This window comes from Sarcophilus harrisii, chromosome 2 (assembly GCF_902635505.1).
Source record: "Sarcophilus harrisii chromosome 2, mSarHar1.11, whole genome shotgun sequence".
In the NCBI taxonomy this organism is placed as follows: domain Eukaryota; kingdom Metazoa; phylum Chordata; class Mammalia; order Dasyuromorphia; family Dasyuridae; genus Sarcophilus; species Sarcophilus harrisii.
The window spans coordinates 435,696,998-435,765,250 of NC_045427.1; the positions used below are offsets into that span (position 1 = coordinate 435,696,998).

Here is a 68,253-nt window from a genome sequence, read left to right on the forward strand (position 1 = left end):
TCCAACCTTCGGGTAGCCTTTCTACCAGCAGAGGTAATTCTACCCATAAGCCATTGATGGCGACCCAAGAGCCAGAGCCAAAGATGCAGATTAATATGTGGGTAAGCAGAGACATGAGTCACTTTCTGGGAGCTTCCTCGGTGTTTTTAAGGAGAGTCTAAGGAATCACCTATTGAAAGGAGAAGAAAATGATATAATTTGTTGCATTTACTCACAAAGCTTTCATACTTTGTCCCCACATTTTAGCAGCCAATCTCAAGGAAGAATATTATGATAAATTGTTCCCTCATCATTGGCATAAATTCATTCCATTCTCCTCCCTCTCCACCAAGACTTTTTTTTTTTTTTTTAATAGCCTTTTATTTACAGGATATATACATGGGTAACTTTACAGCATTAAAATTGCCAAACCTCTTGTTCCAATTTTTCACCTCTTACCCCCCCCCACCCCCTCCCCTAAATTCTCCAACAAGACTTAATGAGAGCAGATGAAAAGGTGTGAACATAAAATCATGTATCTAAGTTGAAAAGGAACACAGAGCAAAGAATATTCGAACTAGGAAGGACCTTTGCCGCCATCTAGTTCAATCTCTGATCAGAGGAGAAAATTGAGACTAAGAGAAGGGAATAAGTGGAAGCATCCATCAGGGGACAGAAGCTTGACAATGGATTACAAAAATGAACTCCACCTCCGAGGAGATGGAGGAAGTGGGAGGAATGTGGTCAAACAGAGACAAAAAGGAGTAGGTTGAGATGGAAAGCAGGAGGAGGGCAGCTTAAAAATTATTGAGGGACAAGCATCTGGTTGTAGTGGGGAAATAAAGCAACCCCTTGGATGTATGTGACTGAGGAGGTTGGTTGGAAGGGGGAAAGGGGAGGTTGCCAGCAGTGCATTTTGACTTTAAAGTGATGCTTTTGTTTGGGGAATTGTCCAGAAAGGACCTTGTGACCTGAATGTCCAAGGAGAACCAAAGAAGATATAAATTTAGAGTGAACAAAGGAGAGACACTGGGTGAGAAAAAGCCAGAGGGTTTGGATGAAAGAGAGAATGATCAGTAAAAAGGGAGAAATTTCAGAAGGAACAGAGTACATGGAAGAGAGAAAAGAGTGAATGAGAAATAGGGTTAGAAAGAGTCAGAAGAGAAAGTCAGAGAGGAAGAAAGAGGCAGGGAGAGGAAATGAGAAGCAGAATGAGAGACCCAGAGCACAATAAAGGAGAAAACAAAATAGTGAAAAAAAAAAAAAAACCCCCCCAAAAACCCTAAGAGCCTGGTGTTGAAACAGAGAAAATAGCTGGTGAATCAAGGAGAATAACAATATGTAACTAGGTTTCCAGCCACTGGCAGAAGCTAACTTCGCCCACCTCATTCCCTGCCTCTCTCGGTTCCACCCACAGGCACCTTCCTGAGCCCCTAGGCCTCCCTCCAGGACCTGCCAGAACTATAAGAGGGAGGCTGGGCTGAAGTGGAAGTGACCTAGGAGGCCAAGCAGCTGCTGCCTGTAACAATTAATACTTTGCTAAGCTCTTTCCCAGCCCTCGAATGAGACTTAAACTAGAGCAGGACCAGGGAGGAATTAAATTCATTTTAGGTTTTTGGTCAGAAATTGCCTCATGAATGTGGAAACTCTCTCCACCACTGCAGATAAACAACTCATTTAGAAAAATTTCTTGGAGACCTGAGGTCCTGACTCTAAACAGTGAAAGGATATAAAATCACATAGAATTGATATTAATGATCATGTACTCCAACGTTTCATTTTACTGGTCAGGGAGACTCAATTTTATCAATTACAGAGTCAGAATTTGAGTGGGTATTGTGACCTGTTCTCCCATCATACCAGGTCATTCTTCATTCTTCATTCTCCAATACTCTTATGAGTTTGGAAAATAGGTCCTCCAAGGGCAGACACTGAGGCTGATTATAAGACAGGCAGGTAGGTACCCAGCCCCCCATCTATGGGAACAAAGGGATTCTTCCTACACATTAGATGTTGTGAAATAGGCAGACATCAACACTGAACCCAATCCTGGAGTGAGGCTCAGAGCGATTTTACTTTTTTCTTATTAAAGCTTTTTATTTTCAAAGCATGTATAGATGATTTTCAACATTCATAATTGCAAAATTTTTCATTCTGAATTTTTTCCCTCCCTTTCTCCCACCCCCTTCCCTGGATGACAAATAATCCAATATATGTTAAACATGTGCAGTTCTTCTTTTTTCTTTTTTCTTCATTAAAATTTAACATATTTCCACAATTATCATGTTGCACAAGAAAAATCTGATCAAAAAGGAAAATAATAAGAAAACAAAATGCAAGCAAACAACAACAACAATGGAAATACTATGTTGTGATCCACAATCAGAGTGACTTTAGTTGCCATATCCCTAATGGTAAGTTAGAATTGGCTGTATTAGTTCTGTTTATTAGAAGGACTACTAACTTCTAAGAAAGGGACTTTTCCTGAGGGTACTCCTTAGTTCTTTCCCCATTCTGCTGGCAGCCTTCCTAGGGGAAGTGCCCAGATTCAAGGCACCCAAGGATTTCTATGCGTATAGGATTTATAACCCAAAGTACTTTGAAGTTCTTTAATAAACTTCCTCAAGGACCTGTATGTGCAAAAAATGTTTGTGGCAGCCCTTTTTGTAGTGGCTAGAAATTGAAAATTGAATGGATGCCCATCAATTGAAGAATGGCTGAATAAATGGTGGTGTATGAATGTTATGGAATCTTATTGTTCTGTAAGAACCAGAAGATCACTACACACTGCAAAAACAAGACTGTAAGATGATCAATTCTGATGGATGTGGTTCTCTTCAACAGTGAGAAGATTCAAACCAGTTCCACTTGCTCAGTGATAAAGAGAGCCATTTACACCCAGAGAGAGAACTATGGGAAATGAGTGTGGACCACAACTTGGAATTTTCACTCTTTCTGTTATTGTTTGCTTGAATTTTTGTTTTCCTTCTCAGGTTTTTTTACCTTCTTTCTCGATCTGATCTTTCTTGTGCAGCAAGATAATTGTATAAATACATATACATATATTGGACTTAATATATACTTTAACATATTTAACATGTATGGGACTACCTGCCATCTAGAGGAAGGGGTGGGGGGAAGGAAGAGAAAAGTTGGAACAGAAGGTTTTTCAAGGGTCAATGTTAAAAAATTACCCATGCAAAATGTTTTGTAAATAAAAAGCTATTAAAGAAAGAAAGAAACTGCTTCCTCCTCCCCACTCAGCTTTTCTCCATCTCCTCAACTCAACTCAGACCTGGCAAGTCTAAGTTTTACTTAATCCTGAAAAGAAAGGTCAGTTTCCTCCAGACAGTCTTATTTGTTTGATTATAGCTGAAGCAGCCCTGGGTATTAACTTGCATTTAAGTTTTCCTTACCACTCTTTTACAACTTCGATATTCTACTGTCGAAAGTTCAGCTTCTTTCAGAAATTCTTCATCCTCTTCTAGGAACCTTTCATGTGCTGATATTCTATGCTCTAAGGTCCCTTCTTCTCAAAGATTCTGCGAGTTTAAGATTTTTCTTATCAGGACCCATTCTACCTATCCCTCCTCATCCCCCATTTCTTCTCTTTAAAACCTTCTGCTAGTCAGGTCCCACACCTCAATCTGTATTTGGCTATGTCCTCAAACTGTTCTCTGCAATTTGGACTGTTGTACCCTCAGCTACACCAAGTATCTACTCAAAATCTGTCTTCAAACCCTGGCCAAACTTCAAAAAATAAGAATCTGGTCTCATCTCCTGAGGAATCTTCCTGAAATAATTAGACCCCTAGAATATCAAGATTGGAAGGGCTCTGTACCATGTAGTTGTCTCCTTTTTTGAAACAAGTGAAAACTAAGATCCAGAAAGGGGAACTTAGGGTGATTTCCCAAGGTCACACAGTGACTTAGCAGAACAAGAACTAGACCTCAGCTCTTTTGAGTTCCAGAGCAGGGATCCTTAAGTCCATAGTGATCACTCACTTTTCTGAACTATTTAAGTACTTACAATCTGTTCCATGGAAACAAACATTCAAGCACTTTTAATTGTTTCCTGTGTATAAGCCTTATGAAAAAATTAAAAATCACTTTTTGGAAGGGGTCCAGGCAATTGGGGTTAAGTGACTTGCCCAGGGTCACAGAGCTGGTAAGTGTTAGATATCTGAGGTCCAATATGAATTCAGGTCCTCCTGACTTCAGAACCCATGCTCTATCCACTGCGCCATCTAGCTTTGACCCCCTTACCCCCCAAAAAAGACACATCACTATTAGAGAAATGCACATTAAAACAACTTTGAGATGCCACTTCACACCTATAGGACTGACAAAAAAAGTTGACAAAAAAGGAAAATAATAAATGCTAGAAAGGATGTGGGAAAATAGATAAACTACCATTGTTGGTAGAGTTGTGTATTGATCCAACCATTTTGGAGAATAAACTATGCCCAAAAGACTACAAAACTGTGCTTGCCTTTTGATCCAGTAAGACAAGGACTAGTATGTGCAAAAATATTTATAGCAGCTCTTTTTGTGATGGCAAAAAATGGGAAACTGAGGGGAAGCCCATCAATTGCAGAATGTCTGAAGAATTACAGTATATGAATGTGATGGGACACTATTGTTCTGCAAGAAATTATGAAGATGGAGTCAGAAAAAAATTTGGGAAGACTTATATGAAATGATGCAAAGTGAAGTGGTAGAACCAGGAGAACAATGTACACAGTAACAACATTGGAAAGATAATCAACTGTGAAAGACTTAATAACTGATCAAAAAATGATCCAGCATAACTTCAAAGGACTCAAAATGAAAAATGTTATTCACTATTGTTAGAAATGTTAGCTTTAACAATAAGAGAAGAAAGATAAATTGAAGGAATTAGATTAAGCAATGAGGAAACAAAAGTAGCAGATGATATGATGGAGTAATTAGAGAATCCTAAAGAACCAATTAAAAAACTATTTGAAACAATTAACAACTTTAGCAAAATTGCAGGGTACAAAATAAACCTATATAAATCCTCAGCATTTCTATATGTTATCAACAAAGCCCAGAGGCAAGAGATGGAAAGAGAAATTCCACTTAAAATAACTGTAGACAATATAAAATATTTGGGCATCTACCTGCCAAAGACAAACCAAGGAACTGTATGAACACAATTACAAAACACTTTTCACACAAGTAAAATTAGATCTAAACAACTGGAAAAATATTGGTTGCTCAACATAATAAAAATGATAATTCTATAAATGTATCTACTTATTTAGTGCCATACCAATCAAACGGCCAAAAAATTATTTTACAGAGCTAGAAAAATGACAAAATCCATCTGAAAGAACAAGGTAAAAAAAAAAAAGGTCATCTAGGGAATTAACCAAAAAAAAAAAAAATGCAAAGGAAGCTGGCTTAGCCATATTAGACCTAAAACTATTTATTATAAAGCAGCAGTCATCAAAACCATTTGCTGTTGGTGGAATACATTAGGTTCACAAGACATAATGACTATAATGATCTAGTGTTTGATAAACCCAAAGACTTCAGCTTCTGGGATAAGAACTCATTGACAAAAATTGTAGGAAAGGTGGAAAATAGTATGGCAGAAACTAGACATAGACCAACATCTCATACCCTATACTAAAATAAAGTCAAAATGGGTTCATGATTTAGATATGAAGAGTGATATTAAAAGAAAATTAGGAGAGCAAAAGATGGTTTTACCTATCAAATCTTTGAAAAAGGAAGGAATTTATGACCAAACAAGAAATAGAGAACATTATGAATGGAAAGTGGATCATTTTGATTACAAGTCCTTCCCAGATGATAATCTTCAAATGAAGAAATTAAAGTCATACATAGTCTTATGAAAAAATGCTCTAAATCACTATTGATAGGAAAACACAAATTAAGACAACTTTGAGGTACTACCTCATACCAATTAGATCGACTAAAATGACAAGAAAAGATAATGATAAATGTTGGAAAGGATCTGGGAAAACTGAGACACTAATACGTTGTCGGCAGAGTTGTGAACTGATCCAGCTATTCTGGAGAGCAATTTGGAACTATACTTATCAAAGGGCTATAAAACTGCAAACTTCTTTGATCTAGGCATACCACCTACCAGATCTGTATCCCAAAGAGATCATAAAAGAGGGAAAAAGACTCACAAATACAAAAAATGTTTGTAATAGCTCTTTTTGGAAATTGAATGGATGCCCCTAGTTGGGGAATGGCTGAATAAGTTATAGTATAGGAATGTAATGGAATACTATCATTTTGTAAGAAATGATAAGCAGGCTGATTTCAGAGAAGTCTGGAAAAACTTACATGAACAGAGGTTAAGTGAAGTGAACAGAACCAGGAGAACATTGTACACTGTAACAGCAAGATTTTGTGATGATCAGCTATGATAGACTTAGGCTCTTCACAGCAATATGGTGATCCATTTGTAATTGTCTTGGAATGGAAAATGCCACTTGCATCCAGAGAAAGAGAACTATGGAGGCTGATTTCAGATTGAAGCATTCTATTTTTACCTTTTTTGTTTTGTTTTGTTTTCTTATGTTTTTTTTCCCTTTTGCTCCAATTTTTCTTTCCCAACATGAGTACCATGGAAATGTTTTAAAATTATTGTACATATATAATTTTTTTTTAAAATGTGATCCATTTGGACTCAATCCCAACTGAAGGAAGTGGGGTTTTTTTCCCCCCTTGTGGCCAATAGGGAAATGTTTCACATGACTTCATATGCATAAAAGGAATTCTATTTTTGGCTTTCTCAATAAGTGGGAGAGGGGAGGAGGGAAGGAAAGAATTTGGAACTGGAAATAAAATTTGGTGGTGTGGAAGAGTTAGTTCCTAGGCAGAGTTAGCTTGGCACCTCACTTTAACCTCCACATCTCATCAGTTGCCACATGGTTGATTCCACATACCATTTCTTCTACACTCTCCCTTCTCTCCTTAAAAACTATTATGTTCATGGTGTAGCTCCTTTATCACTTCACATCTAAACCATTGAAATAGACTGCTGATTGGTTTCTCAGACACAAATTTCCCCCCGTCCAAGTCCCCTCAGCTGTCAAACTGGTATTTCTAAACACAGGTCTGACCTATCATATCACTGTTCAATAAACTTCAGTGTCTACCTATAGCTTTCACAAAATCAAATATAAACTCTTCTGTTTAGTTTTTAAAGTCTTTGACAATCTGTTCCCTTCCGACCTTTCTAATCTTCTTAAGCTTAGTGTCCAGGTACTCTGCAAATGAGCCTCCTAGCTGTTCTAAGGTCATGAGGCCATCTGCATTTTCACCGGATGTAGGTCGCTCTATCTCTCTGACTCTCTCACTGCTCTGTCTCCTAGCTTCCCTGATTTCCTTCAAGTCCTGGCTAAAATCCCACCTTCTATAAGCTGTCGTTCCTGATGTCGCTATAACATAAGCGTCACCTGGGTGATTATTTCCAATTTATCCTGTCTACATCTTGCTTATATTTAGTCGTTTCCCACATCACAGCAGTTAGCGTTGTTTTTTTGCCTTAGTGGCAAAAAGTGCCTTAGTACCGGTAGCGATTAGTATAAAGTCTAGCACATACTGTTCACCTGATGACTAACTGGATACGACCTTTTGTCTGCACTTCAGTACTCCTTATCGGTAAAATGAGCGGATGGAATTACAAAAGCGCCTCCAGGTCTAATATAATGGAAGAGTTGTTTGTTTTTTTTGTTTGTTTGGTTGGTTTTGAATGTTTTCCCCCCCAAACAAAGCAGAGCTCACGCGGGAAATGTCATAAGCATGGGCAGAGAAACAACGAAGCATCATGGGGAGAATTTGGGGGTGTGGGGGAGAAGGTTGTAGAATACAAGCTGCTCGGTGGGAAAGGGAGCCCATCAGAGGATATCCGACCCAGGGCAGGGGAATGCAGGCCATTAATGCAAAGAGAGGCTATTCTCCACCCAGACCCAGGTTTCTAAAAGCCGAGTCAGGACTATATCTTGGCCTCTAGGTCCGCAGACCAAAGTACCCCATTCTGGAGCCTCGGCTGCAGGATACAATCGAGGAAAAAAAGTCGTTATCAAGTGCCCACACCTTCACTAAGTTATCAATGTTTAACCTCTACGGATCACATTTCATCCTCAAGCTGGGGGATGGTTATCTGGAATTTAAAACTCTTTTACCCCCGGGTGTCTCTTCCCCCAACCCGCCACTGCAACTACCCCCCACCCCGGAGAGCAGAATAGGAGAAACTTGCCAGGTTGGAATGCAGAGGGGAGGAAGTGGAAGAAAAAGAACTAATAGGTCAAAGAATTCGCAGAGAGTTGGACCAAAGCGCAAATATATCCTTAGGAGGCCTGGGCACTCTACAATAACCAGATAAAATAACGCTAGCAAAGGGGGAGTGGGAATGCCAGCAAAAGGAGAATGGGAGGAAAAAGAGAGGGAATGAAAAGAGAAAGGGGAGGGGAGAACAAGAGGAAACGAGAGGGGAAAGGGGGGAGAGCAGAAGGGAAAGAGGGAGAAGGGAAAGGGAGTAAAGAGAGGGAAAGGAAGGGAGAGCAAGAAGAAGGAAAGGTGGTAAGAGAAAATTATTAGCATTTATGTAGAGTCTACTACGTGCCGAAGACAGTGAAAAACAGGTTTTACAAATATTATCTCATGCTATTATTAATATCATTTTTACATGTCGAGGAAACTGAAGAAGAGAGAGGTTTAATTGTCTTGCCCACAACTAGTAAGTCTCGTCTTGCCGACTCCAGTCATGGTGTTCACTCCAAAGCACCATTAGAAAAGATCACGAGGAAAAATGATGGGGGGGAGGGAGGGAAAATTGAGGGGGAGAGGAGTAGGACAGAAAACAAGAGGAAAGAGAGATAGATAGTAAGAGAGAGCAAGAGGAAAAGGAAAGAAAAGAGGAGGGGGAGAAAAATTGGAGAGGGTAAGAAGAGAGGGGGCAAGTAGAAGCAAAGGAGAGAAAAAGGAAAGAGATATGGGAGAAAAGGGAATAGGGAGCTGAACCCGGAGAGCAGGGGCTAAGTAAAGAGGGGCTGATCAAGAATGGAAGAAGGGAAGGTTCGTCATTCATCAGCCCAGAGAGTCAATCATTGTATTGGTAGACAGAAGATATAAAATAACTGGAACTCTTCAGAAGGGAGCCTTACCTAAAGAGTTGGTACTGGAACTGTTTTACTCCCCTGTCCCGCGTCTGGAGAAGGTCGGTCCAGCAGAAGTTCAGCCAACAGTAGAGAGGGACTGACTTAAACCTCAGCTAATTCATGATTTGCTTTGGGGAGGGGCCCTGGAATGCCACAGGTAAAAGACTGACTTCAAATGACGTTCAGAAGCAGTTTCTGCTATGTCATTCTCTCAATCAAACAGCATTTATCTAACCTTTTTTTTTGTTTCTGCCGAGCTGGGTGCAAATCAGCCAGGTGTTAATTGCTAGGTAAACATAATGAGGCAAAAGACAGAGCCAGATCCTCAAAGAATTTATAACCTGATTGCTCCCCAGGAAAAAGTGAGTGGGCAGGGAAGACCACCTCTGCCTAATTCAGATAAATGGTTTATGGTCATAATTTAGAAGATGCTTTTCAAAATTTGGGGGGCAAATTGAAAAGCTCTAAGGAAAAGCAGTATTCCCCCTCAGCCAGGTTTTCCCGTAGTTTTCCTCTGCACCTCAGTTTATCAGTCTATTTAAGTTGGGAGGAGCAAGGAGAGCCCTTAAAATTTAGCTAAGGGACAGGACCCACTAGGGCAGAGTTTGGACAAACAATTGTGTCTCTTCAGCTCTTATATTGTATGAATGTAAGATTCTGTTTCTATACTAAATCAATGATAATCCTTCACTTCAGGGTCATTTTAGGTCCATACTGGCCTACTTGTGGGTCCTCACAGATATTCCAACTCTCTTTTTTCCCCCCTCTCTTTTTTATTAAAGCTTTTTATTTACAAAACATATGCATGGGTAATTTTTCAACACTGACCCTTGAAAAACCTTGTGTTCCAAATTTTCCCTTCCTTCCCTCAACGCCCTCCCTAGATGGCAGGTAATCCAATACATGTTAAATATGTTAAAATAGATACTCCAACTCTCATCTCTTTGCCTGCCATTGACTGGTTTTCCCCGCCAGGAATGTTCTTTCTCAAAATTCCTAACTAGTAGAGCTTCCTAGGTTTTCCTAAAGGCTGAGGCCCTGATCTACCCTAATTTAATTAAAATTCTCTGAGAGTTGGGTGGGAACCTTTTCTATTTTATCTTATCCTTCTATATCCTACTCCTAGCTAGAATGATCTGGAAAGAAAACAATACATATAAACTCAACTAAAATCAAACTTTCATAAAGCATCGAAATCATTATATGAAATCAATACTTTAAGTAAAGGAATTTTGGGGAGAACTTATTGCTGGAGAGAATGGGGAAGATTTAACTCAGAATGTCAGCAAAGCAACCAACTCATTATATGAAAGTGAATACTTAATCCTCATAACCAATCAGAGGTAGGTAATGCAAGCATTATACCGAGTTTAAAATGATGAAGAAACCTATCCAGAGAGATTTTTACATTATTGTCTTTGAGGTGGAAAGACAACCTTTTATGGAAATATCCCTGTTCTGCAGCAGACAAAATACTGAATCTGATTAAATTGCTTCCCATTCTGCTAAGGCCAGAATAATAAAGGGTGACTCCGCTATTTCCAATCCAGTGTAGGTTGAATATACAAAGCTGAGACATATGCAATACTCTTTAGATATATAGAATCTCACAAAAACTGTGGGTTTTAGGAATCCTGATTCATCTTTTTACTAATAGGAGTATAGCATAATAGTATTCCCTACCTTGTGTTCCTTAACTGGTTAGTTTATTTCCAATTTATGGACACAGCTTCAGATTTCCATTCTTTGCCACTTCCAAAGGAGCTATAAATATCTTTGTACATCTTTATGGTTGTTTTGCTTAGGACTAATCCCCCTCCTTTTTATCTATTCTCCCTCTACTCCTCCACCCCTTCCTTTTCTCCCTTTTCCCCAGCTGAGTGTAGTATATTTCTGTAGCCAACTCTGTGTAAGTGTATTCATGCTTTTTTGACCAGTTCACATTAGATCGAGATTCATTTGTCAGCTTTTTGCCCCAACCCCTTTCTCTCAGTTTTCATAAATGTCTCCTTGGGCACTTTAATTATGAGATAATTTTCCCTAACTTTACTTTCCCTCCTCCCCCTATCAATGTAATTCTTTTCTTCTTTCCTTTCATTCTTTTAAAATCTTCAAGACAGAACAGAAGCACACCCTCAGGTCTTGTCAGTTTGGATATCTCAAAGAACTCAATGCTAAATTAAATTAGAATACATGCCTGAGCCTAGGGGAGCCTAAAATCACTCCCACCACCTACCACCTGAATTCCTATGCATATGCCGCAGAAAGAATGTAGGGAAAATTCCATCTATTGAAATAGAATCCACTACAAATTTATGTACACAATCCTAACTGGGCACTCCTTGCTGCTAGGTATACTTCTAATACCTTTGTTATCAACTATTTCTTCCTTTACCCCAGTTTCATATAATGAATTAGTTTTAATCCTTATCAAGGTTAATCTCTCTACTAGTTCAAAGCATTTCATTCTATCTTGTCTTCTCCAACAGACTGCCTTCTCTGACATCCTCACTCTCATTTATCTTCCATCCCTCCCAGTCTATTAAATTCTTCTCAAGGGTCCCCCCTCCCCCCTCACCTCTACCGCCATCGCCAAAAAACCCTCCCTTGATCTTTCTTTCCTTGCTAAATGTTGTCCTATGTCTCTTCTGGCTTATGTGGCCAGACTTCTAGAGATCATTTTTTAGGTATTTTCAATTTCTCTCCTCTACCTCTCTTCTTAACTTCTTATAATCCATCTTCTGACCTTATCATTTCATCAAAACTGTTCTTTGCAAAGTTATCCCTAGTGCATAGCACAGTGTCTGATATATGGTAAGCACTTGTGTAGGACAAAGACCACCGGCTCAAATAAACCAAACAAATTAAGGAGATTCCTCAAGGTAAAAGTAGAAAGGACATTTTTTTCCCCCAATATCAAAAGAAAGGGCATCTCCCTTCCCACAAGCAGTTAGGAGAGAGGAGAGGCCCAGTTAACAGACAAGAATTATAGAGGGGCCTGGGTTAACACTCCCTATAGGCTGAATCTTTGCCCTGATTAGCCAGGACAAATGGCCTCACATTCTAAGTCATTAATGAGGAAAAACTTCTAACCAACCACATCTTTGGGATTACCAAATTACCTTATATGAGAGTTTCAGAGCCTACGTGGCCCTAATTTAGTTTCATAAAGCAAGGGTCCCACTCCTGGTAAACCATGTGATTTCTGGAGAAAGAAACCTGGCCCTGGGGCACAGCCGACCTTCCCTCAATTTCCACAACACCGTCTTCATCTTATGAGACAGCTTTCACAGTTCACTTCATTCACACCTAATAAATGATTATTAACTCAATGACTGACTCCTCTTTGAATAAAAACCATTTATCCTCATTTAGTCCTTCATCATTTTTCGCTCATGTTTACCTTTTTATGTTTCTCTTCACTCCTGTTGGAATCTCAAAGTTTCTCTGAAGCTCTGATTCTTTTATCAGAAATGCTTGAAAATTTTTTTGTTAAAGATCTATTTCCCACCCCAGCATTCATTATATCCAGTTTCCTGAGTAGATCATTCTTATCAGCAAATATAAGTCTTTTGCCTTCTAGAATATTAATATTCCAAGCCGAGAAAGTCCAGAATGGTGCCCTAAGGCAGGGAGGGAGAAGGCACTGATAGAAATCAGATTAACTGCTTGTCCTGTCTTCAAGTCAGAAATTCAAGTTAAGTCAAACTCCTGAGACCCACTGACTATGGGGATTGAGGGCAGCCTCACCTCATGTCTTGTCAGAAATCCCAGCCATGTCTCTGAAGTTAAATTTTCCCTATAAAATCTACTTATGGCCTTTGTCATACCCACTGCCCTCCTCTGGGTCTACCTCATTCTTCCTCATGGTGTCTTTTCCCTTCCCCTTCCCCTTGGCCCTGTGGTCTCTTTTGACCCCATCATGCTTTGAGGTGTCTCTCCTGATCCTAACCTCTCCTTATAGCTAGCTAACTCTTATGGGGTGCTTAGTCCCTTACAGGATTTGGCCTGCTAGCTAGGAACATGCCCCAACCTCTGTTTTTTTCCCAACTTTTCCAACTTTTTTCTCAAGTGCTTTCATTCCATTTGGTAAAATAAAAAATATGATCATTTAATTTTTTTAACCTCATTTTTTTTAAGGAATTTTAGTTGCGTTTGTGGCCAACCTGTATTTTTTTCTGAGGCACTGGATTTACATCTTTAGAATCAACAAGATTATAGATGATTAATTCTGATGGCTGTGGCTCTTTTTAACAATAGATGATTCAGACCAGTTCCAATGGTCTTGTGATGGAGAGAGCCATCTATACTCAGAGAGAGGATTGTGGGGACTGAGAGTGGATCACAACATAAGCATTCTCACTCTTTTTGTTGTTGTTTGCTTGTATTTTATTTTCTTTCTCATTTTTTTTCCTGGTTTGATTTGATTTTTCTTGTGCAGCATGATAATTGTATAAATGTATGTATATATTGGATTTAACATATACTGCAAACATGTTTAACAAATATTGGACTAGCCATCTAAGGGAGGAAGTGGGGAAAGGGAGAAGAAATTGGAACACAAAGTTTTGCAAGTATTAATGTCGAAGAATTATTCATGCATATGTTTTAAGAAATAATAAGCTTTAAAAAAAAAAAAAAAAAAAGATCTTGGCCACCATGATAGCTCTTATTATGGTAGAGTTCTTTTTTTGTTTTCCCATCCTTTTAGCCTACTTTCTGACTTTGGACTTGAAATAAGCGATGATACTTCTGGAGAGTCTACACTGGTCCTGTTGCTGTTTTCTTGCCATATTGATGCTATGTCGTTTCAGATTTTATTGATAGTGTGGGGATCTTCAAGCTTTCAGTGCTCCCATGATGCTCCTTGTTTTGTTTTGTTTTGTTTTGTGTTTTGATCTGAGCCAATAGCAAAATAGAAAGTCCTATTGGCAGAATTGCAGATTTCTCTTGGGTCTGGAATTTTCTGACTTGGTTATTCTTTTGCAGGTCGAGCCAGATGCCAGAACTGGCATCCTCTCTGAGCCACAGCCCCACTGCCAATGCCTTCAGAACTTCCTCCTTTTTCTGTACCAGTCAGGACTTTCTTTCATGAGATTGAAACCCCCATGCATAAGTCCCCTTTCTCATTCCACCCTGTGTCTGGCTCAGAACTGGGTAGCTGGCCATAAAGTTGTCAGTTGTCACTTTTCTCTGTTGTGGTCCCTGGTAGAACCCAGGAATAGTCTGGGACCTCCTCTTGCCCTGGTGTACAGCCTCTTCCCAGGTGCCAGATTTCTACTGCCAGTTATCCAATGGCAAGCTGGATAACTGTATCTTTTTCTGATTTTACCATTAGAATTACTCGAGTGCATTTCCTAGATCAGTTTGCAGAAAGAAGCCCACCCCATTGCTGTCTATCACTTTACCAGATTGGCTTCGCAGCCCTTAGTCTCAGCTATTTACTATTAAGCACAATTGTGTCAAAAAATTTTGGAAATATCCTGTTTTCCAGAGCTCTGGCCTAACAATACGACTGTGTCCTAAACTTGGCTATACGGTAATCCTCTGCACTCTGGCCTTGGACCAACACCACATGTTCATTAAGGATTTAGCTTCCCTTATTTCTCAGGGCTGTCTACCACATGTTCACAATCGCTATTCCCTGTCACTGATGGATACTACCCTCCTGTTTCTGGCATGGAACTCTGGTTTTGTGCTTTCCAGGGTGGCCACAACCCCCCAAAATTTAAGACAGTAACTTCCCATTGGACCAAAGAACTGTATTATTCCAAGAAATGTTAACATGAGATCTAAGATTTAAGAATGATTGCGTTGTGGGCCAACCCCTTTCATGTATATAAGTGGCCCCAGCATTAGCAACAGTAAGTCCTCCTTCTTGGGAGGTGGACTTCCATCTGTGGGTGTCATTTTTCTCACTTTGTAATTAATTAACTTCCATTTGTGTTCTGACTTTCCTGTTTCAGCTTCTTTCACAGGTTAAGGGTTCCTTCATTTCTGGTCCACTTGACACCTGAAAAAAACTAAAATATACCCAAACCTGCAATCTAGGAAGCTGCTCCTGTTGCTAGAAAGCAATTTTCCTTAGTAGCTAATAAATTTCTTTTCATTTTATTTGATTTCCAGTCTCAACTGGTCATCTGGTAACAATGGTGGGGGATTTTCCCTAGGCTCTCTAAGAATCCAGACTGAGAAATTTCTCATTATCCCTTGAGGAAAATGGTTATTGTCCTTGATTCTAGAATAGGATTAGCACAACATCACTATGTTAGTCACAGGCTGCCTGTCTGCGGCAGATCAAACCAATCTATACTTGGGATGCTCTACCACAAGTCAGGAACGAACTATCCATGTGAAAATTCTCTAACTCTGTGCATCACACATTTCTTTGAAGCTACTGCAATTCTGTTTTGCTCACAGAGCACCTTCTTTGATGTGGGCATGTCATACTGGGCAGGCCTTTGCCAGCATCTCCCATGTCATCTAATCAGTTCCAAAGTTTTTCAGAGAGACCTTGATAGCATCCTTATATTGCTTTCTCTGACCAAGACATCAATGCTTTCCTTGCATGAGTTCTCCATAAAATTATTTTCTAGAAAGCAGGTATTTGGCATTTGAACAACAGGGTCCTCTCCCTGGAGTTGCACTCTCTGCAGCAGGATTTAAATCTTGGCCATCTAGTTTGAGAAAAAATAGTGTCTGGTTCCTTATCTTGCCAGGGAATCTTCAGAATCTTCCTAACGCCATGCAAGTGGAAGCGACTCAGTTTCCTGACATGGTGCTGGAATAGTGTCCAGCTTTCATAGACATCCAATGAGGTCAGCATAACGGCTCTGAGGACCTTCAGCTGGTAGGCATTTTAATACCTCTTCTTGCTCACACTTTCCTTTAAAATTTCCCAAACACTGAGTTAACTCTGGCAATGCATGCATCAGCCTCATTATCAATGTATGCATCCCTGAAAAGTGTACTACCGAGGTAAGTTCACTCATGCACAGTATTCAAAACATCTCCATTTGTTATAACCAATGGTTATATTATCCCTCAAGGAAAACAGAGATTAAGAAAATAGTAGATTAAGGATTAGATATGATTTAAAGCTGCCTTTGCCTTTTTTTTTTTTTTTTTTTTGGTAATGAAGGATTAGGAGGTTAAATCTACTTCTCTAAAAGTTATATTTTAATATCTATGAAAAAGAATTAAGAATTTCATTTGGAAAGAGGAGGTGGAAATGTAATCTACCAAATCCCTTGAGCACTAATTATTTCCCCTCTATACTCTTTCTCTATTTCCTTCTGTCACTCTCTTCCCATTTATATTATAAAAAAGTCTAATTTTCTGTTTCAGAATAGTGAAAAAGCATGTATCACCAAGGCTGAAGGGCATAATAAACTGGAGCTCTTTTCCACTCTATGAGTCTCCTGCCTCTGAGATCAAAGAGCTCATAGACTTTGAGTTCTTAACGATGGCTCCAACATCCTCCAAGGAAAGGACAAAAGTTTTGACCCTGGAATCAGAAGACTTGGGTTCAAGTCCCAAGGAGGATAGTATTTACATGGACTTGGACGTACCGCTAGATTTTTCATCCACAACTCCATGAAACAAGATACCTCAGTTACCTCCCGACAATTCTCTTCTCCCCCTTTTCCTTTTTGTGTTGTTTTTTTTCCATTAGATTGTAATGGGGAATGGGGAATATCTTTTTCTTATTTGTATCCCTAGCACTTAGCACAAGGTCTACCACATGGTAGATACTTTATTAAACAGAACATCACCTTACCTGGAACACATTTTCTTTATCTCTAAAACAAGGGTATCAGATTAAGGGAATTCTGTGATTTCAAGATTTTTTGGGGGGGGGGTTCATTTCCTAAAACAATCAAGCAAGTTCTATTTGAGTTGTAGTGCAAATTCTTATCTTTCTATAAGGAAACATAGCAAAGTTGGGATTCAAATTGAGGTCTTATGACATAAAATCTTGGGGCTCTTTCTATTTTTCTGTACCTTAAGAGAAAAATTTAGATTAAAAAAAAGGACAAGCTTGACAATAGATTCCATGAGGATAAGGACAAACAAGGGGAGAAGAATCTAAAATGACCCAAATTTTTGGTGTCTTAATAGCCAAGTTCAACACTGGAGTCAACCAAAATGCGGAAGCTAGACAGGCAGGCTATTTTGGGAGAGAAGAAGGACCTTTATTTTAGATATTGACCTTGGATATGTCAGCAGGACATCCCACTGCATGCTTCCTAAATGTGGGGAGCAGGCACTAATCTACAGCCACATAAGGCCAACCTTGAATAGGTTGAATCTCCTAATCACATTATACCAAAGACTTCCTGAATAGGAATCTCCTAATCACATACTAACTTTGAATAGGCAAATATCTAGGCATCCCCTAATCCCATCATAGAGCTTCCTGCCACCAGAAACATCTGAGCGGGCGGGATACCAACCCTTTGTCTAGGACCCCCACCCTGTACTGTGTTTGTACAACCCTGCCTTCTTTTCTACTGCTATATATATCTGTACTATTGCACCCATTAAAATGAGGCTTGATCAGAATGATTTGACTTACCTCCATTTTGCGCGTCTCCTCTCTCTTGCCCTTATCTCTTTTCTTCCAGGGTCCACACACTCTGCCTCGAGGGCCGAGGCACCTAAAGAAAGAATAAGTCAAAGCCCCAGGTGGAGTCATCTATATTCAAATGATAATTACAATTTAATGACCAAATAAACTCCCCAAAGGACAGATGGCTGTAATGGGTCTTGCTCCAAGCATGTATATATCCATGCACATTTGATTCTATGTAAATATTCAGGTAAACAGCTTACTGGTCTGTGCTTCTTTTAGTCATCTCCTTCCCTATAGAGCAATAGGAAGTATAGGTTGATCAAATTAATGATTTTTTCCCTTTTACTTTGGTCAAAGTAAATAAGTGTGATTCTGTAGGTGGAAGGCTCCATTTTCTTCATCTGTAAAATTAAGAGGCCAGATTGCACGATCTTTCAGTATTTTTTTGGTGGCTTTGAAACATATAATCCAGTATTTTGTTTGGTCCCAGGCAGCAGAAATAGGACCAAAGGGAGTTACAGGAAGGCAGATTTTGGCTTACTTTAAGGAATAACTTCCTAAAAAAATCAACTATCTGATGATCTACTACCTGGAAACAGCTGAGATTGATAGGGTTTTTTTCTATTTTTAAAAAATTTTTTTAAAAAATATTTTCATTTACTTAATTTTTTTCTGGTTATACATATATATTAACTTTTAAAATATACATTTCTTTGTGAATCATGTTGGGAGAGAAAAATCATAATAAAAGGGAAATACCATGGGAGAGAAAAAACACAGAAAAAAGAATTGAACATGGCATGTGTTGATTTACATTTAATCTCCATAGTTCTTTTTCGTATTTTCTATCTAGAATTTATTGGTATTGCCTAGGATCACTGAACCACTAAGAAGAACCAAATCTTTCATAGTTGATGAACACATATTCTTGATGTTATTGTGTACAATATATTTATTCCTGGTTCTAATTGTTTCACTCAGCCTCACTTCATTGATCTTTCCAGGTCTTTCTAAAATAAGTTTGTTCATCATTTTTTTATAGAATCATATTTCATTATTATATTTTGATATTATAAATATTATTTCATTACCTTCATATACCACAACTTATTCAGCCATTCTTCAGTTAATGGGCATCTACTTATTTTCCAATTCTGAGCTCTTAGTTGATCTTGTCACAGTGATCTCAAGGAAAGCCCCAACTGTGTTAAATGATCATTCTCTCCTAAGGGAGAACATGGACAAAAGTGTCCCATGATGGAGGTTGAGTGTGTTGGAATTTTCATTTTAGAGGTAATGTTTATTTTAAATGAAATCACAGATTTACTAAAGTATTATAGAATTTCCTTGCTAAAACCAATTTACCTGGAAAAAGCTGATGTAGAGTAATCACAAAAAAAGGTTTTGAGGTGCCCCTGAATATTGCACCAAACTAATTTCTAACTAGCCAAACTAGGATGCTTCCAGACAAACATTTTTGCACATATGGGTGGTTTTTTCTCCTTTATGATTTTCTTGGAATACAGATTTAGTTTTGGTGCTGCTGGGTCAAAGGGTATGCACAGTTTTATAGCCTTTTGGGCATAGTTCCAAATTTCTTTCCGGAATGGTTGGATAACTGGTAAATTTTGAAGCAGAAACTGAACAACCCTTTGTTAGGGAAGCTGGTTTTGCTTTAAGGCAGAGTAGTATTATATGATGCTTTCTGAATGGGACTGACTGGATGAAGTATTTCTCAGTATTGAGTCACATGTTTCCTGTTTCCAGAACTGAGACCTTGGGGAGGTCATTTACTTTCTGGAGGAATGAACTTGGAACCTGAGATAGAGGAAATTGCAGGAAGTGAAGCTACCTGTGGGAGGCAGACAGCGTTAGTGATCATTGGTCAAGGATGGTTAGTTCTTTTAGTCTATCCAATGAGATAGACTTTGCCTTTTAAACCCTGGACGAGCCAGAAGCTGGTCAGGTTCCAGGAGCACATGGCCGGAGTATGTGATGTCTCCCAGGTGTGTGTCTGGGCCTCTCCCTGCAGGGATGAAATAAATGTTTTCTCTTTGTACCTGATGATGTCTCTGGTTAGTTAATTGGATTGGGAAGGGGGTCTTGCACCCAACCTGTCCCACACATTTCCTATGATTTAAACTTAATGTCCTCTCTAGGCACTGCAAGGTAGAGAGAAAAGACTCTATTATTAAAAGTAAGAAGTGAGTTTATTTAAAAATGTGACATCAAAGTTGTGAAAGAATCTCAGATCTATTCACATGATTTGCAGTTGGACAGGACCTTTGAGATCATGTAGAATGTAATTATGCTCCTTGAGGAAAAGGACTATTTGATTTCTGTCTCTGTAATTCTCAAAAGCTGAGCACAGTATTTGCATATTTGTTCATTTGACTTTACTCTTGTTTATTCTAGGTTTTGTTTTGTTGTTGTTTTTTTTTTTTTTTTTTTCATTTTGAAGATAAGGAAATTGAGATCCAGAGAGAGGAAAGAAAATTGCAGAATCTGACTTCAAACCTAGGTTCTCAGATCTAAAACCATCAGACCATTGCTCTTTCCACTTCATTACTCTTCATTATATGGATCTTCATTCAGTAGGAAAGTAGGAAAAAAAGTTAGGAAAAAAGTAGGAAAGTATAAGTCTTTAATGGTCTTCTAATTTCTTGTTCCTAAATTGAATAATTTGTCCAGAACCTACTCACTTGCAACTAGGTACCACCCAGCAGAGATCCTTGCAGTCACTCTTGTGCCATATTGAGTATTGAAATCATGAATTCAGAGTCCTCCAAAATCTTAAGATCAGAAATAAGGGAGCCAATAAACTTCTGAGTGAGAGGTAATCTAGCAAGGAACATTGCTGCTCTGTTATGAAATCTATTATATTGGTTCTTTGTCAATCTGTTTGACAGATGTCAAAGAGTGTGTTTAAGATGCTGGGGCTTGATTTTACTTTGAGGATATTATCAAAGAAAGAAATGTGTGATCAAAAAAGAATGTGAGCTGGTCACATGCCAAGACCAAAGGAGAATCAGGAGACAGTCTGAGCTCTTGGTTGATCTCATAATGATCTCAAGGAAGTCCCCAACTATGTTAGGTAACCATTCTCCCTTAAAGAAGAACATGAACAAAAGTTTCCCATGAAGGAGATTGAATGTGTTGTAATTTTCACTTTTAGAGGTAATGATTATTCTAATGAGATTACAGATTTGCTAGAGTATTATAGAATGACTCTGCTAAAAACAACTTACCTGGAAAAAACTAATGTAATCACAAAAAAGGTTTTGAGGTTCCCCTCAAAACTAATTTGTATGTTCACTAGCCAAATTGATATGCCTCCAAAGGAACATGACTTGGACGGGAAAAGAATTAGAAATCATGCCATACAAAAAAAGAGGAAAAACAAACCTGGAAATGTAGGGAATGCCCATCAATTGGGGAATGGCTCAATAAACTAGGTGTGTCTGTGATGGAATGTTATTGTTCCATGGGAAATGATGAGCAGGATGTTCTCAGAAAAACAACAACAACAACTTGGAAAGTCCTCCATGAATTCAAACAAAGTGAAATATACTGTATATGAAGTAATAGCAATGTGCTGGGATGACCATCTATGACTTTGCAATTCAATAATACAGTCATCCATGATCACTCTGAAGGACTTATGATGGAAAAGCCTATCCATCCATATCCAGAGAAGGAATTAATTGTGTTTGAGTACAAACTGAAGCATTCTCTTTTTCTTAATTTAATTTTTTTTGAGGGTTTTTATTTTCATTAGGGTGGAAGTTCTATGGTTTTTTTTTTTTTTTTTTTCCTTAACAGAACTGTTGTGAATACTCAGTTTGCTTTGGGTTCATAGATTCTAGAGCTGGAAGGGACTTTGAAGATTTATTTGAAATTCTTTATTTTTTACAGATAAGGAAACTAAAGGCTAGAGAAATGAAGTATGATGTTCTTTAAGGTCATACATCAAGGAAGTAAAATTTGAACTGAGGGCTTCTGATTCCAAATTTAGAGCTTTTCCCTCTATACCAAGATGCTTACTTCTGCTTGGCTGAAGAGGGGAAAACTAGGAATGGAAATGCTAGGGGATAAAAAAAGAGACCAATATTAGGCAAATTTTCCTAATGAGGAGATTTCTCCAGTTCTATCTATACCAAAATATAAATGGCAGCACTTTTTGTAGTAACAAAGAATTGGAAACAAAGTAGATGTGCATCCAATTAGGGAATAGTTGAATAAATTGTGATACACAAATATAATTGACCATTATTGTGCCATGAGAAAGAACAGTATGAAGAATTTTTCATCAGTCTTTTCCAAATTTTTCTTCTTTCTTCCTTAATTCTACTGTATTTCCTCTGTTGTCATCCTATACATAGCTTGTTTGTACATAGATGCTCATCATCTCCGCATTAGATTGTAAGCTTTATTAGAGGAGCAATAGCACAGTAATTCAGACATAGTAGGTGCTGAATAAATTCTTATTGATTCGGGAGAAAAAAAGAATTCAGAGAAGCATGAGAAGATTTAAATGAACTGATAGAAAGTAAAGTTAGCAGAACCAAGAAAACAATACACACAAGTTCTGCAGCAATTTAAGTGGAATGTACTTGCAATTCTAATGATCAAGGTTACCCACAAAAATGACTTAAGAAAATGTACCTTCTTCCATTCTTTGAAGAAATGGAGGATTATGGGAGACTTATAAATATTGTCAAATTTTGTTAGTGTTGTTTTACTGAACTCTTTGTCCTCTCCCCTTCTTTCTTCTATTTTCTGTTTCAAGATATGGCTCATTAGATAGGGAAGAAGGGAGAAATATATTTAATTTTTTAAAAAAGGAAAATAAAATAAACAAAAGAAAAAAATCTTTAAAATAAAGAAAAAATAAAAGTATATGAAACTCAAAAATATCAATAAGATTTTTTTCAAATTTAAGAACAAAATTAAAACAAAAATGAATTGTTAAAGAGTAGAATTGGCTGTTTCCGGAAGTAGTGAATTACCCAAACATAGACAGGTCTTTAGTAAGAGGTTGGATGACCACTAGGAAGGGTTGTAAAATATATTTCTGCTTAGGTATCACTTGAACTCCTGAGAATGGGTGATCTCAGTCGCCTGTGGTGATCAGGATCAGGGAATTGGGCTAAACTGTGAGACAAAAAGCATCAAATAAGAAAAATGAGATGAAACCATTACCAGCAACAAGAAGAAAGACTACAGGAAAAAGACTGTAACTTCCCTTCTTAGGACCTTGAATCTACAAAGACACTGGTTTATGGACAACACTGATAGTAGAGGAGAGGAAGGAAGTGATGCACACAGCAGGTTTTTTATTGTTTTATCCCCTGTGCCTGAACACCAAGCAGCTGCCCATTGGCAAGAGAACAGGCTACAGGCTTTGAGCCAGAGGATCTGCATGGTTTCCTCTCCACCCCAGCCAGCCAAAGTTCCGCTTCCAGTTTTCAACTCAAATCTCTTCCCCCTGAACATGAGAAACAGACCAAACATTCAGGCTGGGATCTGGCTTCCCATAAGTTCTGTCTCTCATAATTGCAATGCCAGAAACTGCCAACGTATCTTTACTAACTGCAAAATTATCAGGTGATGGATAAGCTGTTGTTCTAAACTAGGCTCTGACATTACTCGTTACTGGGCAATTCACTTAACAATCCATTCTTTGGGCAGTGGGAGTTATGATCACCGTCTTAGCTGTACTTTGATTTTTTGCATCTGGCAGAGATGCTGCTTTTGGATGTGAATTTGGTGGGACCTTTAATGCTATGTGGGAACTGAGCTAAATTTCTGGCCTTTTCCCTACCAACTCCTCAAGTTCCCCAGACTACCATGGTGTCAGGATGTGGGAGGAAATGTTTGTACTTTGTTTTTATTTTTTGTTTTTTTGTTATCTTTGAAGTAAATATTCCTTTGCAAAAATGAATGGATGTTTAAGTGGTTAAATGGAAGTTAAGTGTTAATCACACTGGCTCCTAAATTTAGTTTGGGGGGAGAGGAGGAGAAGGAAAACCAGCCAGTGGAGGCTCAAACTCTCTACTTTCTCAAATAGAGAAAGAAATACCCATCTCTTCCTAACCCTCTCATTAGCTACCTGCTGAGATCTTTTTATTTTTTATTTTTTATTTAATAGCCTTTTATTTACAGGATATATACATGGGTAACTTTACAGCATTAACAATTGCCAAACCTCTTGTTCCAATTTTTCACCTCTTACCCCCACCCCTCCCTAGATGGCAGGATGACTAGTAGATATTAAATATATTAAAATATAACTTAGATACACAATAAGTATACATGACCAAAACATTATTTTGCTGTACAAAAAGAATCAGACTCTGAATTATTGTACAATTAGCTTGTGAAGGAGATCAAAAATGCATGTGTGCATAAATATAGGGATTGGGAATTTAATGTAATGGTTTTTAGTCATCTCCCAGAGTTATTTTTCTAGGCATAGCTAGCTCAGTTCATTACTGCTCCATTAGAAATGATTTGGTTGATCTGTTGCTGAGGATGGCCTGATCCATCAGAACTGGTCATCATCTAGTATTGTTGTTGAAGTATATAATGATCTCCTGGTCCTGCTCATTTCACTCAGCATCAGTTCGTGTAAGTCTCTCCAGGCCTTTCTGAAATCATCCTGTTGGTCATTTCTTACAGAACAGTAATATTCCATAATTTTCATATACCACAATTTATTCAGCCATTCTCAACTGATGGACATCCATTCAGTTTCAGTTTCTAGCCACTACAAAAGGGCTGCCACAAACATTCGTGCACATACAGGTCCCTTTCCCTTCTTTATAATCTCTTTGGGATATAATCCCAGTAGTAACACTGCAGGATCAAAGGGTATGCACAGTTTGATAACTTTTTGTACCTGCTGAGATCTTAAAGGGCAGATGCAGCAGATCACTTCTGGAAGAGGGAGTCAGAGATATATACTACATGCAAAATAAATGATAATATACAGAAGGTGACTAGAACTAAGTAAGTGTCAGTAATAGCTACTGTCACAATAGGCAAGGAGTTTGATACTTAACACCATCTAAACCCAAAATAGTTCGTAAGATTGGTGATCGGCCATTTTACATTTCACCTCAGCTTTACATTATCTTCATCAGAGTCCATGTCTCTTGGCAAACCAGGTTATGTCCTTTTTCTTGTTGGTAGCTGACTTCTTTGTTAAAGTTTTCTTTGCTACCAATCAGCTCCAACTCCTTGAACCCAAGACTTACAGATCTCTCCAGCTCCCAAGGTAGAGCTCCAAACCTGGACATAGCCTCCTGGAGAATGATGTTTGATTGACTAATATGGAAACATAATTTGCTTTATTTCACAAACATAACTGTTAGTGCTCCTCCTTGCTTGTCTTAGACAGTAGTTAGACTTCCAGATATTCCAGCTCTCTCTGTCAATGCCCATCAAGCTATTCGAGACCTCATCAGTTCTATATGAAGGGTAAAGGGAGGATTGAAAGATTAATGACTAAAAAGCACAATAAAATACCATTGTAGAAAAAAAAAAAGAAATAAGTTCTGAGAGTATTCATTAATTCACTTATTAAACATCTTGAAATCTGTTTTAAAGTAAATTTCTTTTTGCAAAAAAAAGTATAATTGTTATTTTGCTTGCTTTCTTAATGAGTTGGGGAGGGACGGCAAGAATGAAGAGAATTTAAAACTCAAAAATCGAAGAAAAGAAGTAAAAAAATAAGTAAATGACAAATTGGAAAACAAAAACAACAACAAAAATGAGAACAATGTTTGATTACCTGATTAGGAAAGGAGTTTCAGAGTGGAAAAGGCAGCTGGAGACTTTGGTGTCTCTGAGTTCAGCTAAGCTCATCTAGTTGAGTCCATGTTCCTGGTGGAAATGGGGGTAGGATATGGAGAAGAATACAGCCCCATCCCCTCACTCCCCACACAGGGAGTCTAGGGACAGAGAGTACTCTCAGCCACATGGCAGAATTGAAGGAAAAGAGCACGCCAGCCAGAAGCTGTCTCTCTTTTGAAATGCCACAGAAACCTGTCCATCTGTCACTGTGATAGGGTGGAGGAAGGACCAAGAATCTTAGGAAGAGTACTCCTGCCTTCTAGCCTAGAATACTCTCCCACAACCCAAAAGGCAAGGAAGCTATCCCCATGACTTGATTGGTTCAAAGGGTTAAAGCTTGAATGTTTGACATGGCTGCTGAATCACTTAAGGACCTAAAGAGGTCAGCCAAGAAAGAATCAATGGCCCTCAGACATGGTGGGCACCTTACCATCCTGTTAGTCACCATGCCCTTGTAACCAGATGGATTTCCACAGGGAAACAATGGTGCAAGGAGAGACTATCATATCTACCTGAACTAGTGCTATATCTATATAGCTTTATCTCCTTTTGATTAAGTGTTAAATAGCTTACAAGTGGCTCATTTTATATTAGCCTAAAATTTGAACTACTGACCAGTCTGAGATTCCTTTCAGGTTCTCTATCATACCGAAATGATCCAACTGTGGGTTGTTGGTTGTTGTTTCAGTCCAGAAGCAATTAAGACATTCATTATCTCTGTAACATGGGAAAAGAGTTCATAAAGTCCATATGTTCAGTCACCAGTTCCTGAAATCCCCAGAAACTCTGGGTGTGTGCTCCCTGGGATGGCCTCGAAAGACCATTTTAGCTGTTTTAGCTTATGATGAACTTTTAATCTGGACATTTTACTGACTGTCCTAACACTGAGCTTAAGCCCTGTACCATTACAATTATATTTGTCCTAACCTCAATAAGCGAATCAATATCTATTACTGGAAAGGTGGAAAGGGCATGTCAATTGACTGTCCAGTGGATCAACTTAGCACGGCTATAATTCTCCAGACCTCCATCTTAAGACATCATTCCCATATGGAATATAAGTTCCTTGAGGTCGGACTAAGCCACTTTTGTGTTTGTGTCCCTAACACTTAATATAGTGCCTTTTCCTTTTAGTTGAAGGATTAAGTTCAAATCTTGACTCTGATCCCTTGGTGACCTTGATGAAGTTGCTTAATTGCTCTAGACCTCAGTCTCCTCACCTGTAAAATGAGGAAATTTGGACTAGATGACCCAAAGTTCCATGGGTCCATGGGTAGATTTCAGGCAGTTTATGAATTCAGATTTGATTATTTCTAATTAGAATTTAGCATTTCCTTTAATTATGAATGTAGGCAATAAACATTATTCTAGAAAAGGCCCATTGACTTCTCCTGACTGCCAAAAAGGTCCATGATGCCAAAAAAATTAAAAACTTCTGGAAGAGAAGGGATTTACTCATAGTCATGCAACAAGTTAGTGATAGAAACTTCCCTTCCATGTTTTCCTCTATATACAATATTTTTTTCATAAAGTTATGGATTTCCCATAAAAATTGGAACACAGTGCCTTACAGCCAAGTCCCTTTTCTTTTTCCTGTCCCAGAATAGCTTTTTGAGAATTGTCATTCTTCCATATTCCTAGAAAAACAAACCATTGTGGTGAAAGCAGACCAAAACTATACGACTCCGCACAGCAGAGTTGACATATCCTCCTTTTCAATGGAAGCTAACAGCTGCTCTGCTATATACCACAAATGAATAGAAAGTGCCATCTGGAGCAGCTGCTCCAAACAAACCCTCAAATGGACAGGTTATAAAATTTATCCAGCGGAAGATATTTCAAGATGGATTGTTTTGTTTGCACAGTTAACACACACCTAGTTACTTCCAGGGCAGTAACCATAATACCATCTCTAGATTTTATTTCATTTATTGGAATTGGCTTTATTAGAAAAAACTCCTTATGTTAAACAAACAAGCAAAACCTCCAAACCAGATTCCTAAATTAGGAGGAGTCATTTATTCGAATTCCCTAAACAGTCTTATAATGGCAGATAACAGATAAATTCAGCTTCTTGACTCCCAAAGCTAGGGTTCTATTCACTGTGAGAAATTATTTCTCTTTTATAATTAATAGCTAATTATTGAATCAGGTACTTTTTTTCCCTCTAATCTACTTTCTCATCTAGAAACTAACTAATATGGGAAAGCTCTCTTAAAGTTTTACCTAAGCCAAAATGTAAAAAGACAGTAAAAGAAATTCCAAGTTTGTGTGTATTTCTGCTTATTGTTTTCTCAGACAAGTCTGGGAAAATGTGAATCCTTTCTTTTTCCTTAACACGTGATATGGAAATTCGTGTCTTTTTGACTAAGATTTGGGTGACGCAGGCCATGTACCCAAAGACCTTTATTTTAATATAGCCCACCAATAGCCTACCTTCCAATATGTTAACTAGTCAGAGTTGATTGCCATTCTTTAAAAAACACCCACTCTTTGAAGAGCATATAATTTGTGAACCCACTGTCATTAGAGATTTTTAGTCTAAGAGAGATGGCCAAATTGCTATATTTATTATTTGCTGGCCTTTTTAATAAAATGATTAAATTTCCCAGAAACTATGTCTCAATATTTTTTAATCATCATACCATTATGGCAAATTGTCAACAGCTCCTCATTCTTCCCTTTCCTTCCTCCTGCTTCAAAAAGATTACATCCAACAAAAAGTACTACTTTGAAATTCAGGGTTGAATCATATTCTTTTTTTTTTCTTCATTAGTATTTTATTTTTCCAAATATATGTAAAGATAATTCTTAACATTCATCTTTGTGAGACTTTACACACTCCAAATTTTCCTCTGTCTCTTTCTCCTTCCCAAGACCAATTCATGTAAGTCTTTCCAGGCTTTTCTGAAATCAACCTGCTCACCATTAAAGCAAAATTAATAATAGCTTTTTTATTTTCAAAACACATGCAAAGATAGTTTTCAACATTCACTCTTATAAAACCTTGTATTCCAAATTTTTATTCTTCTCTTTTCTCCACCCCCTTCCCTAAACATCAAGTAATTCAATATAGGTGCAATTCTTCTAAACATATTTCCACATTTATCATGCTGCACAAGAAAAATTGGATCAAAAAAAAATATGAGAAAAAAACAAGTAAACAAAAAAAGTGAAAATACTATGTTATGATCCATATTCAATTTCCATAGTCCTTTCTCTGGATGCAGATGACTCTTTCCATCACAAATCTATTGGAATTGCCCCAAATCTCTTCATTGTTGAAAAGAGCCAAGTCCATCACAGTTGATCATTATACAATCTTGTTGCTGTGTACAATGTTCTCTTGGTTCTACTCACTTCACTCAGCATCAGTTCATGCTAGTCTCTCCAGGCCTTTTGAAATCATCCTGTTGATTGTTTCTTTCTTTTTTTTTTTTTTTTATTATTAAAGCTTTTTATTTTTCAAAACATAGGTATGGATAATTCTTTCACATTAGCCCTTGCAAAACCTTGAGTTCCAATTTTCCTCTCCTACTCCCACCCCCTCCCCTAGATGGCGAGTAATCCAATATATATTAAACATTGTAGAAATGTATGTTAAATCTAATAGATGCATACATATTCATACAAGTAACTTGCTGCACAAAAAAAATCAAATCAAACCGGAAAAAAATAAAAAAACAAAAAACAAGCTAACAACAAAAGAATGAAGATGCTATGTTGTGATCCACACAAAGTTCCCATAGTCCTCTCTCTGGGTGCAGATGGCTCTCTTTATCACAAGATCATTGGAACTGGTCTGAATCGTCTTATTGTTAAGAAGAACCATGTCTATTAGAATTAATCATCCTATAGTTTTGTTGTTGCTCTGGATAATGATTTCCTATTTCTGTTCATTTCACTCAGCATCAGTTCATGTAAGTCTCTCCAGGCCTCTCTGAAATCATCCTGCTGGTCATTTTTTTTTTTTCTTTTTTTTTAAATAGCCTTTTATTTACAGGATATATACATGGGTAACTTTACAGCTTCTTCAAACCTCTTGTTCCAATTTTCTTTTTTTTTTTTTTTATTTAATAGCCTTTTATTTAAGGAATATACATGGGTAACTTTACAGCATTAAAAATTGCCAAACCTCTTTTTAATTTTTCCCTCTTCCCCCCCCCTCCCTAAATGGCAGGATGACCAGGAGATGTTAAATATATTAAAATATAAGTTGATACACAATAAGTATACATGACCAAAACGTTATTTTGCTGTACAAAAAGCATCGACTCTGAAATATTGTACAATTGCTTTGAAGGGAAAATCAAAAATGCAGGTGTGCAAAATATAGGGTTAAATTTAATGTAATGGTTTTTGTCATCTCCCAAAGTTCTTTCTCTGGGCATGCTATTCAGTTCATTCTGCTCCATTAGAAATGATTTGGTTGATCTGTTGCTGAGGTGGCCTGATCCATCAAACTGGTCATTATCTAGTATTGTTTTGAAGTATATAATGATCTCCTGGTCCTGCTCATTTCCTCAGCATCAGTTGTATAAGTTCTCAGGCCTTTCTGAAATCATCCTGTTGGTCATTTCTTACAGAACAAAATATTCCATAATACATATAACAATTTTTCAGCCATTCTCCCATGGGCATCCATTAGTTTTTCAGTTTCTTGCCACTGCAAAATTATGGCATTTTGCCACATGGTCCTTTCCTTCTTTAAGATCTCTTTAGGATATAAGACCAGTAGAAACACTGCTGGATCAAAGGATATGCAGTTTGATAACTCTTTGAACATAGTTCCAAAATTGTTATCCAGAATGGTTGGATCAGCTCGTAACTACATTAACAACTCATAGTTTCTTTCTTTCTTTCTTTTCTTTTCTTTTTTTTTTTAAATAACTTTTATTCCAGAACCCATGCAATTTTTTTTAAATTATCCCGCCTACTTCTGTTTGACTTTTCCCTCCCTCCCTCCACCACTCCCTTATTAGGATCCTATACTTTAAATATGCCACAGTATATCCTGATACAATATTTGTGCAGAAAACGTTCTCTTGTTGGGGGAAAATTAGATTCAGAGGTAGAAATAATTGGAAAAACAAAAACAAACAGTTTACATTCTTTCCTAGGTTCTTTGGGGATCTTCTTCCATCATTGATCAATTGGAACTGAATTAGATCTTCTCCTTGTCAAAGAAATCCCTTCATCAGAATACATCCTCATACAAATTGTTGTTGAAGTTATAATGATCTCCTGTTCTCTCATTTCATTTCAGCATCAGTTCGTGTAAGTCTCTCCAGGCCTCTCTGTATTCATCCTGCGGTGTTTCTTACAGTAATATTCCATAACATTCATATGCCAATTTTAACCATTCTCCAAGTGGGTTCCATTCTTTTCAGTTTCTAATACAAACAGGGCTGCCACAAACATTTTGGCACATACAGGTCCCTTTCCCTTCTTAGTAGCTCTTTGGGGTATAAGCCCAGGTATAATTCCAGATTGCTCTCCAGAATGGCTGGATTCGTTCACAACCCCACCAACAATGCATTATTATCCCAGTTTTCCCGCATCCCTTCCAACATTCATCATTATTTTTTCCTGTCATCTTAGCCAATCTGACAGGTGTGTAGTGGTATCTCAGAGAACAACTCATAGTTTCTTATAGAACAATAATGTGAATCATATTCTTTTCTCATGACAGCTCTATAATTCTTCAGGCTCCCTGCATATCTTGCATATAACAACAATAAATTCATTTTCCCCCCAGAACAGCTGAATGTACATTCTCATCACTTGCCTGTACTATTGATATGGACTTTGAAACCAGCTTACTGTCTTCCCTTATCAAGAAGGATCCCAGCCAGTATTATCAGCCATAATCAAGTCCCAGACTGCCCTGTTTGTATAGAGCCCTTAAGGAAGGAATTCTTTATCAGCCTCTATTATCTACCTCTTCATTCTCTGAGCATTTTAAAACTTTTGAGACCTTAATTAACTCTGGATAGGTCTGGGACCTGGACAGCCAGGTGGAGGTCCTCCTAGATCACTCCCTCTAAGTACCAAACTCCTCCCTGGTTCCTCCCCTTCCCTCATAGATCTCTGCCTCTGCTTCCTGGAGACTAAAAGTTCTGTATTCTAAAACCTGTCTTCCCTCTAAATGACTTTTTATTATATTTATTTCTATGTATGAATATTATATCCCCTGGTGGAATGTAAGTTCCTTGAAAAGCAGAAATGGCTTCATTAATTTTTTTTTTTTTTTTTTTTTTTTTTTTTTTTTTTGAGGAATGGGAAAGCAAATGTAGTTAAATGATTTGCCCAGGTACACATAGCAAGTATTTAAGGCAGCATTTGAACTTGGGTGCTCCTGACTCCAGGACCAATGCTTTCTTCATTTCACTACCTCAATGCCCCTCATTCAATCTCATCTAAGAAAGTGGCCCTTCTCTTTGTAAAGCAAACCTCTACATCCATCCTCCATCTGATTCCATTCGTCTTCTCCAGCAGATTGCATCCGTTATTATCCCAAGATCTATCAGCTTTTTCACTAGTATCTATACTCATGCCAGTTCTATCCTTAAAACCCTCATTTGACCCTACCACACCTGCCAACTGTGGTTCTATGGCATTTTTGCCTATACTATTGCAATAGACGTCTAATTGCTTTCTTCACTTCTACATTCTTCCCTCTCCAATCCATCCTCTTAGTTTTGAGGCGATATTCCTAAAACAAAGTCTGACTATGTCACTCCTCTACTCCACTTTTTATGACATCATTCTTTTGTGACTCTCCTTTTACCTGTTTGCTTTCTCAGTCTCTTTCTGCTAATTCTTCATCTGTTACACTCACTACCCATTGGTGTCATCCTAAATTCTGCCTTGGGCTCATCTTTTCCCTCAACATATTATTTGCTGATCTCATGAACTCCCACTGGTTCAATTATCACCTCCACGCAGATGGTTCCCACACCTGGATATTCAGTATGCATTTCAAACTCCCTCACGACTGGCAAGGCACCCAGACTTATAATTCCTTCTCACTTCACATGGTCTATCCTTTGTCTAATCTAACAGTTTCTACCTCTGCAGTATTTCTTAAATATTCCTCTTCTCTCAATTCAAACAGCCAGTACTTAAGTTTTGGCTCTCATCATGCTTTGCCTGGGTACCACAGGTAGTAAATGTGTAATAAAGTCCACATGTCAAGAACTATCTCACACCTGTAGTGTGGGATGTCACTAGTATGGTTCAGAGGGAGACAGAAGGGACATCTCTAGCCTCTTCTCTCTCCATTATTCTCCAAGAGAGACTTTCATTCTTGCCAAGAGGGAAAGCAGGAAATTGGGGTCAGAGACCACCATTCTGTTTTCCTCAGAGATGGGGTACTGGGTTAGCATTATATCTGTTCTCTTAAATATTATTAGTTTAATATAGTTTAGGGACAGCTAGGTGATGCAGTGGATAGGGCACCAGCCTGAAGTCAGGAGGACCTGAATTTAAATCTGGACTCAAACACTTAACACTTTCTAGCTGTGTGATCCTGGGCAAGTCACTTAACCCCAATTGCCTAAGGGGAAAAAAGTTTAATATATTTTAACACGTTTAACATATATTGGATTACCTGTCATCTAGGGGAGGGGATGAACGGAAGGAGGGAAAAATTTGGAACACAAGGTTTAGCAAGGGTCAGTGTTGAAAAATTATCCATGGATCCAAATAAAAAGTTTTAATAAAAAAAAGAAAAAATATATTAGTTTAGGGGTTACCATCAAGTTCAATCTTTTTTATTATATTTATTGGAATGAAAGGGATCCCCATGCTCAATATCCAAAGCTTGTCCTCTTTCCCACCAAGGATGAGTTCCACAATGAACAAAGACTATAGAAAGAAATCCACTTATCCAAATCATAGCAAAACATAAATTGGAGAAGATATACATAGAATATATGCCAGACAATATAAAGTAAAGGAAGCCTTCCATTGGGAGTAAGGTAATTCACCTCAATCAAGAGAAAGTTCCAAATCTCATCCAAGGGGAAATTCCAAAAAAATCTAGTATAGCAAGCTAGGGATAGGAAAATGAGAGACGGCCAGTTCCTCTCATGTTAGCTTCTTCCCAGTCTTTTCTCACACTAAATAAAGTGGGATTGGCCTCTTCCATCTTTCTATTTAAAGCAGGAAGCCAGAAGCACCTGAAATAACAAGTTTGAAGAACCTTGAAGAGCCTTGAAGAGCAAAAAAGACTGGAGAGCTCCTGATCTTTCCAATTTTCCTTCACACAAGGAAGGCATTCATCTCCATCAGTGAGGAGAGTGTCTCATACCAATGAATTTTAGGACAGGGGTAATAATTGCAATAGCCTTTTAAATGGTGTTATGCCTCAAGTCTCTCCTTATCCTAACAATTACTTTTTCTACTCAACTGCCAAAGTGATTTTTTTTCCTTTTAAAATCATTTTTAAAATTTCCAATTTCAAGTTTTCCCCTTCTTGCCCCCTCCATTGGAAAAGCAAGAAATGATACCCATTTTATTTATGAAATCATGCAAAACTCATTTCTACATTAGCTATGTTGACAGGAAAAAATGGTAATAAAAATAAGATGAAAGAAAATGTTTTAATCTGTACTGAGTCCATTAATTTTCTCTCTGGAGAGATAGCATTTTTCATTATCAGTCCTTTGGAATTGGGAATCATTATATTGATCAGAAGTCTTTCACAGTTGATTACCAATACAATATTACATTTGCATACAACACTCTCCAAACTTCTGCTCAAAGTGATTTCTCTAAAGAATTGGCTTATTCTAAAACAAGGCCCAATCTTCACAGTCTCAGTCACAAGTTCCTCATTAGTTCCAAGATCAAAACAGAAAGTTGTCTCTTTGACATTTAAATCTTTCCATAACCTGGTCCCTTCCATATACTATGAGCACAATGGTCTTTTAACTCACTTCCCATGATATTCTTATGCCTTGGTCTCTTTGTGCTAATTGTGCCCCATGCCTGTCCACCTAACTTATGTTATGACTCATTTCACCCTCTATTGGAGCTCTTTTCTAGACCCTTCAAGTGCTGGTGCCTTCCCCTCTGATATTATCTTCCATCTACATAGAATATAACTTGTACTAATTAGTTTAGATATTGTCTCCCATATTGAGATGTGAACTCCTTTAAGGGCAGGGACCAGTTTTGTTGTTCCTTGTATCCAGAGTGCTTAATATAAATGCTATATATACTAAATGCTTAATAAATGTTTATTGACAGGTTGTCATATCCAATTCAATAAAATCTTTTCTACAGCATCCCAAAGTCAACTAACTTTTGTCTGAAAAATATATACAAAAGAGGACATGAATAATTTTACTAGCTCATTAAGCTTTACCTATTTCTTTAAAAACAAAAACCACTTATAAGACAAGTTGTTTCTAATGAATTCTTCTTTCTTGTTTTTTTTAATCTTGCAATTTTGTTTGCTGATGACCAAATTAACAATAAAAAAGAAAATAAATAAAAAAACACATGATCAATTTTCAAAGATGTAGAATTTTACAACTGTAAAGGATCTTAGTACATGGAATGTTAGAACTGGAGGGAGACCTAGAAAATAAAACATCAAAGACAGAAGGGGCTTTAGATATCATGAATAAGAAATGTTTTATTGTTTGTCCTTCATTCATGAAGAGCACCAATGACATGAGGAGGGCTTGCCTCACACCTTGCAAATAAATTGAATCTAAGTGAGGCAAAATGAAGTTCAGGAGGCAATATGGCTTACTCAAACTACACAGCTAATTAGTGGCTGAGTTAGTTATTAAAACTAAGTCTTGACTTCCATGCTTTTTACTAAACCACAATGATTTAATAATAATAATGACAATTTGTCAAATATCAAAAATCTACTGGACATAATCTAAACATTGATTTAACAGTAGGCTTTTTAAGAACTTAAAACAGGGCTTCAGGGTTGAGTGTGAATACTAACTTGGTATAAGAAACGACCAATTCTAAATGATCTTAAGATCTTTGCCTAGGAGAGGTCCTTAATCAGAGTAGTGTTGTCAAGTCTTGAGTAACTTTTGAGTTAGAGGTCTTGTGTAGAAGTCTACCAGGAAGATAAGATTCATCATGACATTCATTGCTTATCTTAACAAAGATCAACTACGAAAAACTTAGTTACTGATCAATTCAATGATCCAACAAAATTCCAAAGGACTGATAAAAAATGTTATCCAGCTCTAGAGAAAATTGATAAAAATCTGAGTGCAGGGTGCAGCACAATTTTTTTTTCACTTGATTTTTCTTTTTTTCCACGTGGCAAATATTTAAACATTTTGTATTGTCACATGTATAATTATTTTGTATGCTTTCTGTGGAAGGAGTTGGAGGGAAGAATTTGGAAATCAAAATTCTAAAAATGTTAATTAAAAAAAATATATATTATATATAGGTTAAGACTCCCTAATCACAATTACATTCAGAATATTCTAGGTCATTTTACTAGCTTTTCACTAAAATTTGACACTCCTACTTGTTTTTATACAGGTTGCAACCCGTTGACTGAAATGTTCTCCTTACCTCTAAATTTCTTAACATTTATAAATTTGTACATTTTATCCTCACCAGAATTTTTAAGTACCTTTGTGGCAGAGACCATTTCATTTTGTCATTGCAGCCCCACATAGAACGTATAGCCCTTAGCACATGATTAATTCTTGAATTGAATTCACTTAGTGGAGCATCAGTTTCTTCATCTGTTAAATGAACTAGATAAGCCCTACACTTTTTCAGCTCTAAATGTTGGCTCTTATTCTGTTGGATGAAAAAATACCTGTTTTATAGTGTTCTGCAAGCCTAAAAACTTGCACTGAAGTTTAAAGCATTTAATTTTGTGGGGGGAAGGGGAAAATGATCCTTGTATGAGTCAAATAAAAAAACCCTGGGTTTAGGTGTGGTTGTGATTACTACTTTGTGGGGCCCTGACACCTGAAATGAAATTCTTTTTGTACTTCCTCACTATGTGACTGGCTCACAACCATTTAGAATCTAATACAGACCTATGGTTACATAAAATTATATTTATCTCCCTTAGAACTTTGTGAATTAGAACTGCGTAAATAAATCTCCAAAGAACTAGAAGCTCCAATTTCACAAATTGATTTTTTTTTTCAGTAATCCAGTGATAGCAAAAGTCACTGCATTCTATAGATTAGGAAACTGAAGTTCTGATGGACATGGTAAACAGTATTCACTAGTCTTCTTACTTTCCATCCAATGTACAACACTGTCCTTCTAGAATAAATTCTTAATGTTAAACATTTACCTCAAATCAAACCCAGCACTTAAATATCCAACATAATTTTATGCTTAGTACTGATTAAAAATAGCATGAAACATTTATGAGGGCAATTATCCATCTGACTGTTCTACTTCACTGAATGTTTTTGTTATGAAAAACTATGAAAAGTAGACAAAGATCTAGTAATTTGAGCCTTTTAGTTTTCTAGATTTCACTTTCCTATAGGATGGTTGGGAGGAAAAAAAAAACAAACTTAAGAATTTCCTGTCAGATACCATCTATGTTATTGAAATCATGGAATAGAACTGCTCTTAAATCAAGCATTTGGACATCTCTCTAAGTCAGAATTCATAAAAGAACTTAGAAGAAATTGTCCTCATCTTTGGAAGGGGTAAATGACAGACCCAATGACCATTAATTTAACATTTAATGTACTGTATACAGCACTTAGTGATAAAGCAGTCTATAACTTCATGGAATTTACAATCCAGAAGGAGCCATAAGACAGAGGCACAGATAGACATAGGTTATATAGTAAAGAGTGGCGACATCAGGCAAAGAAAATTTCCTACCACAAGAATTAGTTCATGACTCCATTCCAAAAGCTGTTAACAAGTCAACTATAGGCCAAGTTGTTACCAGCATTTGTCAGAAATCAAACAGCCAAAACAACCCATACTATCTATCTCCTCATCATGGGTAAAATAATTTAAGCAAAACTATTTTGGTGGTAGAAAGGACTCAGAGGAAACCCTATTATAACCTCTCCAAAAAACCAAATATCTTTCAGTGAAGACATTTCAATGCTGTCATCTAATTCAACTTGCCTGCAATTGGGGAGAATTATAAAATCTCCCTCCCCCAGTTTCTGCTCTAGCATGGTAAGTTAACAATGTACCAAATGGCAGGGAGGAGGAGTGTAAAAGAACACCCAATACACAAGAATTGAGAAAAGCCAGCATAAAGCATTTTATTGCAATAATAAAACTTGAAACTCATGTGGTGGAGGGAGAGTGGGTGGTGGCAGTTTCTCTTACCAATCACTACACGGACAGCAAAAGGGGGGTAGGAGTGGGAGAAAAAAGGAAGGTGGGGGTGGAAGGAGAGGTATCAGCAATAGGGAAGCTGAGCATCAAAAACAGGAGATGTTGAAGCTGTGATGACCAGCATCAGTTTTGTTTTTTTGTTTTTTTTTTTGTTTTTTGTAGAGAACACGCAACTATTTCCTGTGACAATGACTGGGCTTTCATTGTGTTGATAATTTCTACAAACAGCACCTTCAATTTAACAATCAATTCAAGTTCTTGGAATTTAGGTAGTTGTGGAGCTTTGATGGCTACTGGAGATTTTTAAAAAGTCCTCCAAATCCATTAGAAAAACCACAAGATGGAAAAAAAAAAGTCAGGCATCAACAAAGTAGGTTTATATTGACCCGAGTTGTCCTGTAGATAAGACACCAAGTGGCGTGTCCAACACTGCATTGAAAATATCTGCTTTCAAAAGGCAGAGATTAAGAGGGGGGAGGGGAAGGAGGGTTGGGTAGTTGAAGCAGCTTCTCCTTCCCCACCTTCATTTTGGATAGGGTGACTGATATGCTCCAAGGAAATCATTCAACATGGAGAATATGTCAGCCCTCAATAGCTCCTCAATCTGCTATGGCTTTACAGCAGCAGCAGCTAAAAAAAATTTTTTTCTTCAATACATAATAGATAAATTTCACCAAAAAAATAAAAGGGACAAAGATTTTCTCTGTCCAAATAATTCCTATTCTAAGGTTAACCCATCTGTGTGCTGTTAATGCTTGATCATACACTTAATCTTAAATCTATATCCAAAAGATTTCAATTTAAATCTAGACCCCAAAAACAAAAACAAAAAATGAATGACTTGACAAGTTGAGGTTTACGGTGTATAGTTTAGAGACAATACATATACAAGGAGGAAGAGTTGGAAGCAAAGCCAAGTGATAACACATCCAATCGGGGTATATGTCTATACAATGAATGTAGTGGAATATCAGGGAAAAGCTCCATACAAATCCATGTGCATTCTTCTTGAAGCTGAGACTCTGGACTCCTCCATGTGTCCAATCTATCAGGAACAGAAAAACCAGAGTTCCATCAATACAAAAAGCATCATTATGAAGTTAACAGAAAATAATTAACACCCTAAAATCATTTCCTAATAATGAGCTGGGAAAGTTAGAAGAATCAATAGCCATTTGGCCAGGCCAGCTTTCAATGGAAAGTCAGACAACCAACTGGCTCTTAGGTGATGTTATAGGCCCACAGGCTATCAGAGCAACTTTCAAGATATACCCTAAATCTGACTCTTTTTTATAGAAAAGTTGCTCAAAGGAGTCTCACAGTGAGTTAATGGTACAGCAGGAATCAGAACTTAAACCTTTTGATTTTCAAAACCAAATTGATTGTGGTTTAGTCCACAGTTCTAGCATTAACATAATACACATTGATCTAACCCTGTTTACTTTGCAAATTACAAAATACTTTCTTCAAAACACCCCTGTAAAACAACAGCTCAACAGAGTGAGTTTCTTAGTTTCCTCTGCTTGTCTGATAGCCGAGGAAGCTGAAGTTCAAAGGCTACGGTGATTTGCCACAGGTAGCCAGCTGCGCCAGGAACCAAGACTCAATCCTGCTCATGATCATCTTTCCCTAACTTTCAGATCAGAAAAGCCCATGATCACCTTCCCTTACTCCCCAGAATAAGTAGTTCCTGCTAATGGTAAAGACTTTCCATCACTCATGTCCCAACTTTCTGAAACTATGAATATGAAGGAGGGAACAGATTTGGCAAAAATATGGCAATGCTCTGAGCTGGCAAGTTCCTTACACATCAACTATTTCAATCTCCTCATTTTGGGGATGAGGAAATTGAGGATCAAAGAAGAGAACTGACTTTCCCAAGATCACAGGGGTAATTAAATGGAATTAAATTTAAACTATCAGATAAAAACAATGAAAGTAGTCTAGAAAAAGCCAGACTCAAATACAAAGCTGTATTTATGTAATGGGGAGCCATTACATCATTCTATAGACATATAACAGTAGTTCAAGGTACTAGAGAAAGAAGAATGTATATGATATACTACAGGTTATCTGATGTGGCTCAGGAAGAGAAATTTTTTTTTTGTTAAGGATTAAACATTAAAAAGAAAATAAAAATTACAAATCAAAAAATAAAAATGACACAGGTCATAATTTTATCCAGGAATGCTGGATTAATTTTTCAGATCCAGTTTTGCTTAAAGTCATTGACATAATCATTTGCAAATTAGTTAAATGAAATACAAGTTTCAGAGGAGTTAGAAATATAGTTTTTAGAACTTCAGGGTCAAAGCTGACTGAATCAATTAGGATAAAAACCCCACAAAGTTGAGGGGTTGGGAGAGAACATGGACATGTTTTACATCATTTTAGAAGGTAGAAACTATATATTTTTGTGTGTGTATAAGAAGCTATCACTATTCTAGATGGCGAGTCTAACTTAAGGAGTGGGTCAATACAAAGAACAGCAAGTTAAGAAGCTTTAGCTCCAATTCTGCCACAAACTATGATTTTTCAGTAAATCACTTAACCACATCACGTATTTTAATGAATCTGGAAAAAGGAAAACATAGAAGGATGGAGAAGAAGGAAGGTTGTTAATAACTCTAAATTAACAACTCCATTTCACTTACTCAAGAAACAGGGAGCTAGGGGAAGAAACCATTCCTGTCATTCCAATTTTATAAGTTCCACATCAAAGATGAGAGTAGCATTTGGTGGAATGATGCCTGGGTGACCAGTGGAACCATAAGCATAGTCTGGAGAGATGGTCATTTTTGCTCTCTGGCCCACACTCATCTATGAAAAAAAATAAAAAACAAGTGTTATCATTGTGCCTCTAGAAAAATCAATTGTATGTTATGGATCCCAGTTTCTTCCTCTATATAACAAAGAAAGCAGTGGCCCTAGAAATTCTAGTAAACAATATCTTACTGTGGGAAAGTAATGTTCAATGCTTGATGAATGAATAAGTTCTATAAATGCCTCTAAAACTTATCTAAGAGAGACACCAGGACTTTCTGACTTGTAGTTTTCAATGTCTAGGTCTATGTGCTTTAGGTAACTTGTGAACAAAAAATCTGGGTTATATCTTTCAACTTCTAGTGTGAAGTTAAATTAAGCCATGATATGGATTATTTTTAGGTGACCTAATATCAGAATTTCTTTGTTTTCAGAATACATCTAAGAATTTGTTTTCCTAGGCTGTTCTTTCTGACTTAAAGAGAATACCACTATAGAAAAGAGACTTTATTATTACTCAAAAAGATAACATTTAACTATCAAATTTCTACTTGTGTAATACAGTTACAAATACAGGATATTTTTGCTTTGTTTAAGACCAAAGTGAACCTTCAGGCCAAAGAAGCAAAAGCAGAAGACACAAACTTGGAATAAACCTATCCAGTAGAGTCTATAGAGAAAACAACAGAACTGACTGGCTTGTCCCCTATTTTGCTGGTCCAAATTTATAATTTTATAATTATAGGGCTTTATATTATAATTATAGGGTTTATAATTAGGGCTACTTCTTTATAATGAACTGGTCTCTTGATATTTCATATTTGGCTTCTACCACAGGCTTGAAGCTGCTTCTTCCTCTAAACACAGCCTTGTCTATTCAGTTACTTGATTCAGGACAATGCAAGTTTGTATTCAGATCCCCAGTAAGGACCCTGTAAACTAACTTGTCTACCTGATTTAACTGGTATGGAAATTAACTACAAAAGGATCTCAGCAACAATTAAGTCTAATTTAATCTACATGCAAAAGAATTTCCCACCTTAATATATCAGACAGGAAGTCTTTCAGCTTCTGCTTAAGGCCCACATTTCCCCATTCCACTTTTAGACAGTTCTAAATGTGAAGAAGTTTCTTCCCTGATACCAAGCCTAAATTTGCCTCTTGCAACTTTAACTCAATGATCTTGGGTTTGCCCTTTCCTTATAATTACTACAGACAATATTGTAATTGATCCCAAATTTCTGTGAGCTGAAATCCTATTTCCCCTGGTGCCATCACTTCAAAAGGTATCCCATACTAAAGAGTGAGCTTATAGTATAGTAATGAAGTAATATTACATACTACATATCCTATGATAGTAACAAGTAATAGTATCACACAGTAATGTTATTTCCTCATAATCCAGTAAGGTAATTATTACTATTGTAGTCTCTTTAGAGCACAAAGGGAAAGCTGAAACTGAAAGAGGTAAGTCACTTGTCCAAAATTACATTAACTATGGCCATGTTTAAAATTTAGATCTTCTGACTCCAAAAGTCTGTTCTAGCATGTCACAATCTCCTTCTGTGTCTCTATTCTATTGAAAGACATGTGGGTGGAGTACTGAGGTTGTAGTTAGGAAGACTTAATTTCAAATCCTGTCTCAAAGACTTATATAACAACTGTGTGACGCTAGGAAAGGGTTACATAATCACTTCCAGCCTCATTTTTCTCGCCTATAAAATGAAGGGGTTGGACATAATCTCCCCCTAAAGCCCAATTTCAAAAACTGTGGCTCATGATTCCATATGGGGTCTCATAACTGAATGTAGGGGGTCACAAATTATTATTTATTATAAATATATCATTTGTATACCTATTTTACATATCAAGTACCTGGGAAAGGGGGTTCACATAAAAATTTCCTTGGCAATAAGGGGCTGTGAGTTTAAAAAGTTTAAGAAGTCCTACTCTAAGATACCAGCCTGCTCTAAATCTATGATTTTATTATTGACTACAAACATAAGAGATGACTAATAGTGAATCAGATTATAGAACAGGGAATGTTAACAGAAAGGGAATGTCAAAATTTAGTAATGAAGGAGGAATAAAGGTATATGTATGCATACGAGATAAGAGATGTTATAAATTCTTATTGGGGAGTGGGAAGCCACCATGAGGCTGGCCTTGGGTACACTTGACACGTCTGTCCATATAGTTAGCAAGACTTGGTCTATTCTCCAGATTATACTTGAAACCTTTACTGAATGGCAAAAATTTGCCAAGTTTTTACTCCAATGAAATACTTTTCAAGAATCCAGGTCATTTCTCTGCCATGAGAAACCAGAGAAGGATATGGGGAGCATGACTAAAGTCAAATGAATAATTAAAAGAATTAAGAAAAGGGAAGCTCAAAAATGAAAACTGTCAAGATTCTCCATAGATAGGGTAGAAAAACTTAAAGTTTTAACTTTCAAGAAAAGATTCTTGAAAGTTAAGCTCATTACACTTTGATTCATCTATAATTTCACAGATGCAAATCACAAACCTTTCCCACCATTTCATTTAATATGATTCTTGGCCAAGTTTTCTTAAAAAATCCTTCACAATGAGAATCTAGAGCATTGTATTTTGAGATTAATTAGCAACATATTTTAGGAGAAATAGAGCTATATGTATCTATTTGGAAAGCAGAAATAAGACTCCCCCAGTCTGTGAACTGTTGGCTCATAAAATAAAGTTAGATTAGATTAGTTCTGAAGTTCCCTCTAGTTCTATTGAGTTTATGATCTTCTCTCTTCCTGACTAAAATTTCATTTCTGTGGGTAAGTAGATTTTAACTCTTTTATTAAGTAAATATGAATACTACTGTCTTAGATTATAAACTACTAAAGTCAGATCAGGACTAATACACCAAGAAAGCACAAACAAATATTCTTGGAATTCATCAAAAGATACATCCTAATTAAAATTGTGAGTTTGTTGCTATCCAGTGGGGAGTCCCAATATTGACAGGATAGACATTATAGGAAGGAAAAAAAGACTTAGCAAAGCAATTTAAAAAGGTAAGGCTTTCCTTTCCATTGAGGTTAAAGTCTTTAATAGAATTAAAATATTGTATGATTAGGAACATCAAAAACATAAACACACCTGGGCAACTCCTTCTTCCCAGCCTCGAATCACCTCCTGCTTGCCCATCACAAACTTGAAGGGTTTATTTCTGTCACGGGAAGAATCAAACTTTTTTCCATCTTCAAGCATCCCTAAAAACAAAGCATATATATTATTTAGGAAATACTAACTAATACAAATCAAGTACAATGGAAAGATTGGATTCAAATTCTGCTTCTGGTCTTACAGATTTGGGAAACATTTTCTTTCAGATCCCAAGTTTTATCTGCAAAATGGGAATTGTAAACCATCTACTTTGCAGTGACTATTGTGATAATCTCAGCTGTCTTTTCAACTTGAACCATCCCCCTACTCTCTCCTCATGGAGTTTCCATTTAGAGAAAGGGTTCAGGTCAGCTAATCATTCCTTTCTCACCCGTTTTTGACACTCCAAACAAGCCACTTTGGTATTAGTCTCCACTTTTTCACTTTCTTTTTATGTGTTGTCTTCCCCTATCAGAATGTAACTTCCTCATGGGTAGAGGGCTGGCTTTGTGACCATATCCCTAGCACAGTGTATAGCTAGTAAGCACTTAATATAAGTTTTGACTTGATTTGCTTTTTAAAAATCAATCCTGAATATAAAATGGAAGTTTATTGAAGACTTCCCCCCAGTATATTTCAGATTTTTCCCTGTGCTAATATCATTGTACTCCATTCTTCAAAACAAGTAAAATATAAAGAAAAAAGGAAAGACTTTCTATTCATTACCATATTTAGAAACTGTCCCCCAACTATTCACTTGGTCAGAGGCCTGATGTTAAGTTTTAAGGAAATGGTAAAATGCCCCCTCTGAAATGACACTTGAACCAGGAGAACAGTTAAGATTTTCTACCTGCATACATTTACCACTCAGGTGAAACTTTTTACTTCTAAGGAGTTTAGTGACTAAACAATCTTTCAAAAAAAAAAAAAAAAAAATTTTTTTTAAATCATACTGGGTTATTTCTTTAAACAAAGACCATTCAACACTGTGAATTTGATAACACAAAGCAAAAATATAACCTAAACTTTCACCAATAGTACATTACTAATAAGTCAATCTTTCCCAGTTCAAAATTCTTTTAATTTGTGCCTATTTCTTTAAATTTCCAGAATTTTTTTGGGGGAAAAAGTAAAAACCAGGCCCAGATTTATTCCGGAGAAACATCAAAACTTGTTTGTATCCTACTTCTCTTATTCATTGTATTCAGTGGGGCAAATGAACTTTTCTTGAAGAGAGAAAAGATTAAGTGAAAAGCTTTTCTAGAAAGAATCCTACAAATGGAAAAAGCACTGAACTTGGAGTCAGAAAACTTGATTTCAAATCCACCTGGGTCTGTGAATAACTTAAAGACCTTAAAGTCACTTCCCTTTTCTAGAGTTCACTTTCATCTCTGGGTTCCTAATAACTTTCCTCTAAGAAAAGATTCCCAGCAAAGTTCCTCAACAACTTTTACAATATAGTTTCCCTAAAGAAAAAGAGTTTAATTTTCAATTAGGAAAAAAATCTGAGAAAGCAAATTCAAGAACAACAGAATTCAGAAGAAACTCGAGCAAAAGGGAAACTTCTGGTATTAAAGATCAACTCCTTCAGGATCTGGTGCTAGTTAACAGTCACAGAGCAAACATCAGATTACTGAAAAATATTCTCTCCTCAAAAAAGGAGCCAATGAGTCTTTCCCTACTTCAATCACCTTTGAATTATTAATAGTATCAAAACTGCTAATTTCCTTCAGAAAAAAAAACTATGGTTTTCAGATGAAAGTATTTCTGAGAATACTAAAGCAGATACTAAATGCACCAGTTAAAAAAAATCACATCCTGTAATCTGGTCCTCAGGAGGATGTGAGATCACCACAAATGTGAGAATCCCATGCATGTACTAAAATGAAGAAAAAACACTATACTATTACCATCACTACCACCATCACTACCATCCACCACTCTCATGCTGTTATTTCTAAAAGGGGATGGGGAAAAAAAGTGTTAAAAATCAATCTAGTGCTTTATCACAGTAGACAGAAAGTCTGGACCTTAACAAAATAGGAAGTGGGGGGAAGGGTCAGAGATGAGAATATGGCTGATTTTGCTAATGGAATATTAGGAGTAATGGAAGAAAAAGGATAAACAGCAGCATCCCATTGGGAATTCTGATCACTCAAGCCTGAGGTATGTGCAAATGTGCAAAGTAATGGAAGAACAGAAAAGAAAAAATTAAGTTCACCCCAAGTAAACTCATAGCCTGACTTCTAACTCAAAAACCAACTTAAATTACATGAAGTCCCAAGAAATTTAAAAACAAACAAACAAACAAACAAAAAAAAAAAACCCAGACATCTAAGAATAGTGCATAGTATCAATGATTTATCAACTATCAGAGGCACCATCTATTAATGATTCCCAGAGTTGTATACAAAGAATGGGACATGATACTCCCTGACTTTAAGCTCATTTCCGTGTCAAAAGAATCTAAATTAGTTGGGCATTATGTGTAGAGTATGACTTAGGGAAGTTTTGCCTGAATTCTTTGTGCTGAACCCAGGTAAATAAAGGGTTAGATATCTTAATATTTTAAAAGGTATCAAAAAGGGACTTAAATAATAGGAGATCTAAGAACACAAATAAAAGTACATTACATTAGTTTTATGCAAAGCAAAGTATTCTACCACCTATGCAAAACCATCACAACTAGCACCTGCATATAAATCTTAAGCCAGTACTCACAAAGTTAAAATACCCAGTCCTGCAAGGTATTACAAAGGATGCCTCTTGTTCTTGAAAGTCTTATAACCTGAGACATGACAAAACTCAAATAGAAATTTATTAGAGTAAATAATATATTTTACAACCAATTATAGCTTAAAATATACTGAAAATACTGATAAGAGATATAAGGAAGGGAGTTGAACAATATCATTTTTAAGGATTCTTCAACACAAAACAGTCTAGGATTCAAGATTCTACAATTTTATATTCTAAGGTCACTCTCAGCTCTAACATTTTATCAACTCAAGAACTGAGTGTCTAAAACTTTGGTACACTTCTGGGTTTATTAATTTATTCAGCAGATATTTACTGAGCAGTTTGCAACTAAAGCAAACTTGCACTTCAAGTTGTAGAGAAATAAGAAAACCATATTCCTTACCTCGAAGGAAGTCAAGAAAGACACTTAAAGTTACAATTCAAAAATTAAGGGGCACGCACAACCAAGATGTCAGTGAAGCACCTGAACACGCTCCCACATTTCTTTCCAAACAACTTTAAAATCACACCTCAAAGCTAATTCAGAAACAGCAGAACCAACAGAAGGACAAATATAGCTCAAGACAGGCCGGCAGATAAGGTCCATCTCACTGTGTTGAGTGTGTAATGCAGTCCAGAATAAACTGGACTATAGTCCAGCAAGCCAGTAACAGGCATTGGGGGTGACCACTCACACAGCAGGACAGCATCTGGAGCTCTCAGTCCACAGACAATATGGGGGTTGGACAATTGGGTCAGAAGGAGACTACAATGAACCCTCTGCTGGCCATGGGTGCAGGATTGTTGCACTATCCATACAGTTCTGGGTTGGAGTCCCACTGCTAGAGTGTACAATACAACTGCAGCAGCACATGAACCCTAGTCACAGTTCTAGGGCAGAAAAAAGTGCTTGTGGTTTCTCACAGGCCAGAAGAGCAGCAAACACATCTCTCCTTAAATCATACCATCTTGAAAGAACTAAAAACTTACAGACCCCAGAATTAGTTCAGAAAACAACAAGAAAAACTCAAAGCTTGAGACAGTGTCCTCCCCTGTACCCTAAGGGTAGACCCCAATTTTAATATAAAGTCAAAACTCAATAGGCTGAAAAAAGTAACAATTAAAAAAAGGGCACAAAACATTCCCCAATTGATAAAAGGTAAAAGGACATGAGCAGGCAGTTTTCAATCAAAGAAATCAAAGCTATCTATAGTCACACACACAAAAATTGTTCTAAGTCACCACTAATCAGAGAAATGCAAATTAAAAAATTAAAAAGGAAAATGCAATTTTAAAATTTGAGGCATCTATCAGAGTAGCTAATATGATAAAAAAGGAAAATGATAGATGTTAAAAAACTGGGACATTAATGCCTTGTTGGTGGAATGTGGACAGCAATTTGGAAATATAACCAAAGGGCTATGAAACTGTGCATACGTTTTTCAATCCAGTAATACCACATTGCTAAGTCTATATTCCAAAAATATACCTCAAAAGGGAAAAGGACTTATTTGTACAAAAATATTTATAGCAGCTCTTTTTATGGTTGCTAAGAATTAAAAATCAAAGGGATGTCCATCAATTAGAAAATGGCTAAATAACCTGGTTTGTTATTGTAATGGAATATTATTGTTCCGTAAGGATGAACATGATGGTTTCAGATAAACCCAAGAATGAACTGATGCAAACTGAAGTGAATGGAACCAGAACATTGTACACAGTAATAGCAATACTGTTTGCTGAAGAATTGTGAATGATTTAGCTATTCTCAGAAATACAATGATCCAAGACAATCTCAAAGGACTAATGATTAAAACATACTAGCATACTAGCTGCCTCCAGAGAAAGAACTGATACTGCCTGAATACAGACTGAAGCATGCTATTTTTCACTTTCTTTCATTTTTTTCCTCGAGTCTTCTTGTATAAAATGACTAATAAGAAAATGTTTTACATTTTTTTTTATTGCACATGAATAACATATCTGATTATCATCTCAAGAAAAGGTGAGAAGAGAGACAGAATTCGGAATGCAAAACTTTAAATTAAAATGGTAAAAAGTTGAAAAAAAAAAAAGCACAAAAACCCACCCAAGAACTCCTTTACAAGCAGAATTGGACAAATAGAGGGGAAAATTACATAAAGTCATTGAAGAAAAGAACACTTAAAAAAAAAAAAAAAAAAACCGAATTGGCCTACAGGAAAAGAAGGTACAAAAACTCAATGAAGAAAACATTTTCTTAAAAATTAGAATTGAGTAAGTAGTAAGTTGATGACTACATGATTCATAAAAAAAAAAAATCAAATCAAAAGAATGAAAAAAAAAATAGAAATGTGAAATATCTTATTGGAAAAACAACCAATCTGGAAAATAGATCAAGGAGAGATAGTTTAAGAATTATTGGATTATCTGATAGCCATGATCAAGGATTAAGACAAAATTTCACAAAGTGGCATGAAAATGTAAAATGAATGCCTCTATAGGAAAGAGATCAGTGGATGACAATGATTAAGGAGATTCTTGGAAGGGAAAAGAAATTAAAATAACTCTAAAATAAAAAGGAGCATTTGGATAGATGCAAAGAGGAAAGAGGCATTTCATGCATATATAGATTATATTTCATGCATATATAGATTATATTTAAGTCATTGTTAATATGCAAGTATGGCTAGAGTGCAAAATTTACAAGGAGAAAAGGTTTAGAAAGTTTGCAAGATCAGTTATTTGATTCATCAAATATATAGCAAATCTTAATGAATTCTGTTCATCTTTAATTAAATCTTCAGTGGATTCCAAATATTTGTTGATTGAAATACAAGGAAATATAATAAAGGCTTCCAGCAATTGTTATATCAAGCTACAAGTCAGGAATCTTTGTTCTAGAGTGCCTTTTAAATAGACTAACCACATGTAAATCAATCCCATATTATCACCAGAAACATATATATGTGTGTGTATGTATACAGTGGTACATACTGTATGTATGGTACAGTGGATAAAGCCCTGGCCCTCAGGAAGACTTGAGCGTTCAAATCCTGCCTCAAACACTTTACTTCTTATGTGATCTTGGGGAAATCATTTAACCTCAACTGCCTCACCAAAAAGAGCAAAAACAAAAAACCCCAAACAAACAAAAAACCCCATCCATCTCTCTCTCTCTCTCTCTCTCTCTCACACACACACACACACACACACACACACATTTGTGAAGGGAAGTATATACATTAAGTAATATGTACATATGAAGTGGACAGCAAATGAAGCATTTATTAATGACTATAATGACATCAATAATCACTGCAAAGGAAATTTTAGTTACTCTTCTGAAACCACAAGAAAAAAATTCATCAATTTAATTACAATATTAACTTTCAATTACTATATTTGCCAATTTCATGTTTTCAAAAAGACAACATAGAACCTTACAGTTTAAACGATTCCCAGGCTATCTACTCCATTTTGCCCACCTGAAACACGAATATTCTTTATATTTCCAAGAGATCATTCCTGCCTATTTTGTCTCTTCAAGGATCTCAAATAATCCTTATCTCTCTTTGAAGACCTTTAGTGACTCATTACTTACTTGGATACTTTTAACTACTGAAGAAATCCATCACTCCTCAATCATTTATTTGTGTCAGTTGCTAGAATGCCTTCCATCTTGGACACCATATTCTGGACGTGTGAATATTCTTCATAAAATATGGCACCCAAACAAGATATTCTAGATGTAGCTATACAAGTGCAGAATATTAATTATATGCCTTACTGCTCTACACATTTCAAGTTTTCTTTTTGACTACATTTTAAGCAACCTGATATCCAAGAACTACTCCTTATATTTCCATATCCCTTTATAGAATTTAGGATTTTGCTAAACAATATGCCAAGCACTAAGATATACTAAGGAAATATGAGGAAGTGTATTTTGTTGGATTTTATTAAAGGAACTTCATTTAAAAAAAAAAAAAAAAAACTTCGAGCTCATCATCTTTCTTGTAGTTAGTAGAATTCTGGGAATGGTGAAATTCATTCCTATAAGACATAACCTAATGTTAAATATAGAGCTTCTATTTCTAAATTGCAGAAAACTTTAGAGAAAAATAGGATTTAGACCAAAAGTGGAAACAAGCTAGGGAAAGAACAAAGGTCACAAATAACATTATTAAAAAAGAAACAAAAAGTTCTGCTTAGAAAGCTGCTGATAGAAACTTGTACTTATTCTCTTCCAACTTTGATTTCAGCTGTTCTGTAGGCTATCTTCTGATAGGGTAAGATTTTATTCATGCCTCCTGAGGAGTGAAGAAGAAGAGACTGGATCTCTTTCTCTAAAACTAGCCACTCTTCTCTATGATTTAGCTATGTATCATGAGATAATGGGAAAGAGAAGAAAGCAAAAGGAAGTGGGTTAAGGTACGATTTCATTTAAGGAAATGGTTACATAGTGCTAGTGTTGCTTTGTTTAAAGATAGAAAAAAAAAATAGCTACTTTGCAGATGGGACCAAGAAAAAAAAAGATTACTTAGAAAAGTAGTTTTCACTGGCATCATTAAATTTCATTTTTATCCCAGTACATGGTGAAATTTCCTCAAATTTCAACATCTCATTCATTTAAAAACTGATGTCTTTTGCTTATTTTTCCCCTACACAATAAATTTCAGACATACTTTCCCACAATCACAAAAGAAAACTAATAATTTCCATGTAATTGCTGCAATACTTGTGCTTAAAAAGAGATGATAATATTCAGATAAAATTTTAATAAATGCCATTGTGAAAAAAAAAAATGATTCATGACATGGGTTCAGTTGCTGATTAATCTTTTCACTAAAATGTCAATATAAACTGAAAAACAAGACAACTTTCTTCAGAGATCACAACAAGGAAAAACCCTAATCATTCTTACAACATTCAATTATTTTGAATTAAATGAGAGAAATGATATTTGCTTGTAAGAAAAATGGTTTTTCTTTTATTTGAAATAGAAATGATTATACTAAACCCAACAGATTTTTCATATAAAAATTATTCTATCAGAAGAAAGGGAAAGGTTTTGGAAGTACTTGTAAATAGGTATAAGACAGCTGTCTCTACTGTCCATTTCTATCAGATTCTTTTCTTTCCTTCTGTATATAATGTGCATTTCTTTCTATATAGCTTCTATGTGATGACTAATGATTCACACTTTTCCTTTAAATCCTAGGCCTTTGTAGCTTTACTGGTCTCTTAAAACCTTTGATTAAGCATTAAAATATGTAATAGTATATATAATAATTCAAGCATTGTTTGCTTTTGCAAAGTGGAGGTGGCTTCCTATCCATTTTCTTATGTTTGTCTCAGAAGGTAGCATGATGTAGTTAATAGAAAGAACAATGCATTTAGAGTCAGAAGACCTAGTCTCAAATTCTGGCTGTCATTCATTAGCTATTTGATCCATGGCAAGTTACAACCTTTCTGAGCCTCAGTTTCCCTTATTATAAAATGAAGGAGTTGGCCTAAATCTGTTTTAAATCTTTTTTAAAACAACTCTACTTTTATGGTCTCTTACCTTCTTATTGAGTTCAAACCTGGCCTCTGACACTTATTAGCTGTGTGACCCTACACAAGTCACTTAACCCTGTTTGCCTTAGTTTCCTCATCTGTGGAATGAGCTAGAGAAGGAAATGGCAAATCACTTTAACTTTAGTATCTTTGCCAAGAAAACCCCAAATGCACTCAGAATCAAACAGAACTGAACAAAAGTATTAAAAATGCAAATCATTATCCATATTAAAATATAACTAACTTTTGATGTCTTAACTTCATTAACACATTTCTCTTTTTGACAAAGATTAGTATCTGCAAATTGTACTAATGGGAAAAAATCCCCTACATATTTACAAGAAGTATTTGGGAAAAGACAACCTTGTCCTTAGCTCAAAGATCTCAGAGATCTGATAGCAAATATTATCTCAATAGTATTTGGCTCTGCTTCTAGGACTGCAGACAGTATATACTTGCCAGGTCTTTGCCACAGTTGGCAGTCTACACCAGAGATCTATGATAGAACATGCAAGTTTGCTTGAAGCTTCCAGGCACAGCACACCACTCTCCTAATTATTAGTACTAGGAGAGTAGAATGATCTAAAACATTTGCCCTTTGAATGAACCATTCTCCAGTTTCTCAAACATTAAAATCATCCCAACTTGAAAAACATACATAGAAGCCAAATATAAGGCGTTAACTTCAAAAAATGAACTGAGACAAATGTCATACCTTTGCTAAGATTGTTTGAGAGGTATGCAAAATATTGGCCACTTACTGCAAATGTAGAGATGCTCTAAGAAATCCCTACTTTATAACAGTTACTATAGATACCGAAACAGAAAAGATATGATGGTCTTTTTTTTTTTTGGGGATCTTATTTTTTTTTTTTTTAAATTTAATAGCCTTTTATTTACAGGTTATATGCATGGGTAACTTTACAGCATTAACAATTGCCAAACCTCTTGTTCCAATTTTTCACCTCTTACCCCCCACCCTCCCCAGATGGCAGAATGACCAGTAGATGTTAAATATATTAAAATATAAATTAGATACACAATAAGTATACATGACCAAACCGTTATTTTGCTGTACAAAAAAGAATATGATGGTCTTTTAAGGGACAAATATTCTTAATGTAAGATATCATAAATCTACTTTGTATCCTTAGAAGAGCCATCCATAGCTACAGTGGATTTCTAACTTGTACATTTAAATTACAATTAAATCTCAATTATTTTAGTAGTTCTTCCCAACAACGAAAGCTTCTCCCTCCTTACAATTTATGTCCACTTTGTGACTTAAAAATACTCTTATCAGGAACTAAAACCAAGGAAAAAAGAAAAAAAAAAAAAGGTCAACATTAATCAATTCTGCTACAATGTTCTGGTTCCCCCATCTCATCTATATCTTAATATGGCTTGGAAGAGACCCAGGATTCTTGAAGACCATGTCAGCAGATCAGAATCTCTTGGCTATTTTGTTCCGTATTACCTGGATGTCTGTCATCCAAGAACCAGCTCAGCTAAATTTGTATGAGGCTCATCACCAGGTCTACCACACTACAGAATTTTTAAGTCCAGTGAAATCTGTGAAGATTATCTGTGATGGTAAGAGGGTACTAGAATATCCATACTAATGAAGTGTGGACACAGCCACACAAAAACTCATAAGTATTTTAGTAGTTGCTCTGGCAAGTTTGGGTGGAAGAAAATTGTGGCTGACAGCTAATTTTAAAAAGCTGACAATTTAATCTATTTCTACGGAAAATTTAGGGGCACATAATTTGTCTCTATTCCAGACAAGTGTTTGCCTTGATATAACAAATGAATATATCAAGGTAGCCATTATTTTATTAGTCTACATTATTTTATTCTACATCAGTTAGAATAACTAGAGAACAGAAACATTTTATATGATTAAAAGCAATATATTTATATTTCAATAAGTCAACAAATTTAATAATCTTGTGATAACATCAAAACCCAAACAAGATGACGTCATTTTAAAAAGTCTGGACCTATGATTTTATCTGTGGAGGGAACTCATATTGTGATAATGTTGCAGACTGACAACTGATCTGCAATTTATGGTCTTAAAAGAGTTGCTAATGGCACTGAGACTTGATTTTTTTCATGATTACACAACCAGTATAACTGAAAATACTTAAACTCAAGTCACAATGATTCTAAAAGCAGGCTCTATCCACTTTGCCACAGTGATTCTCTCCCCCCCAAATAAAGACAAACTGGTTTCTTAACCAGATTAAACAACCAAGTTGGTATGGTAAAGTATCTACCTCCAAGTCATGAAAAACCAGGTTGGTATGAAAACCACTAAAATTCTCTTGTTCTAATATAAAACCAATGCTGTAATCTACTGAGCTCCCGAATTAAACAAAATCTCTAAGCCTCTTAACCAATCTTCTAAATTCAGAAGATATTAACCTGGAGTCTATGAACATAATTTAAAAAATATTTTCTTTTGCAATCATATGTATTTTATGCACTTAAAACATTACAAAAACAGATTCGTAGGCTTCACCCAACTGATATTTTTTAGATTATTAATATATAATAAGTAATAATATATATTTTAATATACATTTAAAAATATATATATAATATATATAAAAGCTAACAACCTTTCTAACAAAACTCATAAAACCATATTTTCACTATAAGTAGTTACAAAATCAGCTAGAAACCTGATACCTCAGGGAAGAATGATCCTGAAAATATTGTGATTCAAGAATGCAACTATATGCAGACTGGTAAAATAGTATTAGCTTTGGTTGAAGTTTACCATTTGGTATTCTAAGGACAAGTACTAAAAAAAACTGAAACCCAAAGGAATATCTGAGGATTTGGAGTATGGATGGTTGGAGAAATCCTTACCCTCCCCAACTTTAGATATAAAAATGATAATTCTAAAATACTGGTCTGGGTGTTTAAGAGCTGCCTAGGTCCCAATAAGTTTTATCAGAATTTAAAGAATAATGACCATCCCCTTTGTGACAACCCTTCCCCGAAGCCAAGAGAGCACCTAACAATATCTGGCAAGACTTTATTAGATTTAATTACCAGATTTTTGCTCCAATTCTGCTATTGTCATTCTGGTCAAGTTACAACTTCTCTGACTTAGAGAGGAAAAAATAAATCAGGAAATCTGTATTCTGGTTCCAGCAGAACTTACCGTGTAGGCCCATTACCTCACCTTTATGGGCCTTGGTAAGAATTCAGCAATTATGTTATGTGCTTGTGCTTGAATTTAAAGGAGAGCAAGAAGGAAGCAGAAAAAGAAAAACTTGTATATGTGAAAGATGGGGGGAGAAGAGGGAGAGAACCAGTTGTATTTTCAGAGAATGACAGTGTAACCAACAATTACCTCATATTCCACCTAATGTCATTAAGGTGATAAATTATAACACCTAGACAAGGAGGGAGGCAGAAATATCACAGGACCATAGATCTAGGGATCTCAGGGACCCATCTCCTCCCATCCTTTTACAGCTAAAGAAACTGAGGCCCAAGGAAGATTAAATGACTTGCCCAAGGTCCCAAAGGTAGTAAGCATTCCGGGGGGGGGGCTTGAACTCCAAGTCTTAGGAATTCATAGCTAGTGCTCTTCACAAAATTAGAAGAATTTGCATTGCATGACAAATAGAAGATGCTTGCTTTATGAAATGATAAAAATTCCATCAACTCTACATAACAGCAGACTAGTTTTTTGTGAACAAGAAGCACAATATGTCAGAACACATTGCAATATAAGAATTGGACTCTTCTAATAATGCAGTTAGGGCTCAAGGTACTAGGCACGTTATTAGTTCAGTTCCAGCTCCTAAACAAAACTGTAAATGCCTGTTCGGTGATTAAGCAGTTATTAAGTGCATACCATGTGCCAGACACTGTGCTATTCAGGGATGCTACAATGTGCTGGGTATAGAAGGGATTTTAACTCTCTCTCAGAGTACTTCAAAAAGAGGCTGAAGCAGCTTGAAACCATATTCAAGATTTTACCCATTCTGTATTTTCCTTGAGAGGCATGTAGATTCCTTGCCAGATATTATGTACCAGAACTTCATAGAGATTTCTTGTTCCAAGTAAGGTATAAAAACATCTATAGTCTCCACATCCCACCATAATTTCTGGCACCATCAAGGAATATCGTTCACATCAGACAGCAGTCTCCCCTACCCCACCCTTCCACCCTCATCCTCAAGCTCAAAAAGACACAGGTTTTAAACAGGTTATTCCTGTGAGGTTGGTGGTAAATAATTACTGGAACAATGCCCATTGAGAAAGCAAGAACAGTCTATTCTAGTGTGCCAGAGATGGTTTATGACTGTTGTGTTTTTGTATAGCTTATCGAAAATGGAATAAAAAGAAAGCTTTTGTATTAGTGTACATACACAAATCAATCTTATTGCTGAGCAGTTATTGTTTTTATTCTGTGGATAAGGGGTTAAGTACAATCCAGGAGAAATACACAACTTTAGAAAAAAGATGCGGTAGTATGTCATGGTATTCCAGATCCTACAGCAAGTGTTCTCTTATGAAAATGTTACATACACAAGGTGCCATTCCAAATAGGGAACAAACAGTTGTAATTTGATTATACCCTAATTTTATGCTGCCTGTTATCCTGACAGTGCAAACATCTTTCACTATATTTCTTATATCAAAATTTTAAGATTTGAGACACAAATCAATGGGTAAAAATGGATGGCATTATTTGAGTGTGTTGTAGTGGAAAGATGACTAAACTGAAATCTAGGTTCTAGTCATCATTTTGCTATATATATAGTATAACCTTAAGTAAATACAACTTTGGGACCCATTTTCCTCATCTGCTCTTTCTCCTTTCCCTTCCCTCTCCAGGTATAGGACAATTGAGTTTTACTATTACTTTCACTCCTCAAATCTAGTGATTCTGTAGTAGCTTCTTAGGAGTTAAAAAATCTTCATCTAGCACCCTATATATAGCACCAGTAAATCAATAACACAAGCACAAAATTTCCCTCCTTGAGATTTTTTGAAATAATTTTTTTCAGATATTCCTGTCAGGTTCTAGTTTTTTTCCCCTAAAGCCTACTTTCAGGTAAAGAAAAACTGAGAAGGGAAACATTTCTTCATTCTTATACCACAAATCACTCTCTCCTTGCCCCAAAACAAATGGATCTGCTTAAAATCTGGACAGGAGATTGAAAAGCTTCCTCTATAAGAATTACTGTTATTGCCAACTATTTCCTGATAAGATGGGGGAAGATGTCCAATTATTCATATCTAAGTGATTTCAGCTACACCCATCCTGCTTTCTCTCAATCTGAGGAATTGAAATATCAGTATTCTCTTTCTGCTTGAAAAAAATCAAATAGGAGTAAAGATTTCCTCACTAACCAGTTTAACTGTTGCATATGGTGAAATCAGTGTAAGATGACCATCATCAACATTTTAAAAAGAATTCACAAAGACTAACTGATGAATTTCAGGGAGTAGTTTTGGAAGCAACAGTATGAAGATTGAGGGAGAGACCATTCTATCAGGATACAACCAAATGAAATTAGGGAGAGACCATTCTAGCGATCTTCAGCTCTGACAGATGAAATCTCCACCTACAGGAGCTGAGTGCCAAGTGGCTGAGGTTCAAACTCTATGGTACAGTAAAATTTTTGATTTGGAAACAGCAAAACAGAGAAACAAGGAGAAAGAGCAAATCCCATCTTACTTCCTCTGGAGGAAGCTAATTCATGACTAAAGAGGCTTGGATGGGAAAACACTTTAAGGCCCCCAAGGAAATAGACCCACCCAGGGCCGGAAAAGAACTCCAGCACTCTTAAGACTTGCAAAGAGGCAGCCGGGGGCCCATTGATTGATACAACATGAACCACCATCCCTATTTCTTTGAAAAGAGAGAATAGGAAGGGACCAAGGGGCTAGTTATCAGTCAACTGGAAGGTAACAAGAGAAAGGAGAGCTGCAAAACAATTTGCAAAATGACTATTTTGCTGTTTTAGAGATCACACCAAAAATTCTGAATCTCAAAGGGCATAAAGTACCTCTCTATTAAAATTTCCCTGTTAAAGTTTCATTCTTTGCTAGGAAACTTTGGAATTCAATGGAGAGCCCTCCCGAGAATAATGTGGCAGCGAAGAAAGCGAGCCAGGCATTAAGACCTGAAGCTTGACCGGGGTAAAAGACACACCACTGACCCATTTAGATCGTGCACCGCATTTTGTGATAGGAAGAGCCAAACCAGGCCGGGATCACCATATATGGGTCAGCACCACGAATGGAAAGCTAGCAGCGTTTCCAATGAGACGGAGAACTTTTATTCCCCCAAAGACAACCCAGTAAGAATCTAAAGCTTTTCAGATAGACAAATGTTAATTGTGAACGGGCGGGCGGGCGCTGGTAAAGACAGCACTTCCCCCTCCAGCCTCATGCCCTTCTGGGGGCTAGGTACAGGTGGAGACTAGAGCCGAGGAAATAGGGGAAGGGGGGAAACTAAAACTAAACAGGTCTCGCCCCGCAAGGATTCAGAGGCAGATGCAGAATCCCCTTAGCACGCTAAACTCCAGGGCCCCCAATTCACCCAGCCCCCCATCCCACCCCCGCAGCCCCTCCCACAGAGCTCCATTCATCCACAGCCTGCCCCTCGGGGCCCCCTTCCGCCCCCGCAGACGCCCCTCTAGAAACCTTTCCCCCAGCTCCTCCCCTTCCCCGCAGGCTCCTCCCCGACTCCCCTCCCGAAGCCCCCTTCGCCCTCCCCCAGGCTTTTATCCGGCTCCCAGACCGCCTCCTCCCCAGAGGCCTGCGGGGGAGGGGGCCCGCACTCACCCGTGTAGTGCACCACGCAGGTCTGGCCGCGCTTGGGAAAGGTGCGCCCTGAGGAGACAGAGGGGACACACACCGTGAGCGAGGGGCAGACGGCTGGGGGAGGGGGGGAGACCGGCCCCGACCCGGCTACTCACCGTCTCCGGGGGAGATGGTCTCCACCTGCACTCCCATCCCGGCCGGCCGTGAGCGGGTCGGGGGTCGCTGCTCCGCGGGGTGCGGGCACGAGACGGGGCCGGAAGGGGCAAGGCGGAGCCGGGCGGATCCAACGGCGGACTCGGCCTCACGCACTGCTCCCGGCGGGCAGAGGGGCAGACTGGCTAGCGCACCGGCCCAGGCGGCTTTTCACCACTACCCCCCCTCTTGCCCCGCGCTGCACCCGCCTCGGCGCTCCAGCGCGCATGCGCGCCCCCGCCCTGCACGCCGCCACGCCGCCGCACCCATCCACCCTTCCTCCCGCCCGCCCCTCCACCTCCACCCAAAACGCCCTCCCACCACATGGGGTCGGGTGGGAGGAACTTTTGGAAGGAGAACGCCACGGCGCGTGTGCACCGCCGAAGAACTGACGCAGACAGGACGCGCGCGTGCGTGCGCACGCCGACGTCGCTAGCGCTGGCTGGCCCTACGGCGCGCCGCGCCCCGTGGCGGAGACGAAGGGAAGTGATCTGTTCGTGACACATGCTCGCCCAGGCCTGACTTTCTCCCATGGGGGCCGCCATCTTGGATCTCCCCTTAACTTCCGTTCTTGTGCTCAATGAGATAGACGATTGCGTCCGTTTTCCTCAGGCTGGGATATTATTTTTTATAACTTTAAGTTACTTAAGCGCGTTTCTTTTTTTTTTAAGCCTTCCAAGTCTTACCCATGGCCATAATAATGAAGTACTGTAAGATCCACAAGTGCATCTTCTTGATAAAGCAGATCCCAGAATCTCGTGGGATTTCGTCAACCATCTAATCGCATCGGGATTTGAACAGGAGTCTGCACTACAACATACCCAACAAGGGGTCATCTAGCGTTTGCTTTGAGACATTCATTGACGGGGACTGCCTAAGGCAACCTGTTCCTTTTTTGCACGCGTCTTATTTCTAGAAAGAACTTTCATGGCGTCAGAATCGACCACTTTGTAGCTTCCACCTACTGCTCCTAATTTTTTTTTTTTCTAATTCCGCTTCCAATTTCAATTCAGTTTCAATTAGTTGGCCTTTCCTTTTGCTTATATTCTATTTCCTTTTCTCCGGGCTAACTTTATAGCCATAACCAATTCACTGCCTTCGAGTAATGAGCTGGGATCCCGCTTCCGGTCACCTGTTTTCCACTGGAAATCAGATTTTGGTCATTTGCTTTATCCACTGCCTCGCCTAGTGAGGGAGGTAATATTCTCCGTGTTACAGCTGGGGAAACTGAGGCAAACGGGTTCTATGGCTCGCTTCGTCATATAGCTAGTAAATGTCCAAGTCCAGCATTGAACTTGACTCTTCCAGACTCCAGGCACTGGGCTCTAACTACTGTACCACCTAGCAACCTCAACTATAAATATAAATCATTAGTATCCCTTCTAGCATAGTGTCAAATTGTCGAGGGCCTCTGAAGTCATCCTTTCACCTTGATGCGGCAGCCTAAGGGGAACGTTTTCGGTTCTTAAACTTGGAAAATGACTGCTTCTGTGGTGAATGAAAAACTGTTTTAGAAGATTAGTCTGACAGTTCTGATGGACCTGGCCATCCTCAGCAACGAGATCAACCAAATCATTTCCAGTGGAGCAGTAATGAACTGAACCAGCTATGCCCAGAGAAAGAACTCTGGGAGATGACTAAAAACCATTACATTGAATTCCCAATCCCTATATTTATGCACACCTGCATCTTTGATTTCCTTCACAAGCTAATTGTACAATAATTCAGAGTCTGATTCTTTTTGTACAGCAAAATAACGTTTTGGTCATGTATACTTATTGTGTATCTAATTTATATGTTAATATATTTAACATCTACTGGTCATCCTGCCATCTAGGGAGGGGTGGGGGTAAGAGGTGAAAAATTGGAACAAGAGGTTTGGCAATTGTTAATGCTGTAAAGTTACCCATGTATATATCCTGTAAATAAAAGGCTATTAAATAAAAATAAAAAAAAAAGAAGAAGATTAGTCTGAGAACAGTCTCAGCTACCACCGAGCTAGCTGCTTAGTAAATAAATAACCTCTGTCTCCTGCGGCCAAGAATGCTAAATCCTTATTGTATTCAGAGATCACCTTTCTCCCTTCTTCCTCTTAGTTCTGAGAATATGTTTCACATTTATGTGAAGTTTACGTCCTTTCTCTTCCATTATCTCTTATGATCTAGACAACTACCCTTAGTTATTATTTGTAACATTTAAAAACTAGGTAGCTGAACCCCAGAAATAAAATAGTGACTTTGGCCAAGTAAAGCAGCTAATGAATAGCAGAGGTGGAATGCAAACTCTGGTCTCCAGTCCCCAGGCACCACATTGCTTCTTAGTGAGGCTATTAAGTGAGTTAGCTCTTGAAGGACCTTGTCCTATCTAAATTTGGCATCTCCCTTCTGTACCCAGCACGATGACCTTCACATAGGAGTGACTTAATAAATGTGAATTGGATTGAAATGGGGGGGCCGGGAGAGGAGGGTGACGTCCTACTACTACTGTCCTGGACAGCAAGGGTCTCTAAAACCCAAATGAAAGTAAAAAATTAAGGTAGAGTCCCTTTCTTTTTACCTTAAGAACAACTATTAGATAATGAAGTTCCATTCAAATATATTTAAAAATGAAAGTATCTTGGGGAAATTTAGAGGCATAGAGAGAAATTATAAGGCATTTTCCCAGAAAGGTTCAACAATTCAAATATCCCATAGAGGTTTCCTATATTCACCAGTGAAGTATGACATGCATCTACTACTAGGAAGTAATAATAATGAAGCAGTCCCCTTTTCCCCTCACTTTATGTAGAGGATACCACTGTCCTCCCAGTCACTGAGCCTTAAAACTGAGGTGGAATCCTCAACTCCTCACTCTCACCCCATATATCCATTCTGTTGCCAAGGCCTGTCAATTTTTTTTGGCTAACATCTTTCACATAGAGTCCGTGTTTTCTCCTTTGATGCTACTGCTAGTGCAGGCCCTTACCATAACAAGTTTGAACTATTGCAATAGCCTGTTGGTTGGTCTGCCTAGCCACCGGCTCTTTCCATGCATTCCATCTTCTACTCAGCTATCAATGGTCTTCCTAAAATACATTTGACCATGTCACTCACTTATGCAATAAACTCCAGTAACTCTGAATCACTTCTAGGAACAAATACAAAATCTTCTTTTTGACATTCAAAGCCTTTCATAACCTCATTCCTCCTCAACACCTCTCCTAAGTTTTTACATCTTGCATCTTGCCTACTTGCCTTCCTCATTATCTCTCTCCCCAAACTTGACACTACCCTTCTTGATGTTCTGGAGAGCAAAACACTCCATCTCCCCATTTTGGGCATTTTCTTTGGCTTTTCTCCAGGCCTGGAATGCTCTGTCTCCTCATTTCTGCCTTCTCATTTCTTCGTCTTTCTTCAGGTCCCAGCTAACATCTCATCTTTCATAAGGAAGCCTTTCCTGACCTTATTTTTACTGCCTTCCCTCTGTTGATTATATCAAATTTATTCTGGATATAGTATGTTTATACATACTTTTTTTTACGTGCTATCTACTTCATTAAACTGTGAAGTACTTGCACATGGTAGGTGCTTAACATGTTTATTGACATGTATTGAAACGTTAAAATAGTCTAAGACAGTAAAATTATTTTTTTTTGGACTAATACTTTGACTTTTTATGAGGAAAAAATTATGTTGGTGTTATAATAGTCCATGATAGTTGGGAAAAAATCAGGATGAGTTGGGGAGGGCAATCTTTACCAAGCCCCTTAGAAAGTGGATCCAGGTGCACTTTAAGATCTTCAAGACAAAAGACTGTTAACATGTTTTGATGGGTATAACTGTCTAGTAGAGACTAAAAGCAAGTTCAAATTTATTCTAGTGTCCAATGGATAGGAACTCACAAACCTGAAAATACGGCTTGGTTCCCAATCCCAGAAAGCAGTGCTTCTGATTATTTTTTAGTGAATGGCAGCAGTTTTAGAGAATAGTTCCTGATGTGACTGCAAATGCCAATCCAGTGCACATTCTTCAGATCAGAATGTGCTATCCAAGATCTTTGTCATCTCAGATCTGGCCACTTCAGTAAACTAAAACTCATCGTCAGATCTCTCATCAGGTCCCTCTGAAAATAAATGCACAGTGTTACTGCATAGATTATAGTTTATCTTCTGGAAAATGAAAGAGTAGAACTATTCTTAACAAATAAAAGTTCAGTGATTACAGTTAGCCCACTAGTCTAGCTATCATAGACTATCCCAGTTCTGACATTGATTATTGAATGGTCTTGGGAAAATCACTTAACCTCTTAAAGCTTCAGTCTTCTTATTTGTAAAATAAAGGGATTGGGGTTAAATAATCTTTAAGGTTCAATCTAGCTATTAACTCTATACATAATTTATGAACTAATAATCTAGGATCCCCTGTTACAAAGCTATGAATATGATATGGTGGAAAAATTACTAATTGGATACCAGAGCATCTGTGTTCAAATCTCACCTCCTGCATTTCCTGTTTGCCCTTAGGCTTCAATTTCCTTATATGTAAAATGAATTTGTTGAACTGGGTCACACCTATGATTTAGAAAAATCAGTTTGACAGTGGAATGGAAGATGGATTGGAACATAGATAAGTGAAGCTGGGAGATCAATCTGAAAGCTAATTCAGTAACCCAGGTAAGAGGTAATAAGAGCTTGGACTCCCGTGGTAATTATGTGTGATAACAGCAGGAAGTTTAGGAGAGAAGTGAAGTAGAAACAAGATCTGGAGTCAAGAATAAAACAGGTTTTAAGTCTGGGTCTCTGGGAGGCTGATAAAAATATTCAGAAATGTTTGGTAAAATCTGTTTCAGTTCCAAATTTATGACCCTCTTACTCTTCACCCCCACCCCAGTGTTTGCATAGGTCCAATTTTTCATCCATTCAATTAAAATTAGATGTTACCTTATTGCCTTGATCTGATTAGCCAGGTCATTTGTCCATTATTGGTTCTGGTTGCAGTGAGTGGTCCTCATCGGGTCATTCCTTGATCCCATGAATAGCTTTGTGTGGATTTGTGGTACTTGGAAGCTATATTAAAACCTACTACTATGATTGGCTCTTGGCTCATCTTAGCAGAACCACTGGTTCCAAACAATGCTTGGCCATCCCCTGACTGCCAAATCTTCAATTATATTAATTCTGTGATGCATTCCAGAATTTAGAATTTATGGGACCTGAAGGTGATTGTGTAGCTGATTAACATATGTTTCTGCCTTGCATTTTTTCCTTAATAAGCCACTTGATTTGACCAGTAAGTAGAGAGTGTGGGTGGTTTGTTCTTTGGCTCTATTCTGACAATGAAGGGGAATCAGCAGGCAAAACGAATCAACAATATGACTAAGCAGGCAAAAAATACTGATGGAGACTTTAGGCTGCATTCATGGATATCTATTGTTCACTGAAAGGGAGGTACATATATTCTTGTATGCAATAATCTACCCTGAATGAACAGCCTGAAATCTGGAGTGTGTTGTGTTTAGTTGTTGGTGCCATGTTTTAGAAGGGATGTTGACAAGCTGGAATGTGGTTGGAAAAGAATGGATGACCTTGTGACCCTATCCCATAAATATTGGGTTTTCATTAGAGATTTAATGGAGAAGGTTGTCAGTCTATGTCTGAAATAATAAAAACATATTTATTCCCCATTACAAACTCATTATTTTTAAGTTCTGAAATTCAGGTACAAAACAAGCAATGTCACAGTTGAACCCAACATTAGCAGAAATAAGATTTTTAGAATCAACTAAATTTTCATTCTGATCAAACTACAGATTACAATCCACAGGCTACAATTTGAGGAAGTCAAATGCTATGTGAAATAGCACCAAGTGAGACAAAAATGTTAATCTGGCAGAGCTTGGGAGGCCTCCTTCTAACTTGGAAAGATGCACAGAGAACTCCCTAAAACAATATGACCCATCCCTTTGCCATAAGCAAGCGTGGCACAGGAAAGCAGCCTGGAAGTATACCCAGAAGATATACAGGTAAGGTGGATGGGGTGTTTGGTCACAACTCAATAACTTTCCATTATTATTATTATTTTTTTGTTTTTCTGAGGCAATGGTGTTTAATGACTTATCCAGGATCACACAACTAGTGTCAAGAATCTGAAGTGGAATTTGAACTCCAGGGCAGGTGTTCTGCCCCTTTCAAGCTTTCCATTTATTTGATGCATACAATACTGGTGTGGCAGCTCCCACTAGAAGAGATGGAACATGCTTGTGGTAACTGAGGTCATAATTTTCTTTCGTTTAAGATCAAATGTGGATGCCACTTCCTCCATGTTGCCTTCTTTGATCCTGAGCTGGGTTCTTCCTCAGAGCAGAGAATTCTTCCTAATACCATGATGTTTATCACTTTCTATTTTATAATTTGTGTACTTGTATTCAAAGGCAGTGTGCCTTATTGAATTGGAATATAGGATTTGGAATTTTTAAAACTTGGATCTGCTATTATGTATTTTAAACTTGTTTGCAATTTCCTTGTCTAAAAATTAAGTGGAGAGTTAGATAAATGATTTCTAGGTTTCCTTTGAACTCTAACATCCTAGAATTTATTTTTCCTCCTATCCTAGAGAGGGAAGAACTATTGTCCTAAAAAAAAATTTCAAATTTTTCCTTGACTAAACATCTAGGGATAGAGACAAGAGGACTAGTTTGGAAGTTAGCAGATCTTTGTTCTTATTTTAAATGTACTATTTACTGGTTATGTAGCTTTGATCAAGTCCCTTTTTATTCTTTTGTTTTCCTTTCTGCAAAATGAAGTAGCTGAATTAGGTGATTTCTAGTTCCTTCTAGCTCTGACAGATGTTGAAGATACAGACCTAGTCATCTAGGGTAATAGTAAGTTATATATATGTGCATTGATGGATGGGAGAGGATCTTTGAAATGAAAGTTGTAGATCTACAAAACCAAGAGGATAAGATACATTCAATTTACAATTATACACAAGATTGGAGGAAATAATATGAATAATCCCAAAGTCAGAGGGAACCTCCATCATAAGATATAAAGCTAGAAAAACTTGGAAAATTTGCTTACTCTAAGGCTTCACTTTCATAGATGAGCAAACTGGTATACAGAGGGATCAAATTATGGAGCACTTTTCCTGTATAAACCCCTATATTGGGAACTGTCAGGGATATAAACATGAATACAATATAGTCCCTGCCATTACTGAATTTATACTCTACTAAGGGGTATAAAATCTGTGAAATAAAGGATTAAACTAGATGATCTCTAAATATATATTTTGCAAATAACTGGCAGAAATAAATTGTATTACTTTAAGCATGGGGAACATTCAGCATGTGGCTGTATAAGGCTCCATGAAATCATTTGGTCTGGCCCTGCCAAGGCAAGCAATGAGCTGAAAGCTAGGTATAGGAATCTCCCACTGCTTGAGTTTTATAAATTGATTATTTTGTATGGATTATGAATTGTGAAGACCGCGTATTTTAAAATCAGCCAGAGTCAGGAATTCAGGTCAGGGGAAAATCGTCAGTCTTTATTCTCAGTGAAGAAGGATCGGAGGTGGAAGGGAATCGGCGATAGCAATGTGTGCAGCTGAGTCAAGAAGCTAGCTAGACCAGCAGCCACACGACCAGCAGCTAGGAGTATGGAACCCAGGCCAATCTCTCCCAGCTTCTCTTCATGTCTCTCTGCCTCCACCCACAAAATTGTCATTTCCTATACAACACATCAGGACTTGCATGGAAAGTGGGCGGGGACCATTCTTTATCCAAGCATGCATATTAGTAGAGTATAGCCCAATTACTATTTAGCCTCACGTACTTGGGACCTCGTGCATCAACTCAAGCCTCAGCCCATTACAATGAATGACGTAATAAATATACAAATTGTCCTTCGCAAAAAAAGGGTTCTCTGCCTCTGGTCTAGATGGTCAGAAATATGCCTATGAGCAGGAGTATTCTCCTTACTGGCAGGGAGGAGTCATCCAAGGATTAAAATCTTCTTAGAGATAATTTATAAAATAGATGATTAAGGAGTGATTCTTTTAAGGTAAATCCAAGTGATCTTCTAAAGTCTCTACTCAGTGGAAATGGTACTGAACTGAGCATTAGGGCTGGATTAGCCATTGACTAGTTGTATGACTGTGAGTAAGTTAATCCTCTTTTCAAGATCTCAGTCTTTAACATGGTTAGATCATCTCTAATATCTCTTTCAGCATTAATATTTTATAAGAGTTCCTTCTGGCTCAAATATCCTGTGAATCTGAACTAGTGTAGATGACTTTTAAGGTCCCTTACAAGTTTTATGATTCTGTGAAATGTTTGCAAAAAAGAAACTAGTAATTAAATCAAATAATTAAAATACAGAGCAGAAAAAAGGCAATTTGGAAATTGGGAGATATTGTGGCACAAGAATTAGGAAAAACCATAGCCATGGTGATCAGCAGGCAATAGAAAACTAGAACCATAAAGAAACTTATTTTTCGAATTTGAAAAGTGAGAGGGCTATATTGGTAGCAAAGCAAGACAAAACTAAGAAATGAAATAAAACCTTTGAGGTGATTTGATTAGAGGGACACCTAAACCTGGGAGGAGCTAAATTCTGTAGCCATACAGAATGCTATCATTTGTCTCTAAAAGACTTCCTCTGAACTAGTTGAATGTGATAATGTTGATAAATACTGAAAAGGGGGCAAGAAAAGGGCCAGAGCAGCCTTCCCAAGACCATAGTCATTCAAAAAATGTCCTCCAAATAATGAAATTCATTTGAAGGAACAAAAGGTCAAGCATCTCAATGGAAACAATGAAAAAAAAAGTGGAGTGAGAAGGAAGGGTGCCTGATAGAACCAGATCTTAAACTGTATTACCAAGCAGTTATCAAAACTATTTGATACTAGTCAAGTAGAGAAGTTTATCAGTGGAACAGATTAGAAGCAAATGAACCTAGGAGGTTAGTATTTGATAAAGCCAGACACCAACTACTGGGTGGTAAGAACTCACTATTCAATAAAAATAGCTAGGAAAACTGGAAAGCTAGACCAATGTATTACCTTTACACTAAGATAAGTTCCAAATGGGTACATAAGCCAGTCATACAGAATAACATCCTAAACAGATTTGAAAAGCAAGGAATTACTTTTCAATACCTTACAATATGGATACAGGAAGAATTCATGAT

At 37.3% G+C, this 68,253-nt stretch overlaps 2 protein-coding genes across 2 annotated transcripts in view; both read right to left on the minus strand.

The window, feature by feature from the left end:
• The window catches only part of LOC100922169 (solute carrier family 52, riboflavin transporter, member 3-like), a 13,758-nt gene extending 4,466 nt beyond the window's left edge, over positions 1 to 9,292 (minus strand). Inside the window, exons 1-2 of the mRNA XM_003757061.2 lie at positions 9,155 to 9,292; positions 1 to 169 (exon numbers count right to left, since the gene is read on the minus strand). The exon at positions 1 to 169 is cut by the window's left edge and continues 937 nt beyond it. Of these exons, the coding sequence (XP_003757109.1) occupies positions 1 to 115 (115 nt within the window). The 5' untranslated portion in view covers positions 116 to 169; positions 9,155 to 9,292. The remainder of the gene's footprint in view (positions 170 to 9,154) is intronic.
• A 28,520-nt stretch (positions 9,293 to 37,812) lies between these two features.
• On the minus strand, positions 37,813 to 59,304 carry FKBP1A (FKBP prolyl isomerase 1A). Its single transcript, XM_003757044.4, has 5 exons — positions 59,051 to 59,304; positions 58,917 to 58,964; positions 43,806 to 43,918; positions 40,568 to 40,733; positions 37,813 to 38,958 (listed from the first exon to the last, which is right to left on the minus strand). The coding sequence occupies exons 1-4, from the start codon at positions 59,085 to 59,087 to the stop codon at positions 40,605 to 40,607; spliced, it is 327 nt and encodes a 108-aa protein (XP_003757092.1). The 5' UTR covers positions 59,088 to 59,304; the 3' UTR covers positions 37,813 to 38,958; positions 40,568 to 40,604.
• Between the last annotated feature and the right edge of the window lie 8,949 nt (positions 59,305 to 68,253).

Bases quoted from the DNA above. Each gene is read 5' to 3' on its own strand.
- FKBP1A (XM_003757044.4), bottom strand. From the start codon at position 59,087: ATGGGAGTGCAGGTGGAGACCATCTCCCCCGGAGACG. The intron at 43,919-58,916 runs GTGAGTGCGGGC...CTTTGTTTTTAG, and splicing joins CTGCGTGGTGCACTACACGG to GGATGCTTGAAGATGGAAAA. The intron at 40,734-43,805 runs GTGTGTTTATGT...TTTTTTTCATAG, and splicing joins GGGAAGAAGGAGTTGCCCAG to ATGAGTGTGGGCCAGAGAGC.